The sequence below is a fragment of the Ambystoma mexicanum genome, chromosome 9 (genome assembly GCF_040938575.1).
Source record: "Ambystoma mexicanum isolate Mex_15411 chromosome 9, UKY_AmexF1_1, whole genome shotgun sequence".
Lineage (NCBI taxonomy): Eukaryota > Metazoa > Chordata > Amphibia > Caudata > Ambystomatidae > Ambystoma > Ambystoma mexicanum.
In genome coordinates this window covers 1526922875-1526994963 of record NC_090931.1, presented here as the reverse complement: position 1 = coordinate 1526994963, position 72089 = coordinate 1526922875, and the positions used below count along the sequence as shown (strand labels likewise).

The 72089-nt window shown below is 48.0% G+C and overlaps 1 protein-coding gene across 1 annotated transcript; it reads left to right on the top strand.

Annotated features, from left to right (window-relative positions):
- The first annotated feature begins 34640 nt into the window (after positions 1-34640).
- On the top strand, positions 34641-54861 carry LOC138489422 (zinc finger protein 551-like). The gene is made up of 2 exons (XM_069617140.1): positions 34641-34979; positions 53489-54861. Exons 1-2 carry the CDS (start codon positions 34956-34958, stop codon positions 54203-54205), a joined length of 741 nt encoding a protein of 246 aa, XP_069473241.1. The 5' UTR covers positions 34641-34955; the 3' UTR covers positions 54206-54861.
- Positions 54862-72089: the final 17228 nt, after the last annotated feature.

Below are 72089 nucleotides of genomic sequence, written 5' to 3'. Positions count from 1 at the left end.
CATTCATGGAGCACACTGCCTCAACGTCTGGGTACCGGGTGAATTTGTCAACCGCTACTAGGAGATATGTCTCATTGGCGATGGTGCAGAAGTCAATACTGACAGCGTCCCACCACTGTTGACTGCGGGGAGGGCTGGCGATCGGTTACGGAAGGCCTAGGCAGCAGGAGGCTTGACATGCCACGCACGCCTCCACCAGTGCTAGTACTTTTTCTTGAAAGTGCAGCATACATATTCGTGACTTCAGAAAAGCTTTGGTTTTTACTACCCTTTGTGTCCTTCATGGGCTAGGAGCAGCGCCCTTTCCTCCAAGCTCATCAGGATTACAATCTGGTGTCCTTTTAGCACCAGTTCTTCCAGAGAGACTGACAGTTCCTGGCAGATGCCAAATAGGCTCTGCAACATCTCTTGGGCCTTCACCATGCAGTGTGAGATGGATGTTTAATAGGTCTTCCATTCACCCATCAAAATTGCTTCTTTGGTAATCTGCAGACAGGTGTCTTTGGCTGTTTCCTCAACTGTCTTGTAGCCGCATCGTTTTCAGCCGGGCGCATGCAACGATGTGGCAGTCGTGTTCTTCTGCTTCCAGTGCCACTTCACACTCCTTCTGGGTTGCTGGTTGATGATGTCGCAACAGTAAGTTGGGTTGGGTTGTCAGCCCCTACTCTGTACTGGACTTCTACGTCGAACTGTAGCTGTAGCATCCAGCGCTCGATCCGTGCAGGAGAGTTTGGGCGTAGCCTTTAAATATCGGCACCAACGGCTTGTGGTACATAAAGAATTTAACCAGGTTACCCATGATGTACACATGGAAATGCCAGCACTGCAACAGGATAGCTAGGGCTTCCTTTTTGATGTGGGCATAGTTCTTCTCAGTGGGTGTCAGTGCTCTACTTGCAAATGCTATAGGGTAGATTGGTTTTCTGTGTAAGGACAGCGCCTAGTCCTACTGGGCTGGCATCTACAAGCAGTTCCGTTTCCCGGGCAGGGTCAAAGAAGACCATGGTGGCATCCCCTAGCAGGGAGTCTTTGATGTATTGGAATGCCTATTTGTGGGCTTCTCCCTACTCCCAGGTGATATTCACTTTGGTGCGCTCCCTCAGTGGTGTCGTCATCATGGCCAGGTCTAGGATAAACCTTTTGCAGTAGGTGGCCATATCGAGGAAACTGCGAACCTCAGTGGCGTTGGTTGGTGCCTTGGCATTTTGATGTCTGCTACCTTGTTCAGGTCTGGAGATGCACCTTTTTCGTTGAACACACATCCAAAGAAGCTGAGCGTTTTCTTTCCAAACTCACATCTCTCTGTGCCTAGCGTCAGCCCAGAGTCCTCCAGGTGTTGGAGCGTTGCTGTGAGTCGGGAGTCATGTTCAGTGTCTATTTTTCTGTAGACCAGGATATCATCACTGACATTGGTCCCACCCAGGAGGTCTTGCAGTACCTTTCTGATCTCATGTTGCAACACCTTGCTGCAGAGGAGATCCCAAATTTAAGGTGGTGATATCTCCCTGGGCCAAGGTGCGATGAGAAGGTTGTGTTATACCTTGATTCCTTGGCTAATTTGATCTGTTGGTATCCTGAGCATAGGTCTACTTTGCTGAATGTAGTTGTCCCAATTAGGTCTACAATAAGTTAATCTATGGTGGGGGTGATATGTCATTGTCTCCCTATGCTTATCCGTACGGCCTGGGGTTGCTTGGGTTTTGCAGTCACAACCATAGGCGACACCCACAGCGTTGGGCCAGTGGTTTTCTCCATTATGTTAAAGTCTTCAAGCTTCTTGAGTTTGGCTTCCACTGCATCCCTCATGTGGAATGGGACCCTACAGTGCCAGACAGCCCGAGGTTCTACTGTGCGGTCAATTTGTAGCTCTACTGTGCTGTTCTTCAGGCACCCAATGCCCTGGAATAGTTTAGCATGTTTTTCAAGGAGGTGCTCAATCCCTCTGGTGTGTATTTCGAATGCAAAATGGATCAACTTTAGTCTTTCGGATGTCTTACATTAGAGAAGTGTTTTGATTATAATACAAGAGGGCATCCCTCTTCTCCAGTGGCAACTGTGGGATATATAACTAAGAAGTGTTTTGATACCTGCATCGACCACGCTGATGCGTGATTTGCACCTTTCTCCTTTGTGTGCAAGTTTTGTCTTGAAGGAGCCCTTCACGGCAAGGGCTTTTTGCACCCATGGGCGTACAGCTGTACTGACTTGTGTTGTAGTGGCGGGCATGGACAGAGCTTCTCATAGCGGACTGCAGGAATTACATTGTTGGTGGCATCCGTGTCAAATATTTTCGTGGGTGTGCCGTCAGTCAAGATCATGCATGTCAGATGGGTGTTCTTTCCCTGATTTATTTTGCTGTAGCGTGGATTTATGGGCAATATCATGTGCACTCATTCACTCCTCGGTTTCTGATGTCGTGATGATCTGTCAGGAGATAACTCACCGTCCGAGTGCTCTTCTTTGTCGCTGTCATCTGCATCCACTACTTGTGCTCATCCTCTGTCTTTTCGTTGGAGTGGCTTTGCGGGTGACTGCTGCCAGAAGCACTATCATACTTGTTCTCACGGCGGGAGTCGTTGTGTCGGTACCCTGGCGGTCCTGTGGTCAGGTTGGCCATCAGCATTGGAGCTAAGGCATACCGCTGCAAAATGATTGAGCTTTGCACATTTGTGGCAGGTAACTCCTAGAGCTGGGCACGGTTCTTCTCTGTGCCAGGGTCCTCCGCACCACTTGCAAGACTCAGATCGTCTTGGCTTCGCAGTGGGCTTGTCTTGGCCTTTTCAGAGGGTGTTTTCAGCCGCTATGCTATTCTCTGGGTTCTCAGAGTCTAGTGGCAGTCGGCTGATCGTGGTCTCCATTGCGGCTACTTGTGCGCCTGTCTTTTCTCATTGACATCCCATGATAAGTATGCATTCTACTGGTAGTTTCTCTTCCCACAGTAGCATCCTGTGGAGCTTACCTGCTGGCGAACCGCTAACTCTTCATCCGGGAAGTTGCACCCTATTGTCATTTGTCGAGGGAGCTGTGAAAATCATTGATCTTTTCATTCGGCCGTTGGCGTGCTTGGCACATTTGAAACCTTTGAAAGTCTGGGTTGATTTGCGGCTTGAACTTCCTGGTTAGCACCATTTTTGCTGCATCATAGTCATCGTTTGTGCCCCTGTTGGGTAAAGTGTTGAATAATCTCAGTGCAAGGGTCCCGAGGTTGAGCATCAGGAGTGTTTGCCTGTCCTTAGGGTCTGTGACCTTGCCTGACTTTGTGTGTACTTCGAACTGTCGTAGCCACAGTTCCCACTTGAGTTCAGCTCCAGGCCCATATGGGTCGAAAGGCTTCATGAAAGTCCCCTGGGCTGAGTCTAGCATTGTGTTTTTATCAGGGAGGGGTCCCTGAGCACCTGTTCTGGCCGGCGAGGCAGATGGGTCCTCTGCCATGATGACTGGGTGGGGTTGCTGCTTTGCAGGCTGTAGGATGTAAAACATCCTGAGCCCTCTCTCTTCCTCCCCTTCCTCCACCCCTCTTCCCAACCATTGCTCTGCTTTTGACGCGGTTAACTACCCCACCCTCATACAATGTCTCCATGATACTTGGTATTTCGGAGTGGGCACTGGACTGGATAACGTCATTCCTCACTGACCGTTCCTCCCAGGTCATCCTGGGTTCTATCTACTCACCCACCTCTATCTCCACCCGTGGCTTTCCCCAGGGCTCTGTCCTCTCCCCCTGGCTTTTTAACACCTATCTCGCTCCCCTTGTTCACCTTTCTCCATTTTTTCTCCACATTTCCAGTGTTACTCAGACAACACCCAACTCTTCTTCAGACTATCCTCTGCATCTCCTCTGACCTCCTCTGTCATTCCTGATTGTCCACTATCCAGTCTTGGTGTACCTCGAATGACCTCTGTGTCAATGCCAGCAAGATTAAGATTCTTCCTATCGGGACTCCTGTTCCCTCTTTTCTCCCTTCTCTCTGGCCACCCTAGATGGGCCTTCTCCCCTCTCCTTCCTCTGAGGCTAGAAGCCTGGGAGTCATCTTCGACTCCTGTCTCTTTCATTCATCACATCTTGGATCTTGCTAAGAAGGCCCATTTCCAACTGTGCCTTCTCAGGGGCATCCTCCTTTTCATCACTTTCCCCCAAAAGCTCAATGTCTCCAGAGCCCTGGTACTCTCCAGGCTGGACCTATTGTAACAGCCTCCTCCTCAATATACCTTCTTCTTCTATCTGCCCTCTCCAGCTAATCCAGAAGAGGGCTGCAAGACTTACCCTTGGCCTTAAGCTCAGCGACCGTATCTCTCCAGCCCGAAAATCTCTCCACTTGCTCCCGGTTGCTGCAAGGATAACATTTAAATCCCTCTGCATCATCCATAAGGCTGTCTGGGGCCAAGGACCACGCTATCTGCAACTTGCTCTCACCAAATACTCTCCCTCCAGATCCCTCTGATCTTCCGGCTCCAACTCACTGCTTGCCAAGCATTTCTCTAAACAGAGAGCAGGTGGCCATTCCCTTTCCTTGGCTGGCTCCCTCCTCGGGATCAGCCATCCCCTTTTTCTCGGTTTTGAACAAGATCTTTTGCTTACCCGGTTCATTTTCAGGAGTCTTTCTGTGGTGCAAATAAGGCCTCTCCTCTTTCGATGTCAGGGTTGTCTGGATGGACACATACAAAGCTGGCACCGAGAAGGAAACACCCAAGGAAAAACTCCTGTGGGAGTGAAAAATCCTTGGCAGAGTTGGAGGTGTTGAGAAGCCGCGACTTACAAGGAGCCAAGTACTTCTCGAAGCTCGATTTGAGATCCGGATACCACCAGCTTGTGTTAGATCCGGCCTCCCGCTTCATCCCTACGTTCACCATGCACTGTGGGCTATACAGATATAAACGCCTAAACTTTGGCATATCGTTGGCCGCTGAGGTATTCCAAAATACGATCCATGGAGTCCTAGCAGGACGTAAAGGGGCCATCAACATAAGCGACAAGGTCATGGTGTTTGCAAAATTGGAACAGGCGCACCTGGAGAGACTAGAGAATGTTCTGAGGTGCATACAACATCTGGGACTTACACTACACAAGGATAAACGAGCCTTTATGCAGAAAAAGATAACGTTTTTCAGGTTTTTGTGTTCCAAGAAGGGGTTATTTCTCCAGACCCTGCGAAAGTGAAGGATAGCCAAAATGCAAGTGTCCTGATGAATGCATACAAAGCGCGCAGCTTCCTTGGAATGGTCACTTATTGCGGAAAGGTTATACAAAACTTAGCCACTCTGTCCAAACCCCTGTGAAATCTCCCAAAAAAGGACGGCACCTGGATATGAACCGTCCTACAACAAAGCGCCTTCAAAGAGATTAAGAGTGAATTTACCGCCAATTACACCATGGCCTTCTTCGATCCAGGTAGGAAGGCAGACATTTTTTGGGATGCTAGCCTATTTGGTCTTGCAGCAGTACTGATGCAGTCTGACAATGGGGGGGAACCGTCAGCCCGTGGCCTTCGCAAGCAGGGCGCTGTCTGCGACCGAACAAAGATCCTTTCAAGTAGATCGGGTAGCCTTGGCCGTACTCTGCGGCTGCAGACACTTTCACCTCTATGTATATGGGAAGTCAGTGACAGTGATCACAGACCAGAAACCCCTGATCCGGGTCATGGTGAGGTCATCCTCCAAACCACAGCTCGCATTGAGAGGTGGATGCTCACCCTAGGACCTCGAACTGGTATTCCGGCCACGAAACGGCAATGCAGCAGACTAACTGACTCGTCATCTCGTAGAAGTGGGACAGCATGAAGAGAGCCAGATAGAAGGGGATACAGAAGAGTTCCTACATACCCTGGTAGCAGCTGCATCGCCCATATCCATGTCCATCCAAGACATAAGAACAGCCTCAGCGAATGATGAGTGCTTCCGAATTCTACAATCAGCAGGAGGACAGTGGAAAAGAGTCCTTGAAAAACTAGATCAGCACGTACGTGATGCGAAGCAGGCACTCAAACAAATGTGGTGCATAAGAACCGAGCTCACATTCATGGACAATGGCCTAGTCCTCAGAGGCTCTGTCAAAACCAGATAGTCCTTATCACAACCCTCTCTCTGCCTGAAGCCAATTTGCAGCAAGACTTTGCTCACATGAGCACAGTCTGTAGGAGGATGAGCAAGCACCTAACAGACTAGGGGCTTGAGTGAAAAGGCAGGAGCAGCAGCAACAGAGCTAGAGGAAACAACAATAACAGCTGTTTAATGCTTTGTTCAAATATACCAACCGTATCAGAGACCACCCCCTTTTTCCCCACTCTTACCTGCTCCGTGGAGAGCAAGACCTGTAACCTACTTGGCCACAATGGAGGAAATGGAATGAAGAGCAAAATAATGAAGTTCCAAGAAAAGTCCCATAACCCAGTGGAAAAGTTGACAACAGTTTGTGTTGTACTGCAGAGCGTCCTGATATTAGTGCAATGAGTGACCGACAAAGAAAACAGGAGAGCGTCCACAGTAGTAACTCTGGTATCCAAGGTAAGCAATCCTCGTGATGCAGCAAAGCGTCCCAAGTTGTAGGTAAGTGAGTCCGTGTATGAAGGTGTGGAGGAAGGGATAAAATAGACAAAGAGCGGAGGAGAAAAGAAAGGAAACTTGAAGGGGAGGAAAATGCATGTAAGTAACGGGTCCAGACGGAAATGGGAGGTACTGGGCCAGGTGTCGGAAGTGATATGCTGGGTTGCAGAGTTCCAGGAATGCGACGTAACAAAACGATAGGCAGAAGGAATCCAGGTAACGTGAGCCGCGTCAGGGGTAACAGGAATCAAGCCGAAGGAGCCAAAAAAACAGAAATCAGGGACAGTTCCAAAAGGTAATTGCCAAAAAACTGATGCTACAAAACCGGCAGTCAACTCAGTTAAGGAGCACCCGTTCCGTCAGCGCAGCAAGAATAAGTACTATTCGCATACAGACGCAAACAACGGTCCGTGCGTATCACGTGACCATAGCGCCTGAATCGAGCACTACAGCGGAATGCTGGATGCTGCAGTCTGCACAGAACCGCTGTGTTTTCGGCGTAGCGCTAAGCGCCAAGGAATCCTCCAAGTACTTGGAGGGGCAATCGCAAGTCTTCGTGAGATTAAATAAGGCCGAGTCACGACAGTCTCAAAGATGGTCATCCCCACAAGTTTGGTGCCACGAGTGCTAGAATGAGCTCACAGAGGACAAAGACAAAAGCACGACTCTGAATCACAGTCTGGTTCCCCAGCCTCAAGGAGAAAGTGGATGAGTTTGTCTGCATGTGCGTGTGGTGCCAAGCAGCAATGACCCATCAAAAGGAACCCTGCATTGAATCGGTTGATCAGAGCTATTTACCCTGGGAGAAGATACACATGGACTTTGGGTCCACCTGCCGTGAAGCAAATGTTTTGGTCCGAATAGACCAATGGTCACGCTATCCAGAAGTGGAATTTTCACTAGAAGATGTAGGACCTATCCTGAAGAAGATATTTCTCACCCACGGACTTCCCACTGAGTTATGCACGCATAATGACCCATCCTTCCAGAGGAGAGGTTTCTCCGAATATCTGCAGAGTCTCGGAGTGAAACACAGGAAAGTAATGCCGGTCTGGCTCAGGGTGAATGGTGAGGTGGAGAGGATAAATGCATACACTGAACCAAGTGTTTAGGATCGCACATGGACAGGGAGAGTGTGAACGGAGAGCCCTATATCAGTTTTTGTCAGAGTATCGCACCACTCCCCACTGCTCAACTGGTGTCCCTACCGGCGGAAGCCTTATTCCATGGATGTCCAAGAGGATTCCTGCTGGACCATTCGCCCTGTAGCCCAGAGAGGATTGATGATGACACTGTCTTTGATAGAAGAAGGGCAAACGAGAGAGAGAGCACCAGAAGGCGGATGCAAGAGCAACATCTGGAAGTGGGGGACAAAGTGTTGATCCGCTCCAGGTATCCGAAAGGGAAGATTTCCATGCCCCACTCCGCTCGAGGTGGTAGGCACCAAAGGATCTATGATAGCTGCTTCGGATGGCTGCATGACTGTGACAAGGAACTCCAGTTTCTTCAGAAAAATGGCAGGACCACCGGAATCTGGTGGCGAAAGCAGCGCAACGATGGGAACAGCCCCAAGATGGCCAGGGGTGAGTAGCGAGGAGTCCAATCACAAAGAACCTCTGTCCAGCGGTGACAAAGATCGCCTAATGGATGAAGGAGGGGGCACGGTTAGAGAAGAAGAAGAAGATCCCATTGCGAGGAGACGTTACCCTGTGCAGGAACACTGCAGACCACCGACCTACCTGCAAAACTTTGAAGTTGGGATCCCTTGACCCTGATGCCTATCTGGTAAATGTTTGTCAGTGATCGTGAACAGTTATGCTGAACACTTATTGTTTCCACCTGTTATGGTAATGCAGGTGAGGCACACCAGGTTTTGTTTTAATTACGAAAAAGGAGGAGTGTGGTGTATGTTCCTTTAAGTGCAGCGTGACGCGCCAGGTCACGGGGTATAGGAAATAAAGAGGGGCCACCCGTATCACAAGTTTTAGTGAGCACGGGGACTCAAGCAAAGAGCAGTGTCTGTGTGTCCGTTATTTTATTCTGGCAGGCCTCATCAGGACGTGGCCCTGCCAACACAACAATGCCCCCAGGGTTAGCTTCCCAATGACCCCATAGCTATCAACTCTCCTGCTTTCGGTGGGGGACACACGCTATACAGTCACTATCCTCACCCACCAAACCCCATTGCCTGTCTATAGTTACCAATGGAGAGATCACCCCCAAAAGTAAAGTCTTTTTTATTCACCAGCCTTTTCATTTGAAAGGTTGCCATGTTTGATGATTGTTAAATAGTGGATATATCCCCGGGTCACCTCCGTAGTTAGGCCCCCAACCCCGGTACCTGAAAGAACACATGGACACAGGTCTGCTCACTACAGAGTCCCGGCGGCAACTTCCGAGCACGGGCTCCCTTTATTAAAACGCAGATGCACGGCCTCGTTCCGGGTCGTGCATGCGTACATTACTCTGTAACATCCCTCCTTTTTCATAACAAACTAACATTCTTACAAGTTAACTAAACAGAGAAATGTCAACGTGACACACACAGCAATAATCATCAAACAACTTAGATGAGGCACAACGTGGGCAGTTACCGTCCTTTCTGGTCCGTAGGAACTCGGGTCCAGAATTGTCGACCCTCCCGGCGGGGATACAGTCCCTCCTCTCTGCTCGCATCACAGTGAGGCTCTACCGGCACTGGGTCCCTGGGGTCTTCTTCGAGCCAGGTGCTGCACTGGAGGCGTAGGTGGACACTCCGCCCTCACGAGGTTCGTCAGGGGTGTCCCAGATTTTGACCTTCTTGAAAAAGCAAGAGTTTCTCATGGCTGTTCCTCCCAGTAAGACGCCATCACCATTGAGCACCACCCTGGGGTAACCTGCCTGTGTGTGACGCCACATGAATGCTGCAAACTGGTGGCCCTGGAACGGGGGACCATTGTCCGAGCACAGCTCTTGTGGAAACTCATAGGTGGCAAAGATTTTGTCCAGCGCCTGGATGGTGTGATCGCTGGACGTGGACTCGACCAGCTTCACCTACGGGTAGCGGGACCACTGATCCATGAGGACTAGGAAGTACATGCCCCTCCCGGTGGACCCAAAGTCTGCATGCACAGTGCCCCATGGGTGGTCGCTCCTATCCATAGACTTGATACAGGGTTCTTTGACCACTGGGGCGGCCGCGTGACGCCAGACGCACCGTTGTACGTGTTCATCGACCCTCCTTTCCAGATCTGGGAACCAGACCTTAGCTCTCAGACGCGATTTGGTCTTGGCCGTGCCTTGGTGGCCGCTGTGAGCGAGTTCCAATACCCGGCCGACCAGTGGCTGCGGGAGACAATCTGCCTTCCCCTCAATAACAGCCCTTCATCGGATGCAGATAGTTTGTGATGCGCTCACCACAGCGCCTGCAGGTCTCGCTGCGCAGCAGTTCATTTCCAAGTAAGGTCAGCGAGGACCCATCTCCAGTCCCCACTGCCCATGGCGGTGTGAACCAGCCGGAAACACTTGTCGGCCCCTGAGGCTTCCTGAGGCTTCAGCCACTTCCTCCAGTGTCAAAGCAATAGGCGTGGCTGCCTCCACCACATGCCGAATGACCTTGGCACAGTGCCCTCCTGACTGTCCAGTCTATGGGCTGCTGCCTCTTGGATGGCAGGACATGTAGTCCGCTGGGTTATTCGTGCCGGGACTGCACTGCAGCTTCACCCCATACTCCATGAGAGTGAGCATCCACCTCTCAATCCTCTGGGGAGGTTTGAAGGATGCTCCTGTCATAATGGTAATCACTTGTTTGTGGTCCATGACGACTGTGACAGGTTTTCCCAGTATGTATAACCGAAAATGTTTGCAGCCCTACAAAATGGCCAGTGCTTCTGTCTCAATCTGAGAATATCGTTGCTCGGTGTCTGTAAGGGCTTTGCTGGCGTAGGCTATGGGCCTCATCTGCCCTTGAGGGTCCGGCTGGAGCAGCACCGCACCGAGACCCACCAGGCTGGCATCCACGACCAGCTCTGATTCTTTCTCGGGGTCAAAGAACGCCATTGTTTCCTCCCCGGTGAGCACAGCCTTGATGGTGTCGAAAGCTTTCTGCTCCTCCGCTGACCACGTCCAGGCGGCGACCTTCTTTGTGAGGGCCCTGAGCGGTTCCGAGAGGGAGGCAAGCATCTTGATAAACCTCCCGCAGTAGTTCACCATTTCCAGGAAGCTGCGCACCTCGGAGAGAGTGTCTGGGGCCCTGGCCTCCGAATGTCCTTAAATTTCTGTGAGTGTTACACACCGTTCACAGTGGTGGTCTTTTCTGCGCAGGTGGCGCTTCATGCCATCTATTCACCCCGTTTCCCCTAAAATGGCGTCTCAGAATCGAATGGACAGTCTAGTTCCCTTTCCAGCCATGGAGAAAATTCCGCCCAGTGATTCGATCACGTTACCTAAACCGTTGGTATTGAGGACTCCGCGCGTTGCTACTGTTTCATGTGGTCACGCTCCGTAAGTCTTCGCATAGGAGTATTTCCGGATCTCGTATCTGAATTGGTCCTAAGCTTTCTCCTCCTTTCTTACTAAACCCTGTTTTTATATCCTTCTTTTTTCCTCATTAGAACGGCTGCGAACAAGCACTATCACCCCATTGAGTTCACAAACTCGACTCCGAGAGATTCATCTCTAGGCCTTCTTACAGTCCGTAGGTTACATCATTTTTCATTCCAAGTTACATTACATCACACAGAAGAAGCCACTCTATACTTACCTCTCTTTGTTCCCTCTCATATCTTTTCATTAGGAATTCACAAACTACATCTCCCATCAGCCTGCAGGGAAATCTCCCAATTACGTCCTCTTTCATACGCAGATCGGGTAGGTAGAATCAAACCCCTACACCTTCTCTCCAACCTATCTTCTCTAAACAACTTCACTGACACAGATTTTTCCTCTCCCAAAGTTACCTCCGACCCAGAATATCTCGACGGTCACACTTCCGAGAAAATGCCCCGTTATCGGCGAACTGCCGGAAAGCTGTTGGGAGAAACCCACGCGCTAAGTCATTTCCTCATTGGGGTTGCAGTAGAAGTCTTGTCCCGTTCCATTTAACCAGTGCTCTCAAGCTGCACAGGGTTTTTTCCCTTGACAAAAGGGTTTCCCTGTCGCACTCTTCCTTTGCCGAGTCAGAGGTAATTAGAGGGTGTCACAGGTGAATTCTATCCAGCCACGTTTCGTGGTAGAAGACAAGGTAGGAAGTCTCCAGTTGATGTGGGGTGTTGGGGGGTAGATACTGGGCAAGCCATTACGTTTTCACAGTCGCAACTAACTATAAACTGAACAGATAGCAACACCAAGAGCAGAGGTTGGGTGGCGTTTTGGCTCTATCAGTACACCTCTCATTCACCCCATTGCAAACCGATATGGAGCAGCAGGTCCAGCAGTTAATGGCGGCGGTACAAGCCCTCTCAGGGGAGGTCCAGCAGCTTAAACAAGAAAACCAATTACTATGGCAACAGGTGAGTCGCTCAGCGCATAGTTCTGAGGTTCCCCCAGGTCCGCTTCCATTCGGCAAATTCGATGGAAACCCCTATGCTGTCAACACATTTTTGGAAGCTTGCACAGTTCAGTTTGCCTTTAAGGCAGCCTTTTTCCCTACCGATTGTGACAAGGTGGGTCATATGATTGCCCAAATGACGGGCGCAGCATTAGCATGGGCTACCCCCTTAGTAACCAGTAATAACCCGATCCTGGACTCATACCCTGCTTTTTGCAACAGTATTAAAAGCATGTTTAGCAGGCAAGAAATTACGATAGCATTGCAAGAAAAATTGTTGGATCTTAAACAGGGAAGTTGTCAGGAATAAGGGCCTGTGGTGCAGGAGGAAGCAGGTACGGCATATCTAAAAACTACAATTCACAGCAGGCATGGGGAAAAGTGTAGTTCCTTGGGCCTGTCGGTACTCAGCTGCCGGCACTTTGCAATTAGGGAGTGGGCTCTTAACGGCCGCCCACCCGTGCTCATGTGCTGTTGATTAATGTTGGAGAGCATGGGCGGCGGCGGCGATGGCGGCAGGAGCGAAGCAGGAACGCTGAAGGTGTAAGCGAGTGGCGGGAAGGCGTCACGCCGGTTATGTCGCAAGGCATCTTTATATCCCGGGTGCGGCAGCACACGCTCCTTCATCTGCTCCAGAGCTACAGGTCCGGGTCAGCCGCAGTAGGCTCCCGGACCATCAGTTAAGTGTTTCTATGTTTGTTTGCTTGGCCGGTTTACGGCATTAACATGGAGTAAATCAAAAGCTTCAAGTATTTTTGTCCGGACGTCTGAGGAAAACGTCCGGACCAAAAGTTAAGTGAAGGAACATAAATCCTTGGTTTTGGGCAAGATAAACGCCAGTCTGGTAGCCGGCACATTGTTTACCTCACGTTCTAAGCACCAGGGAAAATTCAACTCTTCTAATCCGCATTTCCAGTTATTACGTTTTTTCTATGTGCAGTGTATTATGTTAATCCATGTTTTGTGAGGCATGTGAACGTCTCAATGTTCTCTGTTCATTATCAGTGTATTATGGTTTAAAGTCATTTCCAGTTATTCGCTTTTCCAAATGGAGAAAAGCGCCTTTCTATGTGCATTATGTTGTGCTAATCCATGTTTGCTCACGATTTGTGTAGGGTGGCGTGTTATGTGTCAACTAATTACTGAAGATAGAGCCAGGTCAGGTTGCAGGAGTATTAAGCTATCTAGTCAGGAATTATAGGGTCTTTAGTCGTTTTATGTCTTGCTGTCTTCCCTTCCTTCACTTTATTTGTCCATCCCCTTTCCCTAACTCCTTCTTCCCCCCATTGGCTGCCACGTGGCTACCTGTAATTCGAACATCCAGGCGCCCGTGCCAACCACGGTGGGAGGGGTCGATCCATTCGGCTTCTGTGGTTCGGGAGAGGGGATTGAAATACTCCTCCCTTAAGTTCAGTTGTGACAGAAGTCAGGATCTTCTTACATACATTACCAGGTTTAAGCAGATGCCGGCCGACACCTCATGGGTGGACGACACTCTCGTTACCCTATTTCGGCGAGGGCTATCTGAAGAACTAAAGGACGAAGTTTCACGAGTCCCCCGTCCACACAATTTGACGGAATTTATCAACTTAACGATGCAAATAGATTACCGCCTCCAAGAGAGACAGCGTGAACGACGCAAGAACCGTTCGTCAAAGTCCTTCTCTGAAGGAACGATTCCTCCACCGAAGACATCTTTGACAGAATAACTGATGCAATTAGATTCCACTAGAGGTCCTCTTTCCCCGGAAGAAAGGTCCAGAAGAAAGGCGTTAAGTTTGTGCATGTATTGTGGGGCGAATACTCATACGATAAAGGAATGCCCGCTTATTCCGAAAAGGAAATCGGGAAACGCCAGTGCCCAGCCGTGAAGGGAACCACGGTCCAGGGCTCTTTGACAGTTACCGGTTCCCTAGTCGCAACACAATCTGATCCCGAACCTGTCTCAGAAAGTGCCATGATTGTCCTGGAAGTCACCCTAGCATGGAATAACATACAGATTCAAAGAGTGACTGCTCTCATAGATAGTGGGGCTGCAGGGAATTTTATTGACGATGTCTGGGCGGCACAACATGGTATCCCGAGGAGAGCAAAACCCATAGCTATTCCTGTAGAGAGCGTGGATGGTAGCCCCTTGACCTCAGGACCCATTACTAATCACACTTGCCCGTTAATTCTGAGTATTTCCAATCACCAGGAATCACTGGTATTAGATATTATCAAAACGGCACATTACCCGTTAATTCTGGGATTACCTTGGTTAAGGAAACACAATCCTTGTATAAATTGGGCGGCTGGCACATTGTTCCTAGGCTCGGAACACTGTGTTAAAAGATGCTTAGGATTCAATAACCCGTCCCTAGAGCACTCCATAAGCAACCAGGGGCTTCACCAGGTGAAAGTCCTTCCTCCTGTCTACCAACAGTATCAGGGTGTCTTTGCTCAGACAGAATACTCATCTCTTCCACCACATCGCAGAGATGACTGCGCTATCGACCTAATCCCAGATAGTCCTCTCCCCTTCGGAAGAATGTATATACTATCTGCCAAAGAAAAGGAAGCACTAAAGGATTACTTGCATACACATTTACAGAATGGGTTGATTACAGAGTCCAATTCCCCAGCAGCCGCTTCATTATTTTTCATCCCGAAAAAAGACTCATCTGAACTTCGCCCATGCATAGATTATCGAGGGTTGAACAGAATTACCGTCCCAGACAAGTACCCTATGCCCTTAATTCCAGACATCTTAGAGACGGTTAGAGGAGCACAGATATACACCAAACTCGATCTTAGAGGAGCCTACCACTTGATACGCATAAGATCCGGGGACGAATGGAAAACAGCCTTCCGCACCCCTTTTGGACCCTACCAGTATCAAGTTATGCCCTTTGGTCTTACAAACGCTCCCGCTGTGTTTCAAAGGTTCATGGACCACTTATTCACAGACATCTTGTTACATTATGTCATAATCTATTTGGACGACATCCTGGTCTTTTCTCCCAACGAAACTACACACATTCAACATGTTAAAAATGTCCTTTCACGTCTGCAAGACAACCATCTATTTTGTAAAATAGAAAAGTGTGAATTCCATCAAACTTCAGTCACTTACTTGGGGTATGTACTTTCATCACAAGGGATTTCTATGGACCCAACAAAGATCTCAGCCATTAGGTACTGGCCTTCCCCAAGTCCATCAAAGACATACAAAGGTTTTTGGGGTTCGCCAACTTTTACAGACGATTTATTCCACATTTCTCTTCTCTTTTTCAATCACTTACACATCTACTTAAAAAAGGGGTTCCTTTTGTTTGGTCTACGGAAACCCAGACTTCTTTTGATGCTTTGAAATCAGTATTCACTCAAGCACCCATTTTGGCGGTTCCAGACCAAAACCGGCCATTTATTGTGGAATTGGATGCTTCCCATTCCGCACTAGGAGCGGTTCTTTTACAGCCAGATGTACAGAATGTGGAAAGACCAGTAGCCTATTTGTCAAAAACCCTCTCTCCAGCTGAGCTCAACTTCACAGTTTTGGAGAAGGAGCTCCTGGCTATAAAATGAGCTTTTGAGGAGTGGCGACATTTGCTGTTGGGGGCTCAACACCCGATAGAAGTTAGGACGGACCATAAAAATCCACAAACTCTTCAATACGCACAGACATGCAATAGTCGCCAAGCACACTGGGCACATTTTTTTTCACCGTTTCGAATTACTTATACTTTCATTCCAGGTAGAGTGAATTTGAAGGCTGATGCCCTATCTCGACGGGAAGGCAAGGACCCTGAGAGATTTAAACCAGAACCCTTGTTCCCCACGGCTAAGTTCGTATCCGTCATTCATCATTTTTTACAGAAAGTTCGAGACCACACTCAAACAATGTTGACGGTCAATCCAGATGTTCTAACTCAACATGAGCTATCAGTAAATAACGGACTCCTTTTTAAAGGAGATAGGTTATTCATTCCCAATGAGACTCTTCAATTGGAGGTACTGTGACTATGCCATGACTCACGAGTAGCTGGACATAGAGGGATCTCCAATACTGTAGAGCTGATCCTTAGACATTTTTGGTGGGCCACTGTTAAGGAGGATGTACGAGAATACATAGCTTCCTGTGCTATTTGTCTTCAGACTAAAACTCTTCGTAGACCTCCTGTGGGTAAACTGGTGCAAATGCCATTACCAGATAGACCCTGGAAAATCATATCCATGGACTTCATTGTGGACCTTCCATCCTCTGACCACTGCACCACCATTATGGCCGCTGTGGATTCACTAACGAAAATGGCACATTTCATTCCCCTTCCATCAATACCTTCTACTGTATGCATGGCCCAGGTTTTCTTGGATCGCATCTTCTCTTTACATGGTCTTCCAAACACGATTATTTCTGATCGTGGTCCCCAGTTTACCTCTCGGTTCTGGAAACATTTATGTAACACCTTGGGAATCTCACGTGCCCTGAGTTCGGGTTTCCACCCTCAATCTAATGGACAAACGGAACGTCTGAATCAAACATTAGAGGGATATCTTAGATGCTATATTTCTGCGGCACAAGACAATTGGAAGGACTTACTACCTCTTGCAGAATTCACGTATAATAATGCAGTGCATTCAGCCACAAAAGTCAGTCCTTTCTACTGTCTTCGGACTTCCCCTCTTCCTCAGTCTTCCCGAGCTCGGAAAAGCTTTCAGACTCCATTCGGCAAGGGCATCAAAGAGCATTGGAAGCCTTACAGGGGGCAGGAGAGAAGCAAGCGGATAAGCATAGATCTCCAGACCCTCCTCTTACCGTAGGGGACCGAGTATGGTTGGCCAGTAAATTTCTACCCCGGAGACTTATCCCTTCTAAATTGTCCCCTGAGTACTTCGGACCTTTTAAGGTGCTTGAGCAGAAGGGGACTGCAGCCTTCAAGCTAGAGCTACCTAAATCATGGAGCAGGATCCATCCTACCTTCCATATCTCTCAGCTGAAACCTGATGTTCGGAACCGTTTTCATCGAGTCCCGGCTGGAACACCCCCTCCGAGTTCTGGTCCCGAATACGAAGTATCGGATATATGTGACTCACGTTTTCGCAGGGGGACTCTACAGTTTTTAATTGATTGGAAGGGTTATTCCCCAGCTGAGAGGTCCTGGGAGCCAGCCTCTGTGGTTCAAGCTCCGTGATTGGTTCGCGCCTTCTACCGCCGGCACCCAGGTAAGCCGGGTGCCGGCTCCTTTGGCAGGGGGCATACTGTTACACATCGTTCACAGCGGTGGTCTTTTCTGCACAGGTGGCGCTTCATGCCATCTATTCACGCCGTTTCCCCTAAAATGGCGTCTCAGAATCGAATGGACAGTCTAGTTCCCTTTCCAGCTATGGAGGAAACTCCGCCCAGTGATTCGATCACGTTACTTAAACCGCTGGTATTGAAGACTCTGCGCGTTGCTACTGTTTCATGTGGTCACGCTCCGTAAGACTTCGCATAGGAGTATTTCCGGATTTTCGGATCTGAATTGGTCCTAAGCTTTCTCCTCCTTTCTTACTAAACCCTGTTTTTATATCCTCCTTTTTTCCTCATTAGAACGGCTGCGAACAAGCACTATCACCCCATTGAGTTCACAAACTCGACTCCGAGAGATTCATCTCTAGGCCTTCTTACAGTCCGTAGGTTACATCGTTTTTCATTCAAAGTTACATTACATCACACAGAAGAAGCCACTCTATACTTACCTCTCTTTGTTCCCTCTCATATCTTTTCATTAGGAATTCACAAACTACATCTCCCATCAGCCTGCAGGGAAATCTCCCAATTACGTCCTCTTTCATACGCAGATCGGGTAGGTAGAATCAAACCCCTACACCTTCTCTCCAACCTATCTTCTCTAAACAACTTCACTGACACAGATTTTTCCTCTCCCAAAGTTACCTCCGACCCAGAATATCTCGACGGTCACACTTCCGAGAAAATGCCCCGTTATCGGCGAACTGCCGGAAAGCTGTTGGGAGAAACTCACGCGCTAAGTCATTTCCTCATTGGGGTTGCAGTAGAAGTCTTGTCCCGTTCCATTTAACCAGTGCTCTCAAGCTGCACAGGGTTTTTTCCCTTGACAAAAGGGTTTCCCTGTCGCACCCTTCCTTTGCCGAGTCAGAGGTAATTAGAGGGTGTCACAGGTGAATTCTATCCAGCCTCGTTTCGTGGTAGAAGACAAGGTAGGAAGTCTCCAGTTGATGTGGGGTGTTGGGGGGTAGATACTGGGCAAGCCATTACGTTTTCACAGTCGCAACTAACTATAAACTGAACAGATAGCAACACCAAGAGCAGAGGTTGGGTGGCGTTTTGGCTCTATCAGTACACCTCTCATTCACCCCATTGCAAACCGATATGGAGCAGCAGGTCCAGCAGTTAATGGCGGCGGTACAAGCCCTCTCAGGGGAGGTCCAGCAGCTTAAACAAGAAAACCAATTACTATGGCAACAGGTGAGTCGCTCAGCGCATAGTTCTGAGGTTCCCCCAGGTCCGCTTCCATTCGGCAAATTCGATGGAAACCCCTATGCTGTCAACACATTTTTGGAAGCTTGCACAGTTCAGTTTGCCTTTAAGGCAGCCTTTTTCCCTACCGATTGTGACAAGGTGGGTCATATGATTGCCCAAATGACGGGCGCAGCATTAGCATGGGCTACCCCCTTAGTAACCAGTAATAACCCGATCCTGGACTCATACCCTGCTTTTTGCAACAGTATTAAAAGCATGTTTAGCAGGCAAGAAATTACGATAGCATTGCAAGAAAAATTGTTGGATCTTAAACAGGGAAGTTGTCAGGAATAAGGGCCTGTGGTGCAGGAGGAAGCAGGTACGGCATATCTAAAAACTACAATTCACAGCAGGCATGGGGAAAAGTGTAGTTCCTTGGGCCTGTCGGTACTCAGCTGCCGGCACTTTGCAATTAGGGAGTGGGCTCTTAACGGCCGCCCACCCGTGCTCATGTGCTGTTGATTAATGTTGGAGAGCATGGGCGGCGGCGTTGATGGCGGCAGGAGCGAAGCAGGAACGCTGAAGGTGTAAGCGAGTGGCGGGAAGGCGTCACGCCGGTTATGTCGCAAGGCATCTTTATATCCCGGGTGCGGCAGCACACGCTCCTTCATCTGCTCCAGAGCTACAGGTCCGGGTCAGCCGCAGTAGGCTCCCGGACCATCAGTTAAGTGTTTCTATGTTTGTTTGCTTGGCCGGTTTACGGCATTAACATGGAGTAAATCAAAAGCTTCAAGTATTTTTGTCCGGACGTCTGAGGAAAACGTCCGGACCAAAAGTTAAGTGAAGGAACATAAATCCTTGGTTTTGGGCAAGATAAACGCCAGTCTGGTAGCCGGCACATTGTTTACCTCACGTTCTAAGCACCAGGGAAAATTCAACTCTTCTAATCCGCATTTCCAGTTATTACGTTTTTTCTATGTGCAGTGTATTATGTTAATCCATGTTTTGTGAGGCATGTGAACGTCTCAATGTTCTCTGTTCATTATCAGTGTATTATGGTTTAAAGTCATTTCCAGTTATTCGCTTTTCCAAATGGAGAAAAGCGCCTTTCTATGTGCATTATGTTGTGCTAATCCATGTTTGCTCACGATTTGTGTAGGGTGGCGTGTTATGTGTCAACTAATTACTGAAGATAGAGTCAGGTCAGGTTGCAGGAGTATTAAGCTATCTAGTCAGGAATTGTAGGGGTCTTTAGTCGTTTTATGTCTTGTTGTCTTCCCTTCCTTCCCTTTATTTGTCCATCCCCTTTCCCTAACTCCTTCTTCCCCCCATTGGCTGCCACGTGGCTACCTGTAATTCGAACATCCAGGCGCCCGTGCCAACCACGGTGGGAGGGGTCGATCCATTCGGCTTCTGTGGTTCGGGAGAGGGGATTGAAATACTCCTCCCTTAAGTTCAGTTGTGACAGAAGTCAGGATCTTCTTACATACATTACCAGGTTTAAGCAGATGCCGGCCGACACCTCATGGGTGGACGACACTCTCGTTACCCTATTTCGGCGAGGGCTATCTGAAGAACTAAAGGACGAAGTTTCACGAGTCCCCCGTCCACACAATTTGACGGAATTTATCAACTTAACGATGCAAATAGATTACCGCCTCCAAGAGAGACAGCGTGAACGACGCAAGAACCGTTCGTCAAAGTCCTTCTCTGAAGGAATGATTCCTCCACCGAAGACATCTTTGACAGAATAACTGATGCAATTAGATTCCACTAGAGGTCCTCTTTCCCCGGAAGAAAGGTCCAGAAGAAAGGCGTTAAGTTTGTGCATGTATTGTGGGGCGAATACTCATACGATAAAGGAATGCCCGCTTATTCCGAAAAGGAAATCGGGAAACGCCAGTGCCCAGCCGTGAAGGGAACCACGGTCCAGGGCTCTTTGACAGTTACCGGTTCCCTAGTCGCAACACAATCTGATCCCGAACCTGTCTCAGAAAGTGCCATGATTGTCCTGGAAGTCACCCTAGCATGGAATAACATACAGATTCAAAGAGTGACTGCTCTCATAGATAGTGGGGCTGCAGGGAATTTTATTGACGATGTCTGGGCGGCACAACATGGTATCCCGAGGAGAGCAAAACCCATAGCTATTCCTGTAGAGAGCGTGGATGGTAGCCCCTTGACCTCAGGACCCATTACTAATCACACTTGCCCGTTAATTCTGAGTATTTCCAATCACCAGGAATCACTGGTATTAGATATTATCAAAACGGCACATTACCCGTTAATTCTGGGATTACCTTGGTTAAGGAAACACAATCCTTGTATAAATTGGGCGGCTGGCACATTGTTCCTAGGCTCGGAACACTGTGTTAAAAGATGCTTAGGATTCAATAACCCGTCCCTAAAGCACTCCATAAGCAACCAGGGGCTTCACCAGGTGAAAGTCCTTCCTCCTGTCTACCAACAGTATCAGGGTGTCTTTGCTCAGACAGAATACTCATCTCTTCCACCACATCGCAGAGATGACTGCGCTATCGACCTAATCCCAGATAGTCCTCTCCCCTTCGGAAGAATGTATATACTATCTGCCAAAGAAAAGGAAGCACTAAAGGATTACTTGCATACACATTTACAGAATGGGTTGATTACAGAGTCCAATTCCCCAGCAGCCGCTTCATTATTTTTCATCCCGAAAAAAGACTCATCTGAACTTCGCCCATGCATAGATTATCGAGGGTTGAACAGAATTACCGTCCCAGACAAGTACCCTATGCCCTTAATTCCAGACATCTTAGAGACGGTTAGAGGAGCACAGATATACACCAAACTCGATCTTAGAGGAGCCTACCACTTGATACGCATAAGATCCGGGGACGAATGGAAAACAGCCTTCCGCACCCCTTTTGGACCCTACCAGTATCAAGTTATGCCCTTTGGTCTTACAAACGCTCCCGCTGTGTTTCAAAGGTTCATGGACCACTTATTCACAGACATCTTGTTACATTATGTCATAATCTATTTGGACGACATCCTGGTCTTTTCTCCCAACGAAACTACACACATTCAACATGTTAAAAATGTCCTTTCACGTCTGCAAGACAACCATCTATTTTGTAAAATAGAAAAGTGTGAATTCCATCAAACTTCAGTCACTTACTTGGGGTATGTACTTTCATCACAAGGGATTTCTATGGACCCAACAAAGATCTCAGCCATTAGGTACTGGCCTTCCCCAAGTCCATCAAAGACATACAAAGGTTTTTGGGGTTCGCCAACTTTTACAGACGATTTATTCCACATTTCTCTTCTCTTTTTCAATAACTTACACATCTACTTAAAAAAGGGGTTCCTTTTGTTTGGTCTACGGAAACCCAGACTTCTTTTGATGCTTTGAAATCAGTATTCACTCAAGAACCCATTTTGGCGGTTCCAGACCAAAACCGGCCATTTATTGTGGAATTGGATGCTTCCCATTCCGCACTAGGAGCGGTTCTTTTACAGCCAGATGTACAGAATGTGGAAAGACCAGTAGCCTATTTGTCAAAAACCCTCTCTCCAGCTGAGCTCAACTTCACAGTTTTGGAGAAGGAGCTCCTGGCTATAAAATGAGCTTTTGAGGAGTGGCGACATTTGCTGTTGGGGGCTCAACACCCGATAGAAGTTAGGACGGACCATAAAAATCCACAAACTCTTCAATACGCACAGACATGCAATAGTCGCCAAGCACACTGGGCACATTTTTTTTCACCGTTTCGAATTACTTATACTTTCATTCCAGCTAGAGTGAATTTGAAGGCTGATGCCCTATCTCGACGGGAAGGCAAGGACCCTGAGAGATTTAAACCAGAACCCTTGTTCCCCACGGCTAAGTTCGTATCCGTCATTCATCATTTTTTACAGAAAGTTCGAGACCACACTCAAACAATGTTGACGGTCAATCCAGATGTTCTAACTCAACATGAGCTATCAGTAAATAACGGACTGCTTTTTAAAGGAGATAGATTATTCATTCCCAATGAGACTCTTCAATTGGAGGTACTGTGACTATGCCATGACTCACGAGTAGCTGGACATAGAGGGATCTCCAATACTGTAGAGCTGATCCTTAGACATTTTTGGTGGGCCACTGTTAAGGAGGATGTACGAGAATACATAGCTTCCTGTGCTATTTGTCTTCAGACTAAAACTCCTCGTAGACCTCCTGTGGGTAAACTGGTGCAAATGCCATTACCAGATAGACCTGGAAAATCATATCCATGGACTTCATTGTGGACCTTCCATCCTCTGACCACTGCACCACCATTATGGCCGCTGTGGATTCACTAACGAAAATGGCACATTTCATTCCCCTTCCATCAATACCTTCTACTGTATGCATGGCCCAGGTTTTCTTGGATCGCATCTTCTCTTTACATGGTCTTCCAAACACGATTATTTCTGATCGTGGTCCCCAGTTTACCTCTCGGTTCTGGAAACATTTATGTAACACCTTGGGAATCTCACGTGCCCTGAGTTCGGGTTTCCACCCTCAATCTAATGGACAAACGGAACGTCTGAATCAAACATTAGAGGGATATCTTAGATGCTATATTTCTGCGGCACAAGACAATTGGAAGGACTTACTACCTCTTGAAGAATTCACGTATAATAATGCAGTGCATTCAGCCACAAAAGTCAGTCCTTTCTACTGTCTTCGGACTTCCCCTCTTCCTCAGTCTTCCCGAGCTCGGAAAAGCTTTCAGACTCCATTCGGCAAGGGCATCAAAGAGCATTGGAAGCCTTACAGGGGGCAGGAGAGAAGCAAGCGGATAAGCATAGATCTCCAGACCCTCCTCTTACCGTAGGGGACCGAGTATGGTTGGCCAGTAAATTTCTACCCCGGAGACTTATCCCTTCTAAATTGTCCCCTAAGTACTTCGGACCTTTTAAGGTGCTTGAGCAGAAGGGGACTGCAGCCTTCAAGCTAGAGCTACCTAAATCATGGAGCAGGATCCATCCTACCTTCCATATCTCTCAGCTGAAACCTGATGTTCGGAACCGTTTTCATCGAGTCCCGGCTGGAACACCCCCTCCGAGTTCTGGTCCCGAATACGAAGTATCGGATATATGTGACTCACGTTTTCGCAGGGGGACTCTACAGTTTTTAATTGATTGGAAGGGTTATTCCCCAGCTGAGAGGTCCTGGGAGCCAGCCTCTGTGGTTCAAGCTCCGTGATTGGTTCGCGCCTTCTACCGCCGGCACCCAGGTAAGCCGGGTGCCGGCTCCTTTGGCAGGGGGCATACTGTTACACATCGTTCACAGCGGTGGTCTTTTCTGCACAGGTGGCGCTTCATGCCATCTATTCACGCCGTTTCCCCTAAAATGGCGTCTCAGAATCGAATGGACAGTCTAGTTCCCTTTCCAGCTATGGAGGAAACTCCGCCCAGTGATTCGATCACGTTACTTAAACCGCTGGTATTGAAGACTCTGCGCGTTGCTACTGTTTCATGTGGTCACGCTCCGTAAGACTTCGCATAGGAGTATTTCCGGATTTTCGGATCTGAATTGGTCCTAAGCTTTCTCCTCCTTTCTTACTAAACCCTGTTTTTATATCCTCCTTTTTTCCTCATTAGAACGGCTGCGAACAAGCACTATCACCCCATTGAGTTCACAAACTCGACTCCGAGAGATTCATCTCTAGGCCTTCTTACAGTCCGTAGGTTACATCATTTTTCATTCCAAGTTACATTACATCACACAGAAGAAGCCACTCTATACTTACCTCTCTTTGTTCCCTCTCATATCTTTTCATTAGGAATTCACAAACTACATCTCCCATCAGCCTGCAGGGAAATCTCCCAATTACGTCCTCTTTCATACGCAGATCGGGTAGGTAGAATCAAACCCCTACACCTTCTCTCCAACCTATCTTCTCTAAACAACTTCACTGACACAGATTTTTCCTCTCCCAAAGTTACCTCCGACCCAGAATATCTCGACGGTCACACTTCCGAGAAAATGCCCCGTTATCGGCGAACTGCCGGAAAGCTGTTGGGAGAAACTCACGCGCTAAGTCATTTCCTCATTGGGGTTGCAGTAGAAGTCTTGTCCCGTTCCATTTAACCAGTGCTCTCAAGCTGCACAGGGTTTTTTCCCTTGACAAAAGGGTTTCCCTGTCGCACCCTTCCTTTGCCGAGTCAGAGGTAATTAGAGGGTGTCACAGGTGAATTCTATCCAGCCTCGTTTCGTGGTAGAAGACAAGGTAGGAAGTCTCCAGTTGTTGTGGGGTGTTGGGGGGTAGATACTGGGCAAGCCATTACGTTTTCACAGTCGCAACTAACTATAAACTGAACAGATAGCAACACCAAGAGCAGAGGTTGGGTGGCGTTTTGGCTCTATCAGTACACCTCTCATTCACCCCATTGCAAACCGATATGGAGCAGCAGGTCCAGCAGTTAATGGCGGTGGTACAAGCCCTCTCAGGGGAGGTCCAGCAGCTTAAACAAGAAAACCAATTACTATGGCAACAGGTGAGTCGCTCAGCACATAGTTCTGAGGTTCCCCCAAGTCCGCTTCCATTCGGCAAATTCGATGGAAACCCCTATGCTGTCAACACATTTTTGGAAGCTTGCACAGTTCAGTTTGCCTTTAAGGCAGCCTTTTTCCCTACCGATTGTGACAAGGTGGGTCATATGATTGCCCAAATGACGGGCGCAGCATTAGCATGGGCTACCCCCTTAATAACCAGTAATAACCCGATCCTGGACTCATACCCTGCTTCTTTTTGCAACAGTATTAAAAGCATGTTTAGCAGGCAAGAAATTACGATAGCATTGCAAGAAAAATTGTTGGATCTTAAACAGGGAAGTTGTCAGGAATAAGGGCCTGTGGTGCAGGAGGAAGCAGGTACGGCATATCTAAAAACTACAATTCACAGCAGGCATGGGGAAAAGTGTAGTTCCTTGGGCCTGTCGGTACTCAGCTGCCGGCACTTTGCAATTAGGGAGTGGGCTCTTAACGGCCGCCCACCCGTGCTCATGTGCTGTTGATTAATGTTGGAGAGCATGGGCGGCGGCGTTGATGGCGGCAGGAGCGAAGCAGGAACGCTGAAGGTGTAAGCGAGTGGCGGGAAGGCGTCACGCCGGTTATGTCGCAAGGCATCTTTATATCCCGGGTGCGGCAGCACACGCTCCTTCATCTGCTCCAGAGCTACAGGTCCGGGTCAGCCGCAGTAGGCTCCCGGACCATCAGTTAAGTGTTTCTATGTTTGTTTGCTTGGCCGGTTTACGGCATTAACATGGAGTAAATCAAAAGCTTCAAGTATTTTTGTCCGGACGTCTGAGGAAAACGTCCGGACCAAAAGTTAAGTGAAGGAACATAAATCCTTGGTTTTGGGCAAGATAAACGCCAGTCTGGTAGCCGGCACATTGTTTACCTCACGTTCTAAGCACCAGGGAAAATTCAACTCTTCTAATCCGCATTTCCAGTTATTACGTTTTTTCTATGTGCAGTGTATTATGTTAATCCATGTTTTGTGAGGCATGTGAACGTCTCAATGTTCTCTGTTCATTATCAGTGTATTATGGTTTAAAGTCATTTCCAGTTATTCGCTTTTCCAAATGGAGAAAAGCGCCTTTCTATGTGCATTATGTTGTGCTAATCCATGTTTGCTCACGATTTGTGTAGGGTGGCGTGTTATGTGTCAACTAATTACTGAAGATAGAGTCAGGTCAGGTTGCAGGAGTATTAAGCTATCTAGTCAGGAATTGCAGGGGTCTTTAGTCGTTTTATGTCTTGTTGTCTTCCCTTCCTTCCCTTTATTTGTCCATCCCCTTTCCCTAACTCCTTCTTCCCCCCATTGGCTGCCACGTGGCTACCTGTAATTTGAACATCCAGGCGCCCGTGCCAACCACGGTGGGAGGGGTCGATCCATTCGGCTTCTGTGGTTCGGGAGAGGGGATTGAAATACTCCTCCCTTAAGTTCAGTTGTGACAGAAGTCAGGATCTTCTTACATACATTACCAGGTTTAAGCAGATGCCGGCCGACACCTCATGGGTGGACGACACTCTCGTTACCCTATTTCGGCGAGGGCTAGCTGAAGAACTAAAGGACGAAGTTTCACGAGTCCCCCGTCCACACAATTTGACGGAATTTATCAACTTAACGATGCAAATAGATTACCGCCTCCAAGAGAGACAGCGTGAACGACGCAAGAACCGTTCGTCAAAGTCCTTCTCTGAAGGAACGATTCCTCCACCGAAGACATCTTTGACAGAATAACTGATGCAATTAGATTCCACTAGAGGTCCTCTTTCCCCAGAAGAAAGGTCCAGAAGAAAGGCGTTAAGTTTGTGCATGTATTGTGGGGCGAATACTCATACGATAAAGGAATGCCCGCTTATTCCGAAAAGGAAATCGGGAAACGCCAGTGCCCAGCCGTGAAGGGAACCACGGTCCAGGGCTCTTTGACAGTTACCGGTTCCCTAGTCGCAACACAATCTGATCCCGAACCTGTCTCAGAAAGTGCCATGATTGTCCTGGAAGTCACCCTAGCATGGAATAACATACAGATTCAAAGAGTGACTGCTCTCATAGATAGTGGGGCTGCAGGGAATTTTATTGACGATGTCTGGGCGGCACAACATGGTATCCCGAGGAGAGCAAAACCCATAGCTATTCCTGTAGAGAGCGTGGATGGTAGCCCCTTGACCTCAGGACCCATTACTAATCACACTTGCCCGTTAATTCTGAGTATTTCCAATCACCAGGAATCACTGGTATTAGATATTATCAAAACGGCACATTACCCGTTAATTCTGGGATTACCTTGGTTAAGGAAACACAATCCTTGTATAAATTGGGCGGCCGGCACATTGTTCCTAGGCTCGGAACACTGTGTTAAAAGATGCTTAGGATTCAATAACCCGTCCCTAGAGCACTCCATAAGCAACCAGGGGCTTCACCAGGTGAAAGTCCTTCCTCCTGTCTACCAACAGTATCAGGGTGTCTTTGCTCAGACAGAATACTCATCTCTTCCACCACATTGCAGAGATGACTGCGCTATCGACCTAATCCCAGATAGTCCTCTCCCCTTCGGAAGAATGTATATACTATCTGCCAAAGAAAAGGAAGCACTAAAGGATTACTTGCATACACATTTACAGAATGGGTTGATTACAGAGTCCAATTCCCCAGCAGCCGCTTCATTATTTTTCATCCCTAAAAAAGACTCATCTGAACTTCGCCCATGCATAGATTATCGAGGGTTGAACAGAATTACCGTCCCAGACAAGTACCCTATGCCCTTAATTCCAGACATCTTAGAGACGGTTAGAGGAGCACAGATATACACCAAACTCGATCTTAGAGGAGCCTACCACTTGATACGCATAAGATCCGGGGACGAATGGAAAACAGCCTTCCGCACCCCTTTTGGACCCTACCAGTATCAAGTTATGCCCTTTGGTCTTACAAACGCTCCCGCTGTGTTTCAAAGGTTCATGGACCACTTATTCACAGACATCTTGTTACATTATGTCATAATCTATTTGGACGACATCCTGGTCTTTTCTCCCAACGAAACTACACACATTCAACATGTTAAAAATGTCCTTTCACGTCTGCAAGACAACCATCTATTTTGTAAAATAGAAAAGTGTGAATTCCATCAAACTTCAGTCACTTACTTGGGGTATGTACTTTCATCACAAGGGATTTCTATGGACCCAACAAAGATCTCAGCCATTAGGTACTGGCCTTCCCCAAGTCCATCAAAGACATACAAAGGTTTTTGGGGTTCGCCAACTTTTACAGACGATTTATTCCACATTTCTCTTCTCTTTTTCAATCACTTACACATCTACTTAAAAAAGGGGTTCCTTTTGTTTGGTCTACGGAAACCCAGACTTCTTTTGATGCTTTGAAATCAGTATTCACTCAAGCACCCATTTTGGCGGTTCCAGACCAAAACCGGCCATTTATTGTGGAATTGGATGCTTCCCATTCCGCACTAGGAGCGGTTCTTTTACAGCCAGATGTACAGAATGTGGAAAGACCAGTAGCCTATTTGTCAAAAACCCTCTCTCCAGCTGAGCTCAACTTCACAGTTTTGGAGAAGGAGCTCCTGGCTATAAAATGAGCTTTTGAGGAGTGGCGACATTTGCTGTTGGGTGCTCAACACCCGATAGAAGTTAGGACGGACCATAAAAATCCACAAACTCTTCAATACGCACAGACATGCAATAGTCGCCAAGCATACTGGGCACATTTTTTTTCACCGTTTCGAATTACTTATACTTTCATTCCAGGTAGAGTGAATTTGAAGGCTGATGCCCTATCTCGACGGGAAGGCAAGGACCCTGAGAGATTTAAACCAGAACCCTTGTTCCCCACGGCTAAGTTCGTATCCGTCATTCATCATTTTTTACAGAAAGTTCGAGACCACACTCAAACAATGTTGACGGTCAATCCAGATGTTCCAACTCAACATGAGCTATCAGTAAATAACGGACTCCTTTTTAAAGGAGATAGGTTATTCATTCCCAACGAGACTCTTCAATTGGAGGTACTGTGACTATGCCATGACTCACGAGGGATCTCCAATACTGTAGAGCTGATCCTTAGACATTTTTGGTGGGCCACTGTTAAGGAGGATGTACGAGAATACATAGCTTCCTGTGCTATTTGTCTTCAGACTAAAACTCCTCGTAGACCTCCTGTGGGTAAACTGGTGCAAATGCCATTACCAGATAGACCCTGGAAAATCATATCCATGGACTTCATTGTGGACCTTCCATCCTCTGACCACTGCACCACCATTATGGCCGCTGTGGATTCACTAACGAAAATGGCACATTTTATTCCCCTTCCATCAATACCTTCTACTGTATGCATGGCCCAGGTTTTCTTGGATCGCATCTTCTCTTTAGATGGTCTTCCAAACACGATTATTTCTGATCGTGGTCCCCAGTTTACCTCTCGGTTCTGGAAACATTATGTAACACCTTGGGAATCTCACGTGCCCTGAGTTCGGGTTTCCACCCTCAATCTAATGGACAAACGGAACGTCTGAATCAAACATTAGAGGGATATCTTAGATGCTATATTTCTGCGGCACAAGACAATTGGAAGGACTTACTACCTCTTGAAGAATTCACGTATAATAATGCAGTGCATTCAGCCACAAAAGTCAGTCCTTTCTACTGTCTTCGGACTTCCCCTCTTCCTCAGTCTTCCCGAGCTCGGAAAAGCTTTCAGACTCCATTCGGCAAGGGCATCAAAGAGCATTGGAAGCCTTACAGGGGGCAGGAGAGAAGCAAGCGGATAAGCATAGATCTCCAGACCCTCCTCTTACCGTAGGGGACCGAGTATGGTTGGCCAGTAAATTTCTACCCCGGAGACTTATCCCTTCTAAATTGTCCCCTAAGTACTTCGGACCTTTTAAGGTGCTTGAGCAGAAGGGGACTGCAGCCTTCAAGCTAGAGCTACCTAAATCATGGAGCAGGATCCATCCTACCTTCCATATCTCTCAGCTGAAACCTGATGTTCGGAACCGTTTTCATCGAGTCCCGGCTGGAACACCCCCTCCGAGTTCTGGTCCCGAATACGAAGTATCGGATATATGTGACTCACGTTTTCGCAGGGGGACTCTACAGTTTTTAATTGATTGGAAGGGTTATTCCCCAGCTGAGAGGTCCTGGGAGCCAGCCTCTGTGGTTCAAGCTCCGTGATTGGTTCGCGCCTTCTACCGCCGGCACCCAGGTAAGCCGGGTGCCGGCTCCTTTGGCAGGGGGCATACTGTTACACATCGTTCACAGCGGTGGTCTTTTCTGCACAGGTGGCGCTTCATGCCATCTATTCACGCCGTTTCCCCTAAAATGGCGTCTCAGAATCGAATGGACAGTCTAGTTCCCTTTCCAGCTATGGAGGAAACTCCGCCCAGTGATTCGATCACGTTACTTAAACCGCTGGTATTGAAGACTCTGCGCGTTGCTACTGTTTCATGTGGTCACGCTCCGTAAGTCTTCGCATAGGAGTATTTCCGGATTTTCGGATCAGAATTGGTCCTAAGCTTTCTCCTCCTTTCTTACTAAACCCTGTTTTTATATCCTCCTTTTTTCCTCATTAGAACGGCTGCGAACAAGCACTATCACCCCATTGAGTTCACAAACTCGACTCCGAGAGATTCATCTCTAGGCCTTCTTACAGTCCGTAGCTTACATCATTTTTCATTCCAAGTTACATTATATCACACAGGAGAAGCCACTCTATACTTACCTCTCTTTGTTCCCACTCATATCATTTCATTAGGAATTCACAAACTACATCTCCCATCAGCCTGCAGGGAAATCTCCCAATTACGTCCTCTTTCATACGCAGATCGGGTAGGTAGAATCAAATCCCTACACCTTCTCTCCAACCTATCTTCTCTAAACAACTTCACTGACACAGATTTTTCCTCTCCCAAAGTTACCTCCGATCCAGAATATCTCAACGGACACACTTCTGAGAAACGGCCCCGTTATCTGCGAACTGCTGGAAAGCTGTTGGGAGAAAGTCACCCGCTAAGTAATTTCCTCATCGGGGCTGCAGCAGACGTCTTGTCCCGTTCCATTTAACCAGCACTCTCAAGCTGCACAGGGTTTTTTCCCTTGACAAAAGGGTTTCCCTGTCGCACCCTTCGTTTGCCGAGTCAGAGGTAATTGGAGGGTGTCACAGGTGAATTCTATCCAGCCTTGCTTCGTGGTAGAAGGCAAGGTAGGAAGTCTCCAGTTGTTGTGGGGTGTTGGGGGGTAGATACTGGGCAAGCCATTACGTTTTCACAGTCGCAACTAACTATAAACTTAACAGTGAGTCTGGTGATATCCCACCTTCATGAAAAATGAACCCGAAGAACTCGATGCTCTTCTTCAAGAATTCACATTTCTCACGATGCAAGGTTAGTCCCAGGTCACGAATCCTCTCCAGCGCCTTCTCCAGCCAGACCAGGTGTTCCATCTCCGTGGAGGCGTATACTAGGATATCATTGCTCAGGTTAATCATACCTTTCAGTCCGGCAAGGGCACCCCTGATCACATTTTGAAACACATCTGCGGCTGAGGATATCCCAAAACTCAGCCTCTTGTACTGATACAGGCCATTGTGGGTGGTGAAAGTGGTAATATACCGGGAGTCTGGATGCAGCTCGAGCTGGTGGTAACCTGAGTGCAGGTCTAGCTTTGCGAATACCTTGGCACCCTGCAACTCCCCCACCACATCGTCCAGATTTGGCGTCAGATGGCGTTCCCTCTTGATGGCCGGGTTGGGCAGCCTCATGTCCACGCAAATGTGTACCTCCCCCAGCTGTTTGGGTTTTGTCGCCACAACTATGGGAGACACCCATGGAGTATGGCCCTCCACCCTCTCAATGATGTCCAGGTCTATGAGATTCTGAAGCTCTTACTCCACCTGCGCCCTTAGATGACAGGGAATGCGTCAGTGTTTCAGCGCCGTTGGCCTCACCGATTCGTCGATGTGCAGGCGTATCGGCTCCCCTTTTAACTAGCCTACCCCTTCAAAGAGTCCTGCAAACCACTCGGTGAGGCCATGGATGTCCGATTGGTATACTGAGAGCGCAAAGGATATATTATATCCAGGGCCTCCGATGCTGTGCCACTCAGCAGAGAGTGCTGACTGACGTTAGTCACAAAGAACTTGGCCATGATTGAGCGGTTGAACTGCGTGATGCACGTTGCAAATACCCTTGGAGGGAAAGTGGATGGTCTCCCCCAAACGAGTATATTTTGGCCTTGGTCTCGGCCAACACTGGTGGTCTTGGCAGTGCCTCATAGTGTCACGAGGCCATCACGCACACTGACGCACCCGTGTCTATGAGGACCAGGGTAGGAGTCTCACAGATGTCGACCACACACGTGGGCTGTCGATGCTACTTCGAGATGGCATCAATGTTCGAGATGAAGAAGACCTCTTCTTCCTCCTCCTCAGCAATGTCCAGCTCTTTGAGATCCTGTTCCACGGTGGCTACGCTGTTCAGTTTGTGCGGGCCACCATTAGTAGATCTGCTTGGTCCTCTCGAGACAGTCACTGGGTTTGCCGCCTGGCACATTCTGGCGAAATGGCCGGCGGTGCTGTATCGCCCACACACACTCGTTTTTGCAGGGCAGTCGCCGGAATGCGGGAGATCATACCCACACTTCTGACACTGTTGTGGCAAGTCGACCTTCTGCTGTGGCTTGGTTTTCCTTTGAGTCCATCTTGGGTGCTGGGGCCCAGGGTTCGCTGTATGCCCGACAGCGTAGGCCTCTTCACTCCTCCCGGACTTGACCGTTGCATCCATTCTAGAGGCAGGACTGTCAGCCAGCTCACACACCCTACCCATGTCCAGGATTTGCGTCAGAGTGAGCCCTGGTTTGCGGAGCACCTGGCGCCATAGTTTGCCTGAACTGCAACCCTGAATGTTCCTAACCATCCCCTCTTCATTCTCCCACAGGCACATGCTGGCCAGGTGCCGCAGTCTCCCGCAGAAACTGTCCAATCTCCAACTTCTTGACCCACAGAAGCCACTTTGGGCCCAGTTTCGATGGAGGGCCGGACATGTTGAATTCCGGCATGGAGGCCAGCATGCCCTGCTGTCTGAGAACAGGCCTGACAGGGGGTTGTGCCCCAAGAACAGGTGGAGCCGCCCCTCCTTGAGCACCATCATTGTCAACCATGGCTGCGGACCGCACAGGCACATCTCACGTCTACAGAGGCTGCAAGTCTGCACCAGCGGGCAGGAGAAGAAGACAGTCCCAATGTAGTTGTCGAAACAAGCCCAGTGCAAGGCGTGCCCCCCCCTTTGACAGGATGCTACAGGGTTTTAGTGAAAGAAAAAAATGACCCCCAGAGAGGGCGATGAATGGCTGCAGGCTTTCAGGCAGATCACGTACAGAGGTGGGAAAGGGTAATACCAAGAGACAAGAATGAGAGCACTGTCCATACCTAGGCTTTGCATCAGAAAGACAGCAGAAATACAGCCTTCCATATGCCTGCCCAGGCACCAAGCTTCCAGAAATGTCCATCCAATAGCAGGATTGCCCTCCAAACACAGGTATTCCCCTGAAGATGGCTGTGGAAAATGGAACACGGTCCTCCGACCACCTATCCAGGCTTCAAATATGAAGAATGTCCAAAGGCATGCAAATCTGCACACAAAAACACAGCCATTTGCTTACAATGGCCATGATGGGTCCAAAAATTGTCCACAACGGCGCACAAGCACCCCGTGAGGGGCCACTACCGTTGGGCACATGAAATGGCGATCACACGTGCACTGCGCGGGTGACGCGTCTAATGGGCGATGAGAACAAAAATGCTCCAAAATCCAATGTTCAATTCCCAAATTCTCTCCCCGCTCTGCGGCGTCCTCGTCACCAGTGTTCAATAGTGGATATAGCCCCGGGTCACCTCCGTAGTTAGGCCCCCAGCCACGGTACCTGAAAGAACACACGGACACAGGTCTGCTCACTACGGAGCCCCAGCGACAACTGCCGAGCACGGGTTCCATTTAGCCCAACGCGCATGCGTGGCCGCGTCCCGAGTCGCGCATGCGTACATTACGCCGTACCATCGATCAGCCTGGGGGGGGGGGGGGGTTTAATTGATCTCCGGCTGATGAGATTATACCCTTTACCCTCACTGTTTGGAGCATTGGACCCCCCCCATAAAGGAAGTGGGGGAGCATGATATGTGACACTTTACTCAGCATGCCAGATTCAGTAGCACAGCACACCTTACGTGTGACACGTTAGCACCTTCAAACACATTAAGAAGTCAAGTAACAGCTGCTGAAGCACTGTGGGATATTTTAAATTAAATTATTACGAAAATGGTAAAAGAATTTCAAACAGTAGAGTTTAGCCCTTCTGATAGCTTCTTCTCCGAGCATTCTTTGGTGACTAGTGTCTCCTATTTTGCGCTTTCTTTGGTGACTAGTGTCTGTTTTCTGCACATGCTTTGGGGGCTAGTGTTTCTTGTCCTACACATGCTCTGTTAATTAGTGTCTCGTGTTTTGCGCATGCTGTATTGCGCAGGATCTATTCTGCGCAGCCTCAGTGCAGCGCAGCCACCCACGTGCCACTCACCCGGGAGAGCAGCCCCTCCCACCCCTCCCCCCTTCCGCCCCAGATCCCTGCGGAGAACCATCAAAGGTCACCCGAAGACTTCCAGCCACTGTCCCAGGTAGTCATCCACCCACAATGGCCTAGGAGGGACTGACTAAAGACCATCGGGGAGAACTACATCCGAAAGCTCTTGGGAGAAACCCATCCACGACCACTGGAGTGACATCTATCCAAGGTCCTGACCACTGGAGTGACATCTATCCAAGGTCCTGACCACTGGAGTGACATCTATCCAAGGTCCTGACCACTGGAGTGACATCTATCCAAGGTCCTGGGGGGAAATGCCTGGGCAGGGCCCAGAAGAGGTGAGTTGCCTCTGGTGAGGTCTGCTTGGGGTCAGGGGTCTTTAGTTATTTTATTTTATTTATTGGGTATTTATAATGGGCCTAGAACAGCAAATGGTGTTTCAAGGCGCATAAAGACAAACCAGAGAGGGAACAGGGACAAAAACAAAACTGTCCTACTAGGCCTTGAGTCATTCGGATCATGCAAGTGCCTTAATGAGAAGGGTTAGGAGTCGGGAAGTGCCTGTCAGGGCTGGATCGTGCTAATGCAAATGAGCTGCAGGTTACATTAAGTGCAAAGTGAACAGGTAGAACACAGAGCAAGGCTGGCAAAGAAAAAAAACATTGGAGTGGGTGCACACATTGGGAAAACCTCACCTCATTGGTGCAAGGGGACTATATCAAGGATGCAGGTTCAAGTAGGTAAAACGCAGCATTACAATGTCTCACCTCATGGTGCAGGGGGCTACATCAAGGATACAGGTACAAGTGCGTAGAATGCAACTTTGGAGTGGGTGCACACATTGGGAAAACCTCACCTCGTTGGTGCAGGGGGCTACATCAAGGATGCAGGTACAAGTAGGTAAAACGCAGCATAACAATGTCTCACCTCATTGGTGCAGGGGGCTACATTAAAAAGGACTTTGCAATGGAAGGGGGATCTGTTGACTTGGCACATTTTTGGTTTTCTTCCCAGTTTTTACACAGATTGATTTTATAGAAGTGTTTTGCTTAGATGATTGAGATCCCGAAAATATTGTGTAAAGCTCTTTTGGAGGCTGTGGACAAGCCTCCAGGTCATTGGTGGTAGGTAAGGTCACTGGAAGCACTCAGAAGCAAAATTCTGAGCAGGGGGACATTTCTCCTGAATTATTAATGGAAAAAAAGGAAATTCGTTTGGCACCGAGGGAGCAGGAGCCAAACTGGTAGGATACTGTTTTTGGGGTAGAGTAGGGACCATTTTTTTGGGGGATTTATGCATTTGTAAGAGCAGTTGGGATTGCCATCGCGTTAATTTAACAAGTTGTAGTTTTTCATTTAAAGTTTCATATAGTTTGAACAAAGACGAGATGGCGAGGTTCATCGCATGTAAAGTAGTTTCAACCAATATAGAGGAAGGGATGGCCTCAACGGGCAGCGGTAAAGGAGGAATAGGCAAGTGGGAAGGGGCAGTGATGGGATTTGGGACAGATTGTGCATGTCGCCGGGTAGGGGCGGTGTATGAGGAGACTGATATAGAATTGCCATCAGAATAAATATGAGAGACTTCCGGCAAGTCATAATTGGTCTCAGACTCCTCGGCGCCATCAGAAAAGGACGAGTTGGAGTGGAGCTCAATTACGGCTTGATCCAATGCAACCCCAACCGGTGGGCATATGGTAAAAGGTTTAGAAGATATAGCCGGTTGCGGAGTGCAACGAGCAGTTTGGAAAGCAGAATGCATTGTTAAGGGTACATTAGCAGAACTAGATGGACAACCTATGTTGTGAATGGGAGCATTCAAGGTGACTGAATGTGGTGGTGCTAAGGAATTATTATCACAAGGGGGAAATTCCAGTCTGATAGTAGGGGCCAGGAGGACAACCGGTAATTTGACTTCCAGATTTGGTAACAGTGATATTTCACTGCCTTTTAAGCATTGTGAGATCCGAGATAGGGAGCGAAGAACCAGGCAAAGTAGACGATGTAGAGTTGTGAGTAACAGCATGATTTAGGGAAGGCGCCATATTATGAACGTTGTAATTCGCGCCTAATGCGCGTAACATCTGTTGAATATCGCGCAAAATTACCTTAGAATTAACTCGTTTAGGCTTCGTAACTCGGGAGCAAGAAGTAGAGCGAGGGCGTGGGGTACTGCCCATTTGCTTTGTTTTCAGATTAACGGGCGGTGATGAGAGCGGCACAGACTCAGGCATGTCCAGCTTCAAGGAATACATGCAGCGTCTCATTTACAGCTTAAATAGGGGGCACTTTAATTAAATAACAACAGCAGTACTGGTTCTGGTCAAGACTGTGATGGATGGTGACAGTGAACGCTGAACGCTGCACAGCGAACAGCCAACAGTCATTTAGCAATCACTTGTGAAGCGCGTTCACAAAGCAATTGTAGGCACGCTGGGAAAGTGGGCGGGTGCAGGAGGAGCCAGCCACTCTGAAAGCAAAGTACAATGAATTAGCCGTGCGCAGCACCAAAAGTTAATTGAGAAAGCAGCCAAAAGTTCATCGCAGGCTCATCAGGACGCGGGGCATACCATGAGTTCCAGGAGGAGCGTGACACGGTCGCAGTCGCAGAAGCGAAGACCAAGAACGCAAAATCACAAGCACAACAGCACAGTACCTCCAGCCAACAGTCACTTAGGAATCACTTGAGAAGTGCGCGATGAAGCGCGTTCACGAAGCAATTTTAGGCACGCCGGGAAAGTGGGCGGGTGCAGGAGGAGCCAGCCACTCTGAAAGCAAAGTACAATGAATTAGCCGTGCGCGGCACCAAAAGTTCATTGAGAAAGCAGCCAAAAGTTCATTGCAGGCTCAGTGGGAGGCGGGGCATACCATGTGTTCCAGGAGGAGTGTGACACGGTCGCAGTCGCAGAAGCGAAGACCAAGAAGGTAAAATCACAAGCACAACAGCACAGCACCTCCAGCCAACAGTCACTTAGGAATCATGGCTTTGGCCATGAGCATTACCAGAGAGGAGATGCACTAACATCAGGGAAAAGAAAAATAGGCAGCCTCCTCCATGTGCCCTCGCAAAGCCATTACAAACTCTGCAAACCTCCTGTGACAGCCGTGGTTTATTAGTAAAGCAGTAATAATGGCGTGCCAGCCTACAATACTGCTTAAAGTCAAGGCTCAGCATAATAGTTTAGTGATCAAACCAGTGGCCATTTTCATTAATTGGGTAATTGGTTTTACGGGATTGGCACCTGAGTGCCTCAAATTGTGACATGCAGGAATTGTGATACCCACTACTTTGCTACATGGTTGGGGGATAAGGCAACTCTTCTGGTGATTCGGGTACACAAAGCCTGACTATGTACAGCTATTCTATATGGAGCTGACATGCAGGGGCAAGGCTCTATTAAAACCTTAGGGACTGGTGAAAAGTTATTTCTAAAACAACTTTTCCCACTCCCCCAGAGTACCCCTTCCAGCTGCTCCATTTAGACCTTGGCTTGAGACTTATTGGGTAAAGAAAGGAAGGGTGAAAATCAATTAGCAATTGAGAATAATTGCTTGAAAGAGTGTCAAGGATGGGCAAACACAAAATGGGGTTCTCCCGTTGTGCCCAACACCTTGGGATGTTTCTTACAATTAACATAAAAAGTCTCAAACCTCTTCTTAACAATCCCTCCATCTAGTGATACCCAAATCTATCCAAAGAAATCCAACAAGTGGAGGCCAACAGAGAAGTACAGCCTATTCTAAACACATCTTTTAGCCTCCTGGCTAGCCTTCTACTTATAATAGAAATGTTTTATATCCTGGCCAAGAAAAGAATCCACAAACCTAGTCTATCAATGCCCCACCCTAGTTTTCCTCTTCTTCAGATGTTTCTATTTCTTCTGGTGCTGCAACCAAGCTGGGGGCTCTACCTCCGGCCCACTACTGTTCCTCTCGGCATATGTTCTGACTTATATCTGGCAGAGCTTCTGCTGTTTCCCACTCAGCAGGTGGGCTGCCAGGTCACAGCAAGGGACTCTACCTCTGGCCCACCACAGTTCGTCTCGGTTTATGTTCTGCCCTATATCTGGCAGAGCTTATGTTCTGCCTTATATCTGGCAGAGCCTCTGCTGTTTCGCAGTCAGCAGGGAGGCTGCCAGATCACAGGTGGGGGCTCCACCTCTTACCCACTACTGTTCCTCTCGGTTTATGCTCTGCCTTATATCTGGCAGAGCTACTGCTGTTTGGCAGTCAGCAGGTGGGCTGCCAGATCACAGCTAGGGACTCTACCTCCGGCCCACTACTGTTCCTCTCGGCTTATGTTCTGCCTTATATCTAGCAGAGCGTCTGCTGTTTCGCACTCAGCAGGTGGGCTGCCAGATCACAGCTAGGGACTCTACCTCCGGCCCACTACTGTTCCTCTCGGCTTATGTTCTGCCTTATATCTAGCAGAGCTTCTGCTGTTTCGCAGTCAGCAGGTGGGCTGCCAGATCACAGCTGGGGGCCCTACCTCCGGCCCACTACTGTTCCTCGCGGCTTATGTTCTGCCTTATATCTGGCAGAGCTTCTGATGTTTCGTCGTCAGCAGGTGGGCTGCCAGATCACAGCTAGGGAGTCTACCTCCGGCCCACTACTATTCCTCTCGGCTTATGTTCTGCCTTATATCTGGCAGAGCTTCTGCTGTTTCGCAGTCAGCAGGTGGGCTGCCAGATCACAGCTAGTGGTGGTACCTCTGGCCCACTACTGTTCCTCTTGGGTTATGTTCTGCCGTATATCTGGCACAGTTTCTGCTGTTTTGCAGTCAGCAGGTGGGCTGCCAGATCACAGATAGGGACTCTACCTCCAGCCCACTATTGTGCCTCTCGGTTTATGTTCTGCCTTATATCTGGGAGAGCTGCTGTTTCGCAGTTAGCAGGTGGGCTGCCAGATCACAGCTATTGGCTCTACCTCCGGCCCACTACTGTTCCTCTCAGCTTATGTTATTCCTTATATCTGGCAGAGCTTCTGCTGGTTGGCAGTCAGCAGGTGGGCTGCCAAATCACAGCTAGGGACTCTACCTCTGGCCTACTACTGTTCCTCTCGGCTTATGTTCTGCCTTATATGTGGCAGAGCTTCTGCTGTTTGGCAGTCAGCCGGTGGGCTGCCAGATCACAGCTAGGGGCTCTACCTCTGGCCCACTACTGTTCCTCTCGGCTTGTGTTCTGCCTTATATCTTGCAGAGCTTCTGCTTTTTGTCAGTCAGCAGGTGGGCTGCCAGATCACAGCTAGGGGCTCTACCTCCGGCCCACTACTGTTCCTCTCGGCTTGTGTTCTGCCCTATATCTGGCAGAGCTTATGCTGTTTGGCAGTCAGCCGGTGGGCTGCCAGATCACAGCAAGGGGCTCTACCTCTGGCCCACTACTGTTCCTCTCGGCTTGTGTTCTGCCTTATATCTGGCAGAGCTTCTGCTGTTTTGCAGTCAGCCCGTGGGTTGCCAGATCACAGCTAGGGGCTCTACCTCCGGCCCACTACTGTTCCTCCCGGCTTATGTTCTGCCTTATATCAATGGCATCTTCTTGATTTGGGGATAAGGCGAAGATTCTCTTAAACAGTTCCATGAATCCCTAAGTGGCTTCCATACACATCCTGCAGAGCACTACTTATGCTGTACGGGACGACGTCTTGAAACAGGTGTATACAGGAAACCAAGAGACTGGAACAAACACCTGCACAGCACAAGTTTACATTCAAGCCTCAAAACAGAATCTATCACCTACAGCCAGGCCATCCATTACCAAGGTATATGCTCCAACAGGAAGACGCAAGACAAACATCTTGCCCCACTGAGTAAATCCTTTCTGCAGAGGTGTCACTCAGTCAGACAAATGACTTTGATGGGGCTATTGAGAATATCTAGAGATTACCTGCTGCGGAACAGAAACCGTGAAACTGCTGAACGAATACCCTTGTTTGTCATCATTCAGCACTAACACAAATTAATCGAATTATCAAAGACCTACAATCAATATTTAACATGGACACGAATCTGAGGGACATTTTCAAGGAAACTCCCTCAATTGCATACAAGTAACCCAAACATCTAGGACTGTCCCTCTCCAGAAGTGCATTTCTACCAAATCAAGAACAAATGACACCGGTGACGCTCCTGTGAAAGTTAGAAGATGTAAAACCTGCAAACAAATCTGCATCGGATAAGCCGTAACGCCCTGGCAGAACCAAACAGTAAAAATACATTAGGTATACAACTGAAAACAATCCAATGCTGTATAACTCCTCCAAACCAAGAAATGCAAACAAGGAAAGTATGTAGGTGAGACTTCCCGGAACTACATGTAAGAATGAATCTGCTTAGATACACCATCTTGAACCACAAAACAGAAACACTAGTTGGTTGACACTTCACACAGGCCATGCACACACTGCACAACCTGTCAGTAATGACCTTTCGAATACCACACACAGAAGAATGTCGGAGCTCAAACATGTGCAGATACTCAACTTAATAAATGGCGGTCTCAACATAGATATACGTTTCATGACACACTGCAGCCAACTTTGAGCCTGGCACTATCTAAGCAACTACATCGACTTTGCTAGAAAACACAATGCCCCTATCACCTCTCACATACAGTTGTTGGACACAATGGGCCTCATTACGAGGTTGGCGGTAACTCGCCGGTGGTGCCGCCAAGTCGCGGCGGATCTGTAAATCTCCATTCCCAAAAGTCGAAAAGGAATCAATGGGAATGGGGACACTGAGGCACCGGCACCATTGCTAACGGTGCTGATGCTTCAGTCAGAGACATGCCGGTAGGCACATTAAAACCTGGCAGGTCAGGCCTGCCAGGCGATACGTGCCCCTACCAGCCTTCTCATAGTATGACGGTCCAGGAAAGGGTGCCAGTACGTTGCTACTGGCACCCTTATTTCCGGACCGCCATACTTGGAATGAGGCCCAATGTTTCATGACCCCAAAAGAGTGGGGAATTTTCTTCTTTTTTTTTTTATTCGAATTAGCTGAAATGAATCAACCTTTCAAAACTTTTACAACATAAAATATATTATTACTACAATAAATAAGTGAAATAAAACATAATGACCTATGAGAAGGAAAACCAGAAAAAATTTAAAAAGAAAAATACTATGTAAAATCGTGCAATACAGTTTCCATAACAACAAATTATACCAAAAGATTTAAAACATTTTTTTCAAATGACATATAAATACAGATAGTGACAGATACAGTTTCTAAGTCTTTGCATCACTATCTAAATCCAGACTTCTTAAAAAATTAATAGATGCAATTTGTAGCGGCATATATGCTGATGAGAGGATTAACGCCCAACATTGATCAGGATCTATTTCTCCCAAATATTTACAATGGCGTGAAAAATTGATTTCTCTGGCCGATCGTAATACCACACATGCTGTAATCAAGTGCTCTAATGTTTCAGGTGGACTTAAACAGAAACGACAGCAAATGTCAGTAAATGGCAAAACCTTACGCTGGACCAAAGTGCCTTTGTAGGCCATAGTTCAAATCTCATGCGTAAAATTCCAGAACGAAATTAAACAGATGGAGCACGCATCAAGTATGTTGGTAATGAGCGGCTTTTTTTGGTGGAAATCTATTTACAGAATCATTTTTATATTGCAAGCATTGATCTTGAGTTTTGATCCAGTCCACTTCATACATTTTCGATTTGGCTTTGTCTGGATTTGTAAGCAACTCATCGATAGATACATTTGCTTCAGCCAGTGTGTAGTATATCTTATGAGTCCATTTGATTACAAAAGCATGTTTTGTTGAAAAGAAATAGTAAACCAAAGTGCTTAGAATGGAATTTTGCTTCGTAGATACCAAGCATTTCCTAAAAAGAGCGTATGCTCGCCAGAGGTGGAGCGCTCAAAGGGAAACTAGCCCCAGGCTCATATCTCTGCCAAACGTTTGGAATGCATTGAGGAAGATGCAAAACTTGCTTCCAATAGGTTGCTTCCCATTTATCAAATTGGAGGGTGATATCACCAGACATGGTTTCCAATCCATATAAAATGCCTGGTACTATTTTCATGTTCCAGAAAACCCAGGCAGGTTTGATTGAAAACTTCCCAAATGTGTATAAAATAATTTTCGACTGGGATATGGCTGTGACTAGCTTTGTCTCAATTTGCACGATTTGAGATCTGGCGTTATTATGACCGTCAAAGGCCATGCCCAAATATATAAACTGTGGGGCAACAATCAGAGGTATAATATTAATCGACCAGATGAAGACATTCTTATGTACCCTTTTTGGGGAGTAGAACACAATTTGGCTTTTATCAGTATTAATCCATAGTTCATTTTGCTTGATATAAGCTTGGAAACCAGCGAGCAGTTTTTGAAGTCCTATTTGTGTTTTGGAAATTAATAGCAGGTCGCCTGTGTACATGAATGCTTTTACTGATTGTTCATTAAATTTAGGTGAATCTGAAATGATTTGATCAAAATTATATCGGACATCATGTATGAAATAGTTGAATATTGCAGACGCCAAAAGACAGCTTTGCTCAGGCCCTGTGCTGTTTGAATTGATCTTGATAATAAACCTGCAAGGGACAGTCTGACTTGTATTGATGTGTCAGAATGTAGAGCTGAGATAATATCATAAAGAGATGCTGGACAGTGGTCTCTATTCAATTTAGAGAATATAATCTTGCCCGAAACTGAATCAAATGCAGCGTTAAGATAAACAAACGTGAAAAAGACTGGCTGTTTTAACTTTTGGCATTGATGTTTAATGGCATTCAAACATAATAAATTAATGGTGGTGCCTAGATCTGCCACAAATCCCGTTTGCGATGGATCGCTAAGATGACATTTCCCCGTCCAATCATTAAAATCTCTTAGGATCAGTTTTGCAAAGAATTTTTCTTGGGCGTCCAAAAGCACAATTGGACGATAATTACTGGGCACACTACGATCCGCCCTTTTAAAAGATTGGGATGATAATGGATGTTTGCCATGATGTTGGTACCCTTTTCGCTATTAAGATTTCCCGAAATAGTTTGTATAAAATCCGAGCCCATTCTGTCGGGTGTGTCTTGAACATCAAATTGTTGAGCCCATCGGGACCAGCCGTGCGGGATGAACTTGCCTGCAATATAAAGTCATAAATGGTCTGTTGTGTGAAAACTACTTGCCAGTTATCCATTGAACTAGAAACACGGGGCATGCTAGAGTAATGAACATCAGAATAAAGATCTGAATAAAAGGAGATCCATTGATGTTCTTGTACTCCATTAATCTGGGAGTCAGCTTGCATGTTACCCGAGTGGTTGCTTAATAGTTGCCACATGCAACCTGAGTTTTTGTTTACCATCGCTAACCCCATGAGCTCACTGTCTTTCTGGAACATGAGCGATTTCCGACTTCGGATCCAGTTCTTATAGCAGCATTTAGCTGTTTTAAGTTCCCTGCATTGCGTTAGCGGATTAAATTGCTTAAGAATTTTCCAAAGCTGTCTATATTCCGCACGTCTTGCACGCAGGGCTGGATCAAAGGTATGGACATGTTGGATTAAGTTGTTCCGCGGGATAGTGATGGTGTTAGAAAATGCTGAAAGCAAATCCGGGTATTCAATTGAGGAATGCCCTGAGATGCGATGGTCTATGTCTGATTGAAATTTCGCCAGCTCTGCTTGATTCCAGCGTATTCTGGATCTCGATGAGTTGGTGATCATGGCTTGAGGATAGAAATTAGGGATTTGAATTAAAGGGTCCCAAAGAATGGTTAGTGGTAGAAGTCTATGATCACTTTCCTTTTGATCTGTTACAACCAATGTTTGAATATGCTGTAATAATGATGCTTCAATATAATCAATGGTGCTACTGCTGTTTCCTCTATGCCAAGTATGTTGTGGGGGTATATCGCCCGTCACCGCCCCATTGACCATATAGAAATTGTGATTTTCCATAAAGAAAAGCCATGTGTGCACCTCTCTGGTTGCTCTATCCTTGTGCCAACAATCAAGATTAAGGTCGCCCACAATGATGGTATGTGTAATGAATACGCATTTAAGGATGTTGTTCAAAACTCAGGATAAACTATGGTAGAATGTCACATCTGTCATTGCCGCAGGATTGCGCAAATGTTTACTAACGCAATGATCTTATTTGTACAAGTTATTTTTACCAACTGGATGTAGGCATTCACTGAGTCCCATGGGGCTATTGTTAAGCCTAAGGTCACATTGACTGCCACCTTTAAACCAGATGACGGTCTGCCTCTGCCAGGTATAGCCGGTAATAAAACCACATCATAAATATCCCACACAGGCGTGTCTAGAAGCCACGTTTCTTTTAATGCCAGGAGGTGATAGTGACCTTCAAATTTTTTGATCGAGGATTGCAAATGAGAATTTCCCCTTTTGTTCCAACGTGCAATGTCCAGCTCCACAGGGGAAGGTCCTGCTAGTTGTTAATTATACATATGGTTTTAGGTGGACAATGGACCTTCTACTAATCCCTGTGAGCTTTGATAAATGTTGGGTGGAATCAAAGTATGTTGTGGTCTGGCGGCTGCGCGATCAGGGTCTTGTGCGATTAGGAAACGCATGTTAAACAATGCCATTTTGGCTTTCCAGATGGTATTCATAACCACCCCAGATGTTATCCAAAGCCGCACCACCAATTCCACCAAGTCACTAAAGATGTTAAGCACACTGCACCTATTGAGGTCATATGATGGAAATGAGCCGTTTCTGCATTTCATTATCAGCGTGTGACACGGCGAGTTTAGATGATGAGCATAACGAGATGGGTTATTATGCACAAATCTATCAGGGGCTATGTCTGGAAGACAATGAGGTGAACTGGCCCCCTCCCCTTGTCTTGGCAGGCAGTCTCTTGCCTTCACCAAAGCTGTGGGCAAAGCCGTGAAAGCAGCACGTGATGCTGAGTCAGATTTCCAATTTGGGGAATCAAATGGGGTATCTCTGGTTTAGCTGTTCGTGCTGCAAGATAGAGGTCCACCATATGATGTAGATCTTTAATTGTTTTTGGGGTTTCAGACTCATCAATCAAGGCTAATGGTGCCACAGGTAAAGAGAAGGATACAGATTTTAGGAGGAATGATGGGGGCATTACATTTGTCTGCCTTAGCCCCCTCCTGAATAGAGTGTATGAGATTGTTTAACGAACAGTAGGGCTTAGGAGTTTTGTCCTGCTGTAAATCAGGGGTGGCCATCGACGCTTGGTGTTGTGAAGCACTAGCGACATTTAATGCGGAAGACACCATGGGATTTGGCCCATCTGAAGCTTTTGGAAGTTTAGTTGATTGGTCAAGTGCTTGAAAAAAAGCATTCAGTGTTCCTCTGAGGGGTTTGGTAGCAGCCTTTTTTTGTGTTTTTTTATGAACGTGCGGCGACCTTTCATTGCCCGCTTAGGATGTAAATGGGTTTGGATTTGCTTTAAGCCCTTTGTGACATCTTTAGAAGGTTGTTCAATAGAACACTCCTCTCCCAAGGATAAAGTGAGAGGTGTCCTAGGCAGGGCTGGGATCGAATGGTCAGATAGCCAGGACTGATCTTCCCTAAGGGGAACTGTTGGTGTAATATTGTGCTCAATGGCACGAATGATGCCTGATATAAGCGGCAGAGGGGGATTAGGGATTGATGGTACAAGATTAATGTCCTCTACTGCAGATGCCAGTGGGCGAGAACTAGAAGTCTCTAGTTCAGATGACACATTGGTAGGAGATTTGGGTATTGAAGGTGCTGGCGTTGTGTTAATGTAACACAAAGATTGTCTGTTTTTAAAGCAGGTAGTCAACTCGTCCATCTTGATAGTTTGGATGGAAAGTTTGCGGTCTACAGTCTCGTACAATTTTACTAGGCTAACAAGAGTGGTGTTAATGCCCATTAAGGCAGGCTGTAACATGGACAAATAATGAGGTAATGGGTCTCTAAAAGGTGATCGCTGCGGTCTTAGAGTTGGATGTATAAAAGAGTCCGCCAGTGATTGAATTTGAGCCATAGAAGAGTTCAAAGTAACAACCTCAGAGCTAATTGACCGCATCTCCTCAACAATGGACATAGGAGACTCACACTGGCTGGCATGCATTGAAATGCCAGAAGTATTATGTGTCAGCGTGGGAAAGGCAATTGGAGAAAGAGGGCAGAAAAACATTGTGTCAGCAATATTACCCTTAACTGAGGTCAAAATCGTATGGTCAGATAATAGATGTGAAGTTGGCCTTGGTTTAGGTGTCTTTAAAGACCTACATGGGATATTTGTCGAGGAGAGCGTGTGTGGTCTGGAAAACGCTGCCGCTTGAGATGGATAGGCATGTGGCAAGGCAGAAGATGTAGATGCACACAGAGGGATTCTCAGCGGGGTAATTGTGAGGGCAGATTGGAACAATTGAGGAGGAATGTGGGGAATGGCTGTTGCATTGCTCTCTGAGGAGCTAAGAGGCTTGTGTGCGGAAAGTGCCGGCATGGTTGTTTTAAGGGAATAAATTGTGAAAACCATAATGGGCTTTTGGTAAATACAATAATAACAGCTTTAATTTTAGGTCTATTCCACAAAGCTTTCCAATATACTTTCCAAAAAGCCACTGCTATAACAATTATAAAATTGCACTGAAGAACCAAAATAAAAAGATTATACCAAGGCTGCCGGGCCACTGCCTCTCCGCCTCGCGGAAAAGCAGGTAATTCTACGGGTGCTAACACGAGTACGCACGCGTGCATGCACAATTTATGAAAGTACGGTGTTGCGAATGGGCGGGCCGAGGGCGGGTCAAGCAGCAACTGTAATAGAAAAGACACAATCAGTTCAGGTTGTGTCTAGCAAACGTAGCAAACATGGCCAAGGGCAGCTTCAATAGATGAATCACAGAGTGAATGTAATCTTCAAAAGTCACCTTGATATCTGTGTACTTAGACACAAGTCTGTGAGTCTTGCTGGATAAGCAGCCACAAACAGCACACAACAGAAGTCCGGCAGGGAGACTCGCGGCAAAGCGGGTACTTCTATGGGTGCTTACACGAGTGCGCGCGTGTGCACAATTTATGAAAGCACGGAAGTACGGCGTTGCGAATTGGCGGGCCGAGGGCGGGCCAAGCAGCAACTTGATATCTGTGTATATGGACACAAGTCTGTGGGCCTCATTACGAGTTGCTCGGTAAAAGCGGGTTCATTTCCGGCATGCCGGAATGAGAGGGTCCTTGCTCGTATGAACCCGCTAACAGCGGGTGATTATGAGTGCGCGAGCACGCACGTTCCCTCATGCTGGTAGTGGCAATACTGCCATGCCGGTAAAGTGCCACCAACCCCCCTATACCGGCATCGCGTGGCCCGCCCATAGCGTTACCGCCTCATACCAACACCTAAATACCGGCACGGTAATACCGGCACGGTATTACCGTGTTCGTAAAAACCGGACCCGGAAATTACTTCATCGTGCAGGAACGGGAAATGGGCCGGCGGCCATCTTTAAAAACACAATCCATTGCCATCCTCCATAACCACCACTACACTCGTGTTGTTGTGTGCCACAACTGAATCAGGATGTCGAAGGCCACCAGAAAATCCACCCAAAGGAAGAGGAAGCAGCGTTTTTCTGATGCTAAACTCACAATGCTTGCTAACACCCTCGAACAGCATGCATACACTATCAGAAGCACAGACCTCAAGCATGCGGCCCAAACCAGAAAAAAAGAGGTGTGGCAGGAGGTCGCTCAGAGGGTGTCGGTAGTGGGGAGCACCCCAAGGAGCGTACGTAATTGCCGAAAGCGCTGGGACGACCTCCGCCTCCGGGTCAGGAAGATCCTGGCGGAGAATCGGAGGACCGCAATGGCGACAGGCGGTGGCACACACTCCCCTGTAAAGCTCACTGCATGGGAGGAGACCGCAAGTGCATTTATTGACCCGGAATCCATAGAGGGAATAGGAGACCAGGAGTTTGGCGCTGCAACTACCACAGAGGAAGGTGAGTGAACCATCACATCCACGTATACCAAAACATGATGTGGCACAAGTGATGTGGAAGTTAGACTAGGCAAGGCAATGCATGTTCCAAGGCGACATCAACACATCCGTAGAATAATGAGTGCCACATCCTGCACCACACGCATGCTGAGTGAAAATTCCAATCCCAACAGAGGTGCAACATGACCCAACCATGCCCATGGGACCCACCACACAGACACCAAAACAATGCAATGCCACCAGCCATGCATTGATTGCCAACATGTCCCCTCAGTACACCAAATGCCACACACCAGAAATGAAATGATGCCTGAATGTATGTACATATCACACCGCAATACATCATAGCTGCCATTTGACAACATCACTGAGGACCTGCATCTCTTCTATCTCCCAGGCACCGATGAGGAAGGTGGAACAGAGGACAGGGGTCCGAGCACATCCAGTGCACGCAAAGGGACCAGGGCCACCGCCACCCCTTTGTCCAAGAAAATGCCTGCAGCCACACCCAGTGTGCCACGCAAGGCATCAACCCTGCAGGGGGCACCTGCTGCGACAGAACAGCAACAGGCACCCACACCAGTGGTAGCTGTTCCGCCGGCCACCATGGACGTTGTGTCCACAGAGGTGGATGAAGAGGCTGAAGTAACGTCTGGAACACCCACCCCAACCCCCATTGCCAGCCCCCCCACCTGCGGAGTCTGAGAGCCTGGACGATCCATGTCTCCATGTCTCCATGACTCTGACTTTGGAGAATCAGACATTGGGATCTTCGAGGAGGACAGTGCCCAGGACGAGGACCCCACGCAGGTGCCTTCCACCACCCTGCCTTTCACCACCCTGCCAGCCACCAGTACACCTGCGGCTGAAACCTCCTTCGAGGCCCGCCTGGCAAGGGTAGAGGCCCGCTGAGAGTCAATGCTTCAAATCATGCGTCAACAGGTCGACGCTGGGAATGAGGCCATGAAGGCCATAGCCACGGCCATTGCTGCCAATACAGCTGCCGTGGAGGCATCTACGTGTGCATTCAGGGAGTGCATGGGGTCACTGACCCAGGCCCTTCTTGCGAACATCCCGCAAATGCAGCGGCCACACCATGGCCCAGCCAGGGGACTGACAATAGACACCTCCACTACAACAACCCCTTCAACCTCGGTGCAATCGAGCCATGTGCGGTTAACGCGCAGGAGCGCACGGCGCTCGGCCATGGCACCCCCAGACCCAAAAGTCGCAAAAAAATAACATTATGTGCAATGACAAAACGTGAAGAACTACATTGGTGAAGGGAACACTGTTTGTTGCACACATGGGGACATTTGGGATCTGTGGGGTGGGTGAGGGAGTTTGTTGGGGTATTTTCTGGGGTCTGTGGGGTGGGTGAGGGAGTTTGTTGGGGTATTTTCTGGGGTCTGTGGGGTGGGTGAGGGTGTTTGTTGAGGGTGTCTTGGAGGGGGGAATTGGCACATTTTTGCTGTTACAAATAATACACAAGTTGTGAGAAGGAAAATCCATGGCTGGACATTGTTATTTTTCGTGTGCATCCATTTAATGTGTTACGGTGTTCAGTGCCCAACTCCCAACATTCCCTTTGTGCATGTTCACATTGGCCCAGTGTCTGACTGACACAAGTCTTTCATAGTCCCTGTGTTTCAGAAGTATACCTGAAGTCGTGCTTGCCGTACTGCATGGCCATCCCGTGCATCACGTACTGGCAGTGGGGCTACTTCACCTCCGTCTCCATCCTCATCATCCTCACCCGGCCCATGCATGTCAATGTCAGGTGACAATGGTACATTTCTCCGGACGCACATGTCGTGCATCATGACACAGGCTATGGTGATCTTTGCCACCTTCTCAGGCCTATATAAGAGTGCCCCACCAGTCCTTCGACAGGCCAAAGGTCTGCTCAATGACAACACAGGTACGGGTGTGCACACGATTGTACTCCTCCTCATGGCCGTTCTGCGGGTTAGGCACAGGGGTGTGTAGCCACGGCCTCTAGGGATATCCTCCATCACCTGCAAGGACATTCAAATAGGTATGTGTCACTCTGAACTCCTGTAATTTAGGGAGCACAGTCATGCCGCAAGCTATTTGGTGTGGCCATGCTCATGTCCCTGTTAGCATGAAAAAATGTTATGTAGGTGCAATCTGTACTGTCATGAGGTGTGGTAGTCTGGATGGCGTTCAATAGATGATGCAGGGTGTAATCATGCATGCTGAGGCAGATGTGCTGTGGCAGTGCCACAATGTTTTGACTCCTATTCATGCTGTTCATTATTTACTATGCATGGTCACATTGCCCACATAGGCACACTTGCCGTCATGTTCATTCATGCATTGCTTGCCATCACCATGGTGGCCTGGTTGTTCCTCTTACTTGTCCTCATTGATATGCATTATTTCTGATCTTGGGCCAGGTGAAGTGTCATGTACCGTTCGACTGGTTCAGGTCAGGAGTGTTTGGCTCTGCATGCATTCTCCAATCACCGGCTATTCCCACCCAGGTGCAGTATCCCCCCCCTCATGCATCCCCACACATCAGTACCCCAAAGCACTGCCATGGGATGGTTGTGCAACTCACCAAGCAGCCAGGCACGTGGTCCGGCATGTCGCTCCATTTGATGGGGTACCCTGGATTTACCCAGTAACATGGCATCATGTGTTGATCCAGGAAATTGGGCGCAGCAATTGGTGATGATCATCCTGGAGTCACATTCCATTTGCACATTGATGGAGTGATATTGTTTGCGATTGCGGTACACGGCCTCTATGGCATGGGGGACTATCAATTCACATGGGTGCAGTCGATGGCACCGACACAATTGGGCATGCCTGCCAGTGCATGGGAGCCTACTTTGGTTTCGGCTATCTCCTGGGCAGTCTGTGGTAGGGATATGTGGGTGCTTGCGTACTTCATGAGGGCATCCAGCACTTGGTTCAGCATGCATGAAAATAGTGGTTGTGAATTGCCATGCAGCTGGCCCACTGTGTGCTGGTAGGTGCCTGTGGCCAGGAAGTGTAGCACAGACACCACCTTTAGTAGTGGGGGGATGGCAGTGAGTATTTCTATGTGGCTGCAATGTGGCAATGTCGTTCTGTATCATGTGCACTATGGTGGTGATGGTGTCACTGTCCAACCAGTACAGGGTGTGGATCTGCTCAGGGGTAAGGTTGAATGGGCTGGGTCTGGTGCGAGGTATTGCTGGCTGCCTACAAGGCTCTGGTGGCTGCGCTGGTGGTAATGGATGGGCCTGTCTCAACCTCCTTCTCCTCCTGTGTCTCCTCTATTCTGCCTGTTCTTGCTGCTGTTGTTGTTGCAGTTGTTGCTGTAGTTTTTCAGTATAGGCGGGTCCTCCTGCGGCATGTTTGCAAATGCTAGTGGTGGCATTTTGGTGTAGGAAGGGTGGTGGTGTTTAGTTGTGCTCCTTTTGTACTGGCCAACTCTGCATTGCCTACTCCGGGGGGGGGGGGTTGTGATCTGTGGGTGTGCTCAGTTCATACTGGCACAGCCTCCTTTGACTCCACCTGTGGGGATTGTGTGCACCAGTGGCAGCTCCCATGTTTCTTGCTTGCTGTTTGCGGGTGGTCCGCGATGCCTTTTTTGCCGGCATCATGCAGCCCATTATTACCGGGTTCGCGATGCCGGTATTTGCATCTTTGCGTGGGTTGGAATTGCCCCCTATTACCGGCATGCCGGTATTTACTTATTTACTACCTGAAGAGGCGCGTGTCCGCGCCTATGCCGCTATTAGCGGCACAGTAAATAACAGTGCCGTAAATACCGGGTGTGTGGGTCAGAATGCTAGGGAATGTTAAATGATGCCGGTATTTACATACCGGCATCATTTTTCCCTTACCGGCATACCTCGTAATGAAGCCCTGTGAGTCTTGCTGGTTAAGAGCCACAAACAGCACACAACAGAATTCAGGCAGGGAGACTCGCGGCAAAGCGGGCACTTCTACGGGTGCTTACACAAGTGCGCCTTAGTGAGGAATAGTGAACCAAAAATGGTAACTTTGAGTGTCTAAACTCATATTGTAGGTACTAGTCATCAGGCAAGTGGTACACTCAGATAATAGTGGACATTGCATCATTCGACCAGTGGTAATTATTTTGGTATTTTCCACTTTGTATTCAAGCCAGTAAGGCACTATCAAGCATCAGGCACATTAGGATAAAACTGCACATTGTGCCATGTAAGCTTTGGGAACGTTTCTCCATTGCTCCATGATATGTTGAGCAGTAGGGGGGGGTTCAACATCCTGGTTTTGTGTGCCTTTACAAGGCCAGTTTTGGAATTGAAATGACTGCTGGTAATTGTCTGGGTGTGGATGCCAGGAAGATGCAGACAAGCATTGCCTTTGGAAAAACTGGAGTCTGGTGGAAGCAAAGAAATGTTAAGCCTACTCTAGATGCGAACAACCTGAGGCTGTAGAGAGGGGACGAAACAGCAAGCACCTTTGCCATCTTGATAGAAGCCCCTTTGCCTTAGCAAGTAGCCTTTTTGGCATGTGTTTTCATTTCTTACCACCTTTTTAATTTAACGCCCTTAACTACTCACATCCCAGACTGAGACACATACATGTTATGGAATGTTGTATGATATTTATTGAGGTGAAATATGAAATGCATGTTCCTTTGCTTTGTCTTTTTGAAAATGTATAAAGGTTTTGTAAACCACATAAACAATTAGAAAAACATGTAAATAATTGTTTATGTTTGTCCTTTTCACTTTCCTGGTTGGTGAAGGTTTATAAAGGTTAAATGTGTTATAATGAGTAGGTTTTGGACTGTGTTATATAAGAATGAACAGTTCTGCATTAGATCTTTCGATTTGTAGTTTGTACAATGACATGAAATAATATAAGGGGGTCTTTGCTTCTTTCAACAGAGAATGAGCAGTCGTCAGATTATCCATGCTGGGGAGAAGTCCAACGAGTGCATGGAACATGATAAGCACTTTCATCACAAAGCACACCTGAGAAGGCATCGGACATCCCACACAGAGGAAAGAACGTTCACGTGCACAGAGTGTGAGAAAAGCTTCAGTCAGAGCTCAGATCTCTACAGACATCAGAAGATTCATACTGGGGAGCGACCGTACCAGTGTACAGAGTGTGTGAAAAGCTTCACTCAGAAGTCACATCTGTACCTGCATCAGAAGATCCATACTGGCGAGCAACCATACCAGTGTACGGAGTGTGGGAAAAGCTTCACTCAGAAGTCACATCTGTATCTGCATCAGAGGCTCCATACCGGCGAGAGACCATACCAGTGTACAGAGTGTGAGAAAAGCTTCATTCAGAATTCAGATCTGTACAAGCATCAGAAGAGCCATACCGGGGAGCGGCCATACCAGTGCACAGAGTGTAATAAATGCTTCACTCAGAGCTCAAATCTGTATAAGCATCAGAGGAACCATGCTGGGAACCGACCCTACCAGTGTACAGAGTGTAAGAAAAGTTTCAGTGGGAAGTCGGGTCTGTACAGGCATCAGAAGAGCCATACTGGGGAGCGACCTTATAGGTGTACGGAGTGTGGGAAAAGTTTCACTCAGAACTCACATCTGTGTAAGCATCAGAGGATTCATGCTGGGGAACATCCATAACAGTGAGTGTCGTGTGGGAAAAGGCTTACTCAGATCTGGCATCTGCACCAGCTTCCGAAGAGCTATACTGGAGAGCAACCCTACCAGTGTACAGAGTTTGGGAAAGGTTTCACTTGTAACCCCAGTCTGTCCAGGCATCAGAAAATCCATATCTAGGAGAATCCCCCAACAATGAAAGCAATGCAAGAAGAGTGTCAGTGACCCCCCTCTCCCCCCTCGAGGCATGAGTGGGAATTGAAGGACCAATACTGAAGAAAGCCCTCTGGTAAGCACTTTAATCGGGCATTACACATGATGTCTCATCTGACATTCCACATGGGAGATAAACCTCACTAGTGTACTGAGCTGTACTGTGCGAAATGTTTTGCAAACAGTTCAGCCCTGGACCAGTATCTGAGGATCCACACAGTGGGAAAGGCCCATCAGAGCCTTATCTCTGAACTGTCCATGAAAAACCCACACTGGGGAGTCTCCTGCTGTGTACACTTTAGACTGTATAACTGATATCATTCATCTCACACGATGTAAAGACTGTACAAGTGTACTGGGGGGTGAGAAAAGCTTCCTATACAGCTCAACTATTTACATCCATGTGACGAACATACAGGAGAGAAGTGATGTGTGGTCAGCAATCGCAAACAAGGTATTTCACCAAAGTGGTTGCAGTGCAGTTCTGTTGAACCTTTGTAAATCAGCTGTGTACCTGCTCTGATGTTCACTGTGAACAGTGTTTTTTTTTGTTAGAAAACAGCAGCTAGCAAAAAACTTTCCCCAAAAGCTGCAGCGACCACTGCTGTGCACAGAGCACAGGCCGGTTAAAAGAAGCTGATTTGCTACTGCTTCTAATGCAGAACATTAACCAAGCACACCTGCATTTTATATTCCTTCCCACCAACGAATATATAAAAATATGCACTGATCTCTGAAATCCTAACCCCAGGAAAAAACAAACTGTTATGATTATTGTTTAGAGTATTTCTTGAAGGACCTGGCTTCGGGTAACAACAGAGTGCTTTACAAGTCATTGAAGAAGCACACAACTAGGGAAGCAGATCGCCATGGGACCAATACACAGGAACAGGGAGAGGCGGAGGATGGGCAATTTGGCTGCAAGGGATCTACAAGCAAGTAGGGAAGTTAATGGAGTGGGGGTAGATCGCCCAGTCGCAGATTTGGTTGGGAGTGGAGGGTGTGTTGACCTAAGTGTTAGAAGCCAATCCTTGGGGGTTTGGAGGGGGCTTTAAACTTATTTCTGATATCTGCAGAAGCAAGGGGGGGCCAGTCTTGTGTTGATGGCAAGGAGTTTCCAGAGGCGTCGACACAGAAGGCCTGTCTTCTGGTTCTTACTCTCCTGCACCAGCAAAGATAAAATCTGCACATGTCCTTGCTGCTGGTGGATCATATGCCTCTGAGATGCCAAGCATTTCAGCAAGGTAGCTTGGGGACTTGAGCAGTGCTTAATTTGTGCCGGTGTTTGGCGGTGGCCAACACCAGCACAGTTATTTCGGCACCGGCACTCATTCTGCCCAGGGGATGAAGGCAATGCATTCATCAAAGAAAGTTAACACAAAAGGGTTAACTTTCTTTGATGAATGCAATCGCTTGCTGAGACCATGCTCAGGGTGGGATTGGCCCATCGGCCGTGCTGAGGCCGGGCCGAAAGCGGACCAGGGGCGTGGAGCCGGGTTGAAGCCCACACCTGGGCCATTTTTTTAGTGCACCATGGTGTCTCGCGCAGCCTCGGGGGCCTACTCTGATCATGTTTGCTCTGCATGATCACAGTAGGCAGGGCCTGCAGGCAGCGAGTCGGCGTGATACACTATGGCGGCAGTTGAACTTTGCAAGTGAAGTTTTACTTTTTTACAAAACACTGGGAGCGGCGGCCCGCTCCCTGTGTTTTGTAAAAAAGTAACACTTCACTTGCAAAGTTAAGGTTGGGGCCATGGTGCCTCCCTGTCGACTCCGCAGCTGCAGACAGTGCAGCGACAGCTCGCTGCAGCAGCACCCCTGGCATTTCCTGCAACTGCTCTTTGGTGTCCACTGCCTGGTCCGTGCCAGAAGACCTGGTGGTGGGTCCGCGCACGTAACTTTAAGGTATGTCGCCATGCACATTTCGTGCCTTCATGTTTTGTATCTGCATGTTGTTTGCGAGCGTACGTGTTTCCTGTGTGCCCATGCCTCCCCAAAATCCAACTCTGTTGGCTGCCACAATGCTCGTTTCTCCTACAGTGAAGGGAAGCGCTGGTGTTGCCCTTCATTACTATTTTAAAAAATGCCATTGGGGACTCCTTTTTAATTGACTTGTTTCTGCCTGCTGGATGGGCGTAAGAAATAGGCAGTCTTTTCTCGTGGTATTGCACCTCATAGGCTCATACGTGGTATTTAATTTCAGTTTTTGGAGTCCAACCAGCCGTAAACACCGGAGTAATGTGGCAGGCAGTCCTTGTATAGCACCTTAGTCCGTTACCGCACGCGGCAAGGCTGTACGAGCAGCTATATATATTACAACATTGTCACACTACATTCAGCCCGAAGGCTTTGGTACTTAACAAATAAACTCACTATAATGTAGACAGTTTTCAACTGTATTTAAAACCAGGGTCTTGTGAAATTGTAAGCACTGCTCCGAACTGTAGTTTCGCACCATCCAGGTCTGCTCTGTGGCCTTGAAACATTCTGTGGTTTCCTGGGATGCCGGTGTTAAGAGGCACCGCCAATAGAATACAGACTCCTCATATCAACCACACACCTTATGACCCCACCTACTTACTCGCCTCACCTTTCCGCGCCCCAGCTAAATCAGGCGTTATTGCTGCTAGAAAGTGTCCATGTCTGATAGAAGATCGCTACGAGTAAGGTGATTAAATGGGATAACACACACACGCGCGCATTCAGTGACTCAGCCTTTTATCCATTTTCCAGGCAAGGGCGGACTCGTTTGAATTTCCCTAACAGGTCTCTCTAATTTACCAAAGCTCAGCATATAGATACCACCTTTTTGGTATGAGGCAAAACTTTGAAAGCACCCATGCCCCCCCTCCTCCCGCGGATGTCAACCATCTATCAGACATCACAGCTGGGAGACGTCGAAGATTTTAATCAGTTTACCTAACGTTAATATGGATTGCTAAGGTGGCCCTCACCTCCCCCGGGAGCCCCGGCCTGTAGGAATGCCCATCCGTCTCTGGGCGACAAATGCTCCCCTCCAATCTGAAGAGTTTGGAGAAGGGGACAGATTAGACTGGGCCTACAATTAACGTTGGGCTGAATCGGACAAGATACGACAATGCTGTGTTCCTATGTATTTTGATTTTCGCAAATTGCAGTAATAGCATGGGTTTTTTTCTGCCGTTGTCTCTGTTACGATCATCACAGACATTCCATCTTAGTGTCTATGGTCACCTGACAACATTCTTGTGCCTAAAAGCTTGTGTACAGTTGACCATAGCACATCAAGTGCCCACCCATTAACTGCCCAGTGCCCATATCCATTCTAATCCCTAAAGTCATTCCCACCCAGTTCCTTCCCCTGCTGCACAAAAACATCACCTCATTGGAACTCTCTGAGCTTGCTTTAATAAAGCCTCACCATCAAACTTTGCACTTGAAGCGCCTGCCAGTTCTTCTTAGAGTTAATGACTTAATTGACGCTGTAGGCGTGCTACTGGTGTAATAAAAATGTGTTAACCAGGTTTCCCTTGAGCCACTTGATTTATAAGCACTATGCATGTCCTTCACTGAAGTCCTGTTAAAAACAAGTAATGGCAAAGCTAACAGTTTTGGCTTTTGTATAAGTATTAGGCATTTGCCAGACACTACTATTAGATGCCCTGCCCAGGTATTTGCACCATTTTTCACCTGCTACCATCTATAAATTGATAAGAGGGTAGAGTAATACAGCCACGAATTTCCCCTTCTCAAGGAGTTCCAAATACTTAGATGCGGAGTGCCGGAAACATGGTAGGATTACGCCTTGTTGGCTGTGCGCATCCCCTATCTGCAGAACCGGTGCCACTGCCATCACAGTAACACCGGTGGAGAGGGATGTACCGCCGCTAAGGTTGGTGGTGCATCCGCCTCCGCGCATGCCTGCCGGATGTAGCGGCACCGCGGACATGGAGCCGAAAACACTGGAACCAAAAATAATGTGATTGCCGGAACCGGAAAGAGCCTGGCGGCCATTATAAAAATCACAATCCACTGCAATCTCCCTGTGCCTGAAGCCATCCACCTCTTCTGAGTGCCTGAGCCAATCAAGTGACATGTGAGCCAAGATTACCCAAACCCACTAGCGCAAGCAACGCTTTGGTGAGGCTGAGCTCAACATGCTGTTAGATCACATTGTGGAGCATGGCAGGGAGCTTTTTCTTCAGCAGACCAGCGCCGCAGCATGCAGCTCCGGAGGAAGGCAGTCTGGGCGGAAGTTGCCCATAAGGTGACTGCTGTGGGGGTGACACCACGCAGTGTCAAGGACTGCCATAAGTGGTGGGATGACATGCTCCTGACGGTGCGCAACCTCCTTGCTGCACACCGCAGGCACTGCATGGCTACAGGAGGCAGACCACCCTCACCCATCAAGCTGCTGCCCTGGGAGGAGAAGTGCAGCAGTGTGCTGCATATGGAGGGTATTGAGGGAGTCGGTGCAGCGGAGGCGGGAGCTGGGACACCTGTTCAGGCAGGTGAGTACAGAAAGTGCCCAAATATCAAGCACACACCCTGCCCCCCTTACCACCACTGCACTTATATGGCCATAGCACTGCCCACATCACCATGACCCAGCACTACCATGGCCCCCCACCTAGTGAATGTTGCACAAAGCAAGTCACATGCCATGCCTCCCATGCATGCCCCATAGCCAACCACATGACAAGGCACCACACATGACTGTGTGGGTATCGAAACAAAGGTGCCTGTACGTACACCGGCACACATGTCACTGGACCGGCACACGCATGATGATGCCCCATTACAGTGGCTGTATCACTCAACAGGCCTGTCCCTGGTAGGGGCTGCGGGCCTGGCATGCTGAGTTGCCATTGAAGCACCGGCACCATCAACAATGTTGCCGCTGCATCCTTGTACATGGGTACTGCATTGACCACACACACAGGACCGCCCCCCCCCACCCCAATAACCAGCACATGAGAACACTGATGAAGAACTCATAAGCAGCTTCTACTGCCAATTGAAAAAGACAGAATCCATGATAAAGACACTGTGCATCCTGGCCACGAGTACAGCATGTGTGCATCCCATGCTGCCACTGCCACCACAGCACAACACTGGTAGGGCCTCACCTGCACACACACATGGGCGATAGAAATACAATATTTTATCATATCATAAAATATCATATCACCCACCCACCCAATGGGGAGTACATGTCTCTTACATGACCCCGTCATCCCTACCACGAAAAACCCACACACATCCTGGGCATGCAACCAGGTGACACATCGACTCCAGGCACACACCCCCAAACATCTCCCTCAACACATCCCAACTACCTGCACATGGGCAGACCAGCATGCCACTACCCACAGCCAAACGCCAGTGTACATGTCAGCAATCCCAGCACAGCTCTGTTGCATGTGCCGCCTGCACAGTGCCTGCAGCTGTGGTCACACAACACATGCATGAGTTGGACATACCATGCAGCACTGCATGCCCGCACAATATAATTCTGCACGATCACCATCTTGCATGTAACTGTACAATTGTTAGCCAGGCAGGTCACTGACATCATGCCTTTCATTGACCCACAGGAACATCATCTGACACGGACAGAGGCCAACCTGACACATCGAGGGGCATTGGACGTGCAAGGTGTACGTCACAATGCCCATCAACGTCCCGTGCCAGTACATCTGGCAATGTGCACGTGACAACTGCCACTGTGCACCAGGCAGCCCCGGTGGCAGATACCCCAGCTGCCCCTGTGACCCAGCTGCAACAAACCACCTGCCAGTATCTGCAGTGTCAAAGGCACACACAAGTGGAACGGCATGGGGATGTGCACCACCCCCACCCCAGCAGCCCGACTGACACTAGTGATGGGGATGCAGCTGGAGACGCTGGACTTCACACAGGGGACGACACTGATCACACCGCGGATATGTTAGGCACATTCAGCCCCATGAGCCTAACAGGTCCACAGCGCTCACCCTACCCCTTTGTCCGTGAAATGAATGCATGTCTCAGACGCATGGACAAGCGTCAGGACACCCTCACTGTCCTGGTGCAGCAGCACCTGGAAGTGTCTGACTTCATGAGGGAAAGTAACCAGGCCATTGGATGGCGGGTTGCCCATGTAATTGAGTGGTCAACTGCGCCCACAATACATTTGGCTAGGAGGGTCTGTGAGGGCAACAGCATCCAGTTCATTATTGCCGAGACAATGGCACTGGCCCTTGTGGGATGTATTTACCCATGCATCCGAGCCCTACCTCAAAACTGTGCAGTACTGACATGGAAAACCTCATGATGGCCAGAGCTTCCCAGAAAATGCACAGGGAAATGCATGAAGAATAGGCTGCCACCCATTTTTGCCGATATTATGGGCACAGAAGGACACTGCCTAAAACCACCATTGGACTACCCTCACAGTAGTCTGAAACCATTGGGAATGGCAATGCTGATTGCCAAATGCAACCTAGAATTGTGGGGAATTCATTTGTTAAATCCCAAAAATGGGTGCAGTACCAGTACTCACCACTATCCAAAAGCCGGCGTTTTAAAACCACCAGATTTTGTAGAAAACTGAATAAATGAACCCAAAACAGGCCAAAGAAAGACTTACTGAGAGGTGGATCCAATGTAAAGTTATATTCTGAAGTGACTTGAAGGTTTATAACAAGACTGGCTGCGCTGTGGATTTCAGCAGTTTAAGTAAATTTGGACTGAAAGACACTAAAAAAAATCTAGATGTTTAAATTGACTGAGTGACCTACTTTTGAGTGTCACATAGGTTGCAATTGTTTAAATGTCCTAGTTTTAAACTTAGAATCAGCCTTCTAGCTGCATATGTGAAAATGTTTAGTTTTATTTGAATGCAGAAACTGGGGAACAGAAATGACAGCTTAAAGAGATTCCAATTCTGCCTGGCAACTACCCCCATCAGGAGTGAAACTTGAGTCACAGCTGTGTTCCCAGGCCTAGCTGCCCTTTTGCTGCTCACACTAAGGATATGCCATCTATCTGATAATTGAATTACCTGTGCTCTGCAGGAAAGTGAACAAAGCCCTGTCCTGGCTCAGGCAAAGGTTTTATTGGCAGGAGTCGTAAATGGTCGTAAAAAGTGGCTTCCTCCTGAGGAAAGGGGAGGGGCACTGCCTGTGAGAGCAAGCTGGCTTGGCAGAACTGGAAAAACCAGAAATTCAACCTTGTGCTGAGGGTAAACCACACCCCTTTGGAGCCAGAACATAACTTTAAAAAGATGAATAACTCATAGAGCGGACATGTGAAAATTTTATAAATGATACCATAATTCTTGTGATTTTTCTGCCCACAGTTTAAGAGGTTTTTAGAACCGGTGGTATGTTCAGGGGGGTGTCAGCGGAAAAGTGGGGATAACTCTAAATGTATGCATGTTAAAAATCTGAAACTTCATCAGTGAATGTCCGTACTCCCTGCGCACATGTATGTAAAGTTGGGTCAATGTCAGAAATTGCAAAATCAGTTAAAAAGTGAAATATGTGCCATTTCTGAATGCAAGCTCCCAGGAAGAGCAGAGTTTGAACAGGGGATACCTCCTGTAATGCATGATGGGTGCATATGATTTTAAGACAATATGTACCTCTGCAAACATGTATTTGTTTCAAATCTAGATTTGTGTGTAAGTTGACAGGAGGAGTGGACTTTCTGCAGGCTGTAAAATGACATCACTCTGACTCACAGTTCATTCCCCAATCAAATAAGAAATGGAAGTTTTACCAATTAGAAGCTGAGAGAGAGGTAGGGTCAGTGATGCTAGAACACACCCACATTCTAAACACATAAAAGCAGACAGACAGGACAGATAGGGACCTTCAAATTCCATCTGCAGCGGGACGCTCTGCCGGAAAAATCCATACTTTACCTCCATCAAACCTCCAGAGATCCAAACTAGAGACTTCAATCTATCCAGAACTAGAGACCCAGACCAGAGAACCAGAGAGAGCTGACCCAGATCACTGAAGTGCAGAGACCAGAGGCGAATTTAAAACCCTGACCAGATCCGTGATGAGGCCCATTTCACTCAAGAATATAGTGTGAGTACATAGTAAAACTGTGTAGAACCCATCTCTTAGTTAAAATAATATAATTCAATCCATTTTAACCTAAGTAGAACTGCAGCTTAGCAATTGTGTTATCCTGCCATCATTTTTAAAGCTGAAAAAGTGTGCGTTTAAAATTTCAAATCTGAAAAACGACCTTTATTCAATCGTTCATATCTCCGCAACCGTTTGTGCTAGAGACTTGCAGTAACTTTCATTTTGAAGCTGAGTTCCTAGGCTTTCCTAGGACCCCAAAACGATAGGGATAGTCCTTGTGGTTCCTCTGTAATAGCGCTTGGCACATCCGCGAATTTTACCGCGATTTGCAAATTTCTTCACATGTAAAAACTGCTGCTGCTTGCCTTCCATTTGCCAGAATTTCGTTTAACCTGCTAACTATCCCTGCATCATTGCTAGTGTGAGCCTGGACTAATATTAACTAGATACCACTCACCCTGAACCTCTGAAAGGGAATTAAAAGCAATTTAGCATATTTTTTAATTCATTGCCAGCACATATCAAAGCAATTTGGGCCTGTGTTTTTAAACTTCTGTTGTCTAAGCTTGCCGGGGTGAACTGAATCACATTTGATTGCATTTCTGAGAACTGTGTGTTTCCTTCCATTTCCTTGCCTTGCATCAAGGGGGGGAGGGGATTGCCAGAGAAAAGTGATTACATTGTTTTGTTGAAATCATATTGAGTATTTCTATACTGCATTTCATTCATTCAACCTTGCATCCATTTGAACTCTATAAAGCATTTTGTACCACCTTCTTCTTTTGTTCCTATTTACCAGTGTGCTACCTTATCCATTTCATGTCAACTCATTAGTGATTATAAGAAGTGTGCTAGTGCCAGATTCTCCGTTGTTGATCTTTATCATATCAGATTAAGTGTGCTATTCAATTATTAATTTATTATAAAGTGTGATATATATATATTTTAAATTATCAAATAAACCTTTTAAACTTGCAAAACAGAACTACTTCTTGGCTCAGTGGGGTCAGGGGGAGTCCAAGAGAGGGGTGTTATATAGGGGTAGTCATCCAGAACGCATGAACTGGACATAAAGATATATCAATAAGGGTTTTCATTCAGTATTATAGACTAGGCGTTGACTTAGCTGTAGTGTTGAATTGAATCCTCTTACAAATTGGGGGCTCGAGCCGGACGTTTGGGTTAGAATACCACTTGTGCAGCTTAATACAGTGTGCTAACTGACGGGATACATACATCCGGTCGGATCACCACGCTGCATTACGCTGTGAAGCATTCCTCAAAAGGGACACTCCAAGAAAAGTTCTGTTCTGCAAAAATAAAATACTAACTTCAGTAAGTCAGGACAGAGACCAATCTCTAGAATGACGACCTTAGTAGACATGAAAATAGCCAGAGAGCACCTCTTGCATAAGCTATTTGTGAGAGGTGAATGGACCGAACAGGGCCAGGATGCCTGGTTGCAGGCCATCACACAACAGGTCACTGAAACAGGGTCAGATATATATAGAGATCAGGGTCCCTTACATGTGGCCCTGAGTGAGCTATATATGGCTCCTAAAGCCAAAGAGGAACACAATAAGATTGCCAGGATAGCAGCATACCTGTACCTATATATGGGAGACATGCAGGATAGATGTGCTGAAAGCCAAAATCTGGCAAATAGGCAACAGATGGTGTTAGAGAAGGCCCAATCTGACCTGGTCTCTTCTGAGCAGAGGCTGCAGAGGAGCCAGGAGTCAGAAGATGATAGTAGGCAGCACATCATTAAAATAAAGAAGGATATGGATGTGCTGCAACAGGAAAAGGTAGAACAGGATACTAGATTTCTGGCCCTGCAGAAGGAGCACCAAGACAGTTTGGACTCCTTACTGCAGAGCCAGAAAAAGCTGGAGCAACAATTAGACTTTAACAGGGCATGCACGGAGCAGGTAGCCACCCTGCAAAGTCATCTAGATAGAGTGAAGGTAGAGAGCAACAAACTAATTCTGAAAGACCTGGATACCCAGGCAGAGTTTGATGAGGAGCGCCAAAAAGCTGGTGCCCTTCAACGGCAAAGGGACGACCTGGCGGCACAAATGCAGGCTCTTAGTCAGGAAAGAGACGCCATAGGCCAGGAAGTCTGCCACTTAAAAAAGGAAATTGAAGAAAATCACCTGGCCCTCCAGGGGCTGGGTGATCTCCAAAAAGAAAACCAGAACTTGGTAGAGCACACCAGAAGGGTGGAAGATGCTCTAGCAAGAAAGGAGCAGGCCAATAGGGACATTGCCCAGGAGGTAAACCTCCTGCAGCAAAGACTGGCCCAGTTCTGGAGGACCAACCAGGAAGCACAGAGGGAGAATGAGGCCCTCTGTCAACACAATGATAGGCTCCAGCAACAGGTAGCGATGCAGGAGAAACTGATAGAGTCGAGTAAGGCCTTAACAGAGGAACTGAAGGCACAAATGCAGGCTCTTGCATTGCAACAGGGAGCAGGGGCGGATAGAGATGAGGTCCGCTGGGAAAGAGAGACTCCTGACCATAACCGCAGGAGCCCTAACACCAGGGGCCTTCATCTCCCCCAGTCCCTGGACTCTACCACCCCCATGTCGCCTGGCGCACATGAGCACAGGGCCGCAGGGATGGCAGATTACTATCCAGCTAAGAGTATGGGGCTCATAGGCCAGTACCACTCAGGAATGGAGGGGTGGGCATCCGGGTATGGGCACCCAAGTACAGTACAGTTCAATGGGGAACCCCAGGAGAGTAGGCCCATTAAGGGCATCCTGAAAACCTCTGCCCAGTTAGGTCAGTGGAGGGGGTACCCATCAAATCCTGGCAGCAAGGAGGAATCTGAAGACTCCTCTGAACTGCGCAGGACACAGGAGACCAGGTCCCCACATTCTGCCAGCCATTCCCAGGCTCGCAGAATCCGGGAAAACCTGGAAGATCAGACGGGAACCTCTGGGAGCAGTGCCTCTGAGTCCGAGGATGAATGGACAAGGGTTACCCGAACCAAAAAGGCCAATAAGGCAAAAAGGGCCTTGCTTAAGGACCCCTTAAAGCAGATTAAGGCGATCAGGAGCGTCATCACGCCTTACCATAAGAACGCTAAGTATTCTGTTTGGGAGCACTTAGAGCTGTTTGAACAAATGATGGAGACTTTCCACTTGAAGGACAGCCAAAGCTGTATTCAATATGTAAAGTGGACCTTCTCCCCGGAATACTCCAGTTTCTTTGCGGGGCTGGAGGACCAAAATCATTTAAGATGGTCCACCTATAAGGCGGCCATCTTGAAACATTTTTCTGTTCACAGAAATCCTCAAGAGGCTCGCAAGGCAGCCTACAATTTGCAATGTGGGGAGGATCAGGCCCCACAAGAATTTGTGCAGGAGTTAAAGCGTGCTTTTGCACAGACCACAAGAAGGGTGCGCACGGATAGCAGGGAATTTATTAACACGTTTTTCCATGCCTTGCCCAAATATATCATGACCCAGCTCGTGAGGGATTTTCACAAGAAAAGATCTTTAGACTGGGTCATTGAACAGGCTACCCGGATCTATGAGGTGCAGAAACCGGTAGATAGCAAAAGTAATGCCCAGAAAAACCCCAAAGCCAACAGCACCCCTGCTGCTGCCAAGGTGACAGAGGTAAAGGTTACCCCCGTTTTGGATTTGGAGATGGGGGGGCCTAAAAACCTACCTGCACCTAATAATGCTAGGCCCAGAAGGTCCTCGGGCCAGTCACAGACAGGGAGCCAGGGAGGCAGCCCCACAAATGGGGTCCCTCGCTCTCCTGATTATGTAAGTCCCCGTTACAAGGGAAATCGACCCATCCTGGGTTATGTGTGGACTCCTCCAGCCCAAGGGGGGGGATCCAGCCAAGCACCTAACCCAGGGAACTTCCCTCCAAACTTCCCACAGGAGGGCAGAAATTTACCAAACCCTGGGCAGAACTTTTTCCCCAGATATCCTCCCGACTTTCAGCCCCAAAACCATCCATCCTTCTTTCCCCAATTCCCTGAGCCCAGACCACTGAATCCGGGAGAGGGGAGGCCAAGGGTGGAGGGGTACCCAAATCTTCCCAACCAGGGGTACTACCAAAGAAGGGACAGCTACCCTTCCCGGGATCAGCCCAGGGGAGAAAACAGGGCCCCGTATCAGCCTGAGCGGGTTTCCCAGTTAGAGCGCCAGGTTCAAGACATGGCGCGGGATCTGGGTCACATACTGAGGGCTCAGCAGAACCCTCAGATGGGCGTGCCGGCGCAGAACGCACCCAACTCTGGACCTGGTGCTCCAGAACAATGACGGGGGCAGCACCCCGATAACTCACCGGTTCCCAGGGAGGAGGCACAAAGGGAAGGGGGGTGTAAAGCCTTGGAGGAAGCTTCCTTCCTCACTTGTAAACAGCCCCTGGAAACCCAAGAACCGGAAACGAAATCTCTTGCCCCTGAAAGTCTGCCTCCTAAGGAGCAGAGGGGGGGTAGGAGAAACAAAAGACCCAAACAGACTCAGTTTGAGGAGGAGGTACAGATCTTCCAATTTGAGGGAGAGGGATCCTCAGAGGATCCTGGGAAAAGGATCTTCTCCTTCAGAGAGGGGAGAACTCCTCCCAAAGAAAAATGGGTCCCTAGGAATGCAAATCCAGACTGGGGAGATGTGGAGACTGAGCTACCGCCGCCCACCATCTCATCCCAGAACCAACAGCAAGAAAATCCCCGGGTTCAAACCCATACTGGGGACTGCCTCCAAAAAGGGGGGGGCGGCCCAGAACTGGAACCAGGGGAACCCACAATGGCTCTGATCTCCAGTTGCCAAATTTTTCTTTCAGATTCCCAAGACTCTCCACAGAATTCTGCCCAAATCTCTTCGCTAGCAATGTCCAAAACCAGAAAGTTAGCCCACCAGTTGTCCAAAAATGTACATTATCTGTGCCCCCTTGAGGAGAAGGAGGGAAGATATTATGCCCCGGTACAAGTACAGGGGCAGGGTACAATCTCAGCGCTGGTGGACACTGGATCTCAAGCTACCCTTCTGTCCAGAAGGGCCTTTGATGAACTGAATGCAGGAAGAGGAGAGAATTACCAAATTCCTCTCACCTCTCTTCCTGGACAACTGCAGAACTTTGACGGGAAGGAAATTCCCGTCGAGGGGACGGCAGACTTGGACATTAAGATCGGGCGACACAAGTTGAAACACCCGGTCATAGTTGTGACCCCAGAGGGCACCCCTTGTTTACTAGGGAATGACCTCCTGAGAAGGTTGTCACCCCTAATAGATTGCGTAAACAAGGTCCTCTGGACCCAGACTAGCCGACCAATAAAATTAAAACAGAGTGTCAACCATGTTAGTTTAAACGGCACATGCCACATGGTTGAACAAAAATCTGACCAAGTAGAATTTCACTTCCAGAACAACCAAATTCCAGACGTGACAGTAATAGCAGTAGGACAACAGACTGGTGATGGGGGGTCCTCTCTATTTCTGAAAATCAACCTTCCTTCCAGTCTAAAGTGGTATTCCACGCTGGAAGGAAACACTCTGAAATTCTATACTAATCCACAATCAGAAACTCCCACTCCTATAGTCCAGAAAGATGTGAAATCAGCTCAGAGCCTGGCTGAGATTCAGCAAATTGGAGAGCAGTTGTTCATCCCTGTTCAGTTAAATGATGGGAAGGACTCTGTTCTCGCTCGAGTGTGTGTGAACAACGGTAAGAGCTTCATCAGCGAAGCCATGTTTCGCCAACTTCCAAAAGATCCAGCCATTCCCACCTTCAAACTGATAGACAAATGGGAAATGGACCTGGAAGCACCCAATTCAAAACATCTCCTGCCAAGCAGGTGTATGCTCAAAATCTCCATTGGCAACAAGAGCATAGTCCATAATTGTTGGGTCGTGCGAGACGTCACTGCCGCCTTTTACTTAGGCAGTGACATTCTCAATCGCTTTGCCATTAGTTTGGACCTAATAAACTTCAAAGCTTGGTCCCGATTAGCGGATAATCCCATGGGCTTTGATGATCCAGAAAAAGCATTTAGGTCAGCTCAATTGCTACCGTATGCAGTTGAAATTCAGGTTAAAGAGGAAGTCACCATCCCAGAAAGGACCCGACAATTCTCCCTGGAAGTGAAAGTTAAAAGGCGACAAGAGTTGAAAGACCCTGATGCTTACATACATCTAAATACTTCTCTCCAACAGCAAGGGTTGGGGGTAAACCCAACTCCATTAGTCAACATAGAACATGACACCATTCTAATAGAGGTGGATAACAGCGACTTAAAGAGTATTACTCTAGCCGCAGGCACCATTATTGGAATGGCGGTTGATGACCGACATTTCTCCATTGATCTTGTAAATGAACTGTTAGGACCAATCCCCAAGGACTGTGTTGACAGTGACAGTGAGGACAATACAACACCAGACAGGATTTTTACCCGGCATGGGGGGAACTTCCTGGTGTACACTTCCTGCCCCTATGGTAAGGAAGATGTGACGTGTGACTTCAGGAGGGATGAGGTGATTTTCCAAGTCCACGAGGGCTGCCTTTCCCACCTGAAACCTCCGGTCCAAATCAGCACTCTGACCAGGGACTTCTCCACCCAGCTGGAGGAGGCCGCGGAGATAGCCAAACCAGAAGTCTTTCCAGGCTTCCGGCAGATGGTGGAAGAGAGAGTCAACCTAGCTGATGCCTGTGTGACTCTGGAACAAAAGCAAAAGTTGAAACAAGTTTTCTTGGATTTCCAAGATCTCTTTGCGGTAGACTCATATGACTGTGGTCGCACTGACATCCACACAACAACAATCCCCACGGACCCTGGCATGACTCCTGTGTTTGTGAAGCAATATCGCTTGCCTCTCGCATCAATGGAGTCCCTTACTGAAATAATTAAGAACCTTGAGTCCCGGGGAATAATCCGTCCAGTCCACAGCACCTTCAATAATCCGGTGCTGGGAATATTGAAGCCAAACGGCCAGTGGAGACTCTGCGCCGACCTTAGGGAGCTCAACAAACGGGTCCATACTTCCCGATGGCCTCTGCCCTACATTGACCAAGGTCTGGCCCAGATTCAGGGGTCACAGGTATTCACTGCAATAGACCTGACAAATGGATACTGGACCGTGCCTGTCAGTAGGGAGGACCAATACAAACTGGCTTTTACCTTTGGGGGCCAGCAGTACACATGGACCCGGACTCCCTTCGGATACCTCAACTCCGGCAATGAATTCAACATTTTCCTACATAAGGCCATGCCTGACCTGGGTGCGAGGGGTAACCTGGCTTATGTAGATGATGTCCTCATCAAAAGTTCATCTGTGGAGGAACACATAGCGGAGATCCGTTATGTTCTGACGCAGTTGAGGGCCGCCGGAGCAAAACTTTCCTTTCAGAAAGCACAGTGGTGTAGAACCCGTGTTAATATCTTGGGGCATGAGATTACTCCTCAGGGCCTCTGTCCCCAGGAAAAGAAAGTGGAAGCACTTCAGAAACTGAAAGACCCCACAACTCTGCGGGAACTAAGGAGCCTCCTTGGACTGACTAATTACAGCAGAAAGTTCATTGAGGGCTACGCAGAGATCACAAGACCCCTGATTCATCTCCTAAAGGGGGGGGTCAAGTGGGAATGGGGTCCAGAACAATCCGAGGCAGTAAGACAACTCAAAAGAAGCCTCTCACAAGCGCCTTGCCTAGCTTACCCGGTCAGAAACAAGGAGTTCTTCCTGGAGACCGGGTTCTCTAGTACGTGCTTGACGGCAGTATTATATCAAAAGCATGACAAGGTCAATAAAGTAATCTCCTATGCGAGCAAAACTTTATCCTCTGTGGAGGAAAAATTCAACGATTGTGAGAAGGCACTCCTGGCAACGGTGTGGGCATTGAAGAATTACCGCCCGTTTATCCAGGGGGAACACATCATAGTGGAGACTCCACACCAGCCTCTGCAATATCTCCAAAGTGACAGAATCCGGGCCGGAAATGTGAGTAATTCCCGAATTACTTCCTGGATTCTGTCAATGCAAGGCTTTCCTGTGGAGGTCAGATATGGCCAAAACAAGAAGAGTCCCCTCGCGCAAGGTCTGGCTGACTTGCATGATTGTGCCAGAGAAAACTGTCTCGAGGACGAAAGTCTAAAAATAAAGGACAACATGGAGGCATACCTTAATTCCCCCCACAAAGTCTTTGAAGAGGACAAGTGTGAGGGAATGCCCACAGTGTATGTGGATGGATGCTCTTACCATGTTGACAACGACGGGGAGAAAGAACTGGTGGCTGGCGTAGGGAATGCATGGGTGAATGAGTCCCCAGAACCCTCCGCTGGATACAAAATTGGTCCCCGAAGTAGTCAGGTGGCAGAATTGATGGCTGTACATCAGGCCATCCTCACTGCTGTCCAGCATCAACTCCACGAACTGGTCATAATCACAGATTCGGATTATGTACGGAACGGGTTCGTGGTGCACCTGGTTAATTGGAAAACCAGAGGCATGTTATGTGCTAACAACAAACCCTTGAAACATGGGAAGTTGATCCAAAACATTGATGATCTGGTCACATCGAATGGGATGACCATCTACTGGAAAAAGATCAAGGGTCATTCCAAAGTAGAGGGACCAGACAAAACTGGAAATGACTTAGCTGATCAGCTGGCCAAAACCGGGGCCATCCAAGGGGATCTAATTGAGATTGAGTCCCTGTTGGGGGAAATCCAGGTCACTGCCATCACTAGGTCCCAGACAAATGCTCACAACGACCTCTCAATTGCACAATGGAGTAAGGAGACCCCTGATGCTGATTTGATTACTGCTCAGAAGGGGGATCCAATAATTGGTAAATTTTACCAGCACCTTGAGGACCCTGAGAACTTTCCCCTGACGGATACCGATTACATTGGGAAAGAGGACCTAAGAGTGTTGATGAAATGTCCAAAAATGTTCCGGATCCAAGACGGTTTGTTGGTAAGGAAATCCAAAGCTGGCCACGATCAGTGGGTGGTTCCTACCTCATTCCGAAGCCTGAGGTTAAGTCACGCCCATGATGCGGCCACTGCCGGTCATAGGGGGTTTCACACAACCTTGGAAATCTTAAGAGAGGTTGCATACTGGCCACACATGGGGCAGGACCTCGACCAATACTTGAAGGGGTGTCTTGTGTGTGCACAATTTCAGCCATCATCCCTTACGCACCGGGCGCCTTTACAAAAGAGGGGAATGACACTGCCATGGTCAGATTTACAAATCGACTTTGTAGGCCCCGTGATTCGCTCGGCTAGGGGGAATAAGTACATGTTGACTGTGACATGCTTGTTTACCAAGTGGGTGGAATGTCTCCCAGCCCCAAATTGCAAGGCAGAAACTGCAGCTGCCTTGATGATTAACCACATCTTTTCCCGTTTTGGTCTACCTCAAAGGATTGAGTCAGACAGAGGTAGCCACTTCACCAGTGAAGTAATGACAAAGATGTGGGAGATACTGGGGGTCAAGAGGAAGCTGCATATTGCTTATAGACCAGCTTCTTCTGGGGCAGTAGAGAGATATAACCGGACAATTGTGAGCATATTAAAGAAGTTTGTGGCAGATTCTGGGCCAAGTTGGGATATCCGATTACCTCTGGTCCTAATGGCTATCAGATCTACCCCTTCATCTGCAACCAAA

Coding starts and splice junctions, on each gene's coding strand:
- LOC138489422 (XM_069617140.1), top strand. CDS start 34,956: ATGCCTGGGCAGGGCCCAGAAGAG. Junction 34,980..53,488: donor CTGGGCAGGGCCCAGAAGAG/GTGAGTTGCCTC, acceptor TTCTTTCAACAG/AGAATGAGCAGTCGTCAGAT.